The sequence below is a fragment of the Rhizophagus irregularis genome, chromosome 1 (assembly GCF_026210795.1).
Source record: "Rhizophagus irregularis chromosome 1, complete sequence".
NCBI lineage: Eukaryota > Fungi > Glomeromycota > Glomeromycetes > Glomerales > Glomeraceae > Rhizophagus > Rhizophagus irregularis.
Genome location: NC_089429.1, coordinates 751,792 through 803,037, shown reverse-complemented (window position 1 = coordinate 803,037; position 51,246 = coordinate 751,792). Strand labels below are relative to the sequence as shown.

The 51,246-nt window shown below is 25.6% G+C and overlaps 13 protein-coding genes across 13 annotated transcripts; 4 read left to right on the top strand and 9 right to left on the bottom strand.

Moving 5' to 3' along the window:
* Positions 1–5,524: 5,524 nt before the first annotated feature.
* On the bottom strand, positions 5,525–7,058 carry OCT59_000138 (uncharacterized protein; the record flags this gene model as incomplete). Its single annotated transcript, XM_025317236.2, has 2 exons — positions 5,525–6,490; positions 6,570–7,058. The coding sequence occupies 2 exons, from the start codon at positions 7,056–7,058 to the stop codon at positions 5,525–5,527; spliced, it is 1,455 nt and encodes a 484-aa protein (XP_025178694.1).
* A 1,035-nt stretch (positions 7,059–8,093) lies between these two features.
* On the bottom strand, positions 8,094–9,740 carry OCT59_000137 (uncharacterized protein; the record flags this gene model as incomplete). Its single annotated transcript, XM_025325949.1, has 1 exon — positions 8,094–9,740. One exon carries the CDS (start codon positions 9,738–9,740, stop codon positions 8,094–8,096), a length of 1,647 nt encoding a protein of 548 aa, XP_025178695.1.
* Positions 9,741–11,369: 1,629 nt separating this feature from the next.
* On the bottom strand, positions 11,370–11,974 carry OCT59_000136 (uncharacterized protein; the record flags this gene model as incomplete). The annotated part of the gene is made up of 2 exons (XM_066138618.1): positions 11,370–11,841; positions 11,901–11,974. The coding sequence occupies 2 exons, from the start codon at positions 11,972–11,974 to the stop codon at positions 11,370–11,372; spliced, it is 546 nt and encodes a 181-aa protein (XP_065988097.1).
* Positions 11,975–14,791: 2,817 nt separating this feature from the next.
* OCT59_000135 (uncharacterized protein) lies at positions 14,792–16,477 on the bottom strand (the record flags this gene model as incomplete). Its single annotated transcript, XM_025325951.1, has 1 exon — positions 14,792–16,477. One exon carries the CDS (start codon positions 16,475–16,477, stop codon positions 14,792–14,794), a length of 1,686 nt encoding a protein of 561 aa, XP_025178697.1.
* A 3,901-nt stretch (positions 16,478–20,378) lies between these two features.
* Positions 20,379–22,931, bottom strand: OCT59_000134 (uncharacterized protein; the record flags this gene model as incomplete). The annotated part of the gene is made up of 1 exon (XM_066138617.1): positions 20,379–22,931. The coding sequence occupies one exon, from the start codon at positions 22,929–22,931 to the stop codon at positions 20,379–20,381; it is 2,553 nt and encodes an 850-aa protein (XP_065988096.1).
* A 1,758-nt stretch (positions 22,932–24,689) lies between these two features.
* On the top strand, positions 24,690–25,823 carry OCT59_000133 (uncharacterized protein; the record flags this gene model as incomplete). The annotated part of the gene is made up of 1 exon (XM_025329127.2): positions 24,690–25,823. One exon carries the CDS (start codon positions 24,690–24,692, stop codon positions 25,821–25,823), a length of 1,134 nt encoding a protein of 377 aa, XP_025178699.1.
* A 5,024-nt stretch (positions 25,824–30,847) lies between these two features.
* Positions 30,848–31,684, bottom strand: OCT59_000132 (uncharacterized protein; the record flags this gene model as incomplete). Its single annotated transcript, XM_066138616.1, has 4 exons — positions 30,848–31,011; positions 31,192–31,311; positions 31,371–31,470; positions 31,670–31,684. 4 exons carry the CDS (start codon positions 31,682–31,684, stop codon positions 30,848–30,850), a joined length of 399 nt encoding a protein of 132 aa, XP_065988095.1.
* A 3,412-nt stretch (positions 31,685–35,096) lies between these two features.
* Positions 35,097–36,725, top strand: OCT59_000131 (uncharacterized protein; the record flags this gene model as incomplete). Its single annotated transcript, XM_025332017.2, has 1 exon — positions 35,097–36,725. One exon carries the CDS (start codon positions 35,097–35,099, stop codon positions 36,723–36,725), a length of 1,629 nt encoding a protein of 542 aa, XP_025178701.1.
* Positions 36,726–39,219: 2,494 nt separating this feature from the next.
* On the top strand, positions 39,220–40,827 carry OCT59_000130 (uncharacterized protein; the record flags this gene model as incomplete). Its single annotated transcript, XM_025332018.2, has 1 exon — positions 39,220–40,827. The coding sequence occupies one exon, from the start codon at positions 39,220–39,222 to the stop codon at positions 40,825–40,827; it is 1,608 nt and encodes a 535-aa protein (XP_025178702.1).
* Positions 40,828–43,721: 2,894 nt separating this feature from the next.
* OCT59_000129 (uncharacterized protein) lies at positions 43,722–44,147 on the bottom strand (the record flags this gene model as incomplete). Its single annotated transcript, XM_066138615.1, has 1 exon — positions 43,722–44,147. One exon carries the CDS (start codon positions 44,145–44,147, stop codon positions 43,722–43,724), a length of 426 nt encoding a protein of 141 aa, XP_065988094.1.
* Positions 44,148–44,446: 299 nt separating this feature from the next.
* OCT59_000128 (uncharacterized protein) lies at positions 44,447–45,757 on the bottom strand (the record flags this gene model as incomplete). Its single annotated transcript, XM_066138614.1, has 3 exons — positions 45,664–45,757; positions 45,358–45,559; positions 44,447–45,231 (listed from the first exon to the last, which is right to left on the bottom strand). The coding sequence occupies exon 3, from the start codon at positions 45,218–45,220 to the stop codon at positions 44,447–44,449; it is 774 nt and encodes a 257-aa protein (XP_065988093.1). The 5' UTR covers positions 45,221–45,231; positions 45,358–45,559; positions 45,664–45,757.
* Positions 45,758–46,680: 923 nt separating this feature from the next.
* On the top strand, positions 46,681–48,299 carry OCT59_000127 (uncharacterized protein; the record flags this gene model as incomplete). Its single annotated transcript, XM_025332019.2, has 1 exon — positions 46,681–48,299. Exon 1 carries the CDS (start codon positions 46,731–46,733, stop codon positions 48,297–48,299), a length of 1,569 nt encoding a protein of 522 aa, XP_025178707.1. The 5' UTR covers positions 46,681–46,730.
* Positions 48,300–48,998: 699 nt separating this feature from the next.
* Positions 48,999–50,977, bottom strand: OCT59_000126 (uncharacterized protein; the record flags this gene model as incomplete). The annotated part of the gene is made up of 1 exon (XM_066138613.1): positions 48,999–50,977. Exon 1 carries the CDS (start codon positions 50,667–50,669, stop codon positions 48,999–49,001), a length of 1,671 nt encoding a protein of 556 aa, XP_065988092.1. The 5' UTR covers positions 50,670–50,977.
* Positions 50,978–51,246: the final 269 nt, after the last annotated feature.

The following is a 51,246-nucleotide window of genomic DNA, read 5'->3' as shown; positions in this document are numbered from 1 at the left end:
TCTGATAGTAAATTTATATATAACAAATCAGTTGCTACATCAAGTTCAATAATCAAGTGTTTATGAATATTACAAAACTGAAAATTTCAGGAAAAAGTTAATTTCTTCTGATTTTCAAATTTTTAGCCATAAATGTCCAGCGGCTGTCTGCTACAAAAATTTAGCGGTTATTTGCTGCAAATTTAGCAGGTATCCACCGTGAAAACAGCAGATATCTACCATGAAAGTCTGCTGAATGGCTTGCCATAGAAATTACTCCCCATCCACGCCGATCAACAGAGAATATCAAGTCTATTGGTTGCATTGGGATCTTTTGTCGATCAGGTATGTCACATTAGGTCTGTTAAATCTTGTGTTACGAAAAAGAAATTATAGAAATAGAAAATAGAAAAAAAATTTTTTGTTTAATAGGAACCTCAAATTTGTAAAAAAAAAATTATAAGCTTTAAAATCATACTTTAAAGCGTAAAAATATGCGTTTAAACAAAATTATAAAAATCAACGTGTGATGATCAGGTGGATGAAATTAACAGAATTATTTAAAAAAGGAATGATTTAAGTTATTTTGACTTGTGGATCATAATGACTACGTAACTGTCGTAACTTATTAATATTGACGCAATATTAATTTTTGGTTCTCTTGTTGTCTTTTTATGGAAACACTAAATAAATTGTACAATATATTAATTATTTTGAAACGAAAGCAACCTCCCTTCCCTTTTCTTTGAATAACATGGCATGCTCAAAAATATTTTCAGGAGATTTACCAGAATTAACAAATGAAATTATACAGTATTTTAGAAAAGATTTTTCAACATTGTATTCATGCATTTTAATTAATAGATTATGGTGTCGTTTAGCCATTCCATTATTATGGGAAGATCCGTTTCCAAAAAAGTATCTATTTTCAAAGATACATCCCACAAATTACCACTTTATTGAAATTTACTTAAGTAAATTAAATGAAGATATCAAAACAAAATTATATGAATATGGAGTTAATAATAATTTAATAATTTCAAATACATTATTATTCAATTATCCTAGTTTTATTAAATACTTGAATATAGATAAAATTTTAAATTCTGTTCAAACGTGGGTTTATACCGTAGTGGGTAAAAATCAAGAACTAGTAAACTTAATTTATGGGTCATTACTTGAAATGTTTATTGAAAATGAAGGAAATTTACATTCTTTTGAAGTTATACTGCCTATATGTTATGATGTTAATTATTTTAATAAGAGTATAGACTTGATTTTACAAAATCCAAACCTTACACATAATATTAGAAATTTAACATTCCGTATTTATAATTATAATAATCAAAATATTATTAAATTATTGAAATTTTTATATTCTAATTGCAACTCAATCTCATCAATGGCTTTAGATTTTCCTAATTATGGTGATGATTATTCATTAATAAGTGAAAAATGTCTAACACAAATATATATTTCACAAAATAATCTTAAAAAAATTTCATTTGGATCTTTTGTTAATTTATATAATCCATTTTTAACATTAAAAAATTCTAATTGTTCAAATACTTTAAATACAATTATATTTTATTTCATTGATTTTAAAAATATAATTAGTATTTTACAAGAAGTTTTTGATCAATTGAATGTTTTAGAATCTATTCATATTCTTTATTGTAATTCTTTAAATTCTGATTTTGTTCAACAAATTATTAAGGTTAATAACCCTTTTAAATTAAGATCTTTGTTTATTAATAAGATATTACATTTTGAATCATTACAATTGCTATTACAGAAATTTAGTGATTGCCTAGAAAATTTTGGATTTGCATCTATGATGTTTAATGAATATAATGAACCAAAACGACAATTATTTGAATTTATTACAAAATATTGTAAAAATATTAGATATTTTGAATCGGGAATACCTGATGATAATATTATTTATTTATTCATTGAAAATAATCAAAATAATATTAATTATCTTACTATTGAAGCAAATACTTATAATACTGATTATGAGGAATTAAGTTCAATTGTATTACAGAATTTAGGACAGGTTCTTCCTTCTAAATTAGAATATTTATGTTTATCCCTTTCATTTACCATAAGCGATCTGGAAATATTTTTAAAAAATTCACAAAATACTTTTATTAAGAAATTATTAATTAGTGATATTGTGGGTCGTTTAGGTAAGAAAATTTTATTTTGTATAAAGAAATATATTATAAAGAGGGAAAGGGTTAAATATTTGGCTATTACTAATAATAATAATATAGATAATGAATTTTTATTTACTTTAAGAAACGAAGTAAATGAATTTAAATTACATAATATTATAGTTAAAGAATTCCATGACTTACATTCTAGTCCATATATTTTTATAGATAATTATTTTTAATATGAATAAATAAAGATCTGTAAAATTTAAAAGATTGAAGTTGTATTTTAATTTTTTAATGTACTGTAAAATATGGAAAACCTCTAGAGTATCGATCAATGCTAAAGATTGTGGATTATATGCAATTGATTCTCATAATCTGAGATTTGGATATCTAATAATTTTTTTTGTATTATAAAAATTTATACATCATAAATGATTATAAAATAGACGCAAAAGCATCATATCAATAAAATATAAAGGAAAAACGAAAAAAAATATACAAATTTGAATATATACTATAAAACTTAAACTAATTTTGAGACTGTTTTATATCGCATAGCATTGTATCCCATCAACATACTTACTCATTATCACTACCATCTCTTGCACCTTGTATTTGCACAATCCTTTCTTGTTACCATTTAAAATATCTGTATTTTCTAATTCATTAATCTTATCTTTACCTGTTTATACTACTTGTTTGCTATTAATCTCGTTAATTCTATCACTAAATTTTCATTCAATTATAAAATTTTTAACTACATCATTATCCGGACCCATCAGACCCGCTAGACTATCCATTGCTTCATAATATTGTTCATCCTCCGTAGGATTATTCGCAATGATATTATTCTTTTACTTTGTCTTGAGAATCCTCCTGGTCCTAAACTTGCCGTCATTCATGATAAGCTCATCTTGACTTTTTATTTGAAATCCTGCTCCTAATTTGTCTTCCATTGCTGACTTATAAATTGTATTCATCATTTCATTCTCGTTATTGAAGTAAATAAGGATGTATTTAATTTTGTTTATCCTAATTACTTTTCCAAAATGACCACCGTATTTCTCAATATGTTCTACAATAATTTCTCCATCATTTACTCTCGTATCTTAGTTATCTTGGATATGTCTTCATAATGTTTGGTAAAGCAAAGTTTATGCCTTGATCATTTTGTATTTGTAACTGCGTTTGATTGTTAGCTAATAAATTGGCATATGTAATAAAGAAAATTATATATTAGTGTGATATGTTGAAATTACGACAACAAATTTAACCTAATTATTGTACTCATAATCACCTTACTCATATTTACTCATGAAAAATCCATCAAACATGTAAGTATTCTCAAGTAATGTTACTTGAAATCTCCGTAATTTGAGTGTAATAGGATAGATCCCCCTTGAGTATTGGGCCTACTTGATCGTATAGCCCAATCTCCTATTCTCAATATCCTATTTCCTTGCATGATAATCCTATCAATTTTATTGCTATTATTTTGGATTAATTTCTTCCCATGCACTGTCTCCATCATCCTCATGATTGTCACTACCACCACCGTCTTCATCATCATCAGCACCAGAACTGTGAACCGTTCTTTCAAATGGCTGAAACCAATCGACGTTAATCATACTATAAGTCTTCCCTAGTTATACTATGGCATTTATATCTCATCGTTATCATTGATACTACCATTCTCATTATCGTCAACATCACTTCTACTGTCCTCACTATCAGTAGTATAAAAATAAAATCATCATTCCCACTTACGGCTTGCTGTTTTGATTATTGACGGATAGATATAATATGTTCATTATCACGGTATATTACGTAACTTGAAACCCATGTGATTAAATAAAACCACCTGCCATGTCTTGAAGGTCTTATAATTGTGTTGTTTGTTACATTTCTTACAGTAATTCCCAGAGAAATACGTATTCTATCACCTTGATCATTTACGAAATATATATCGCAACATCATCATTCACCCTTTCAACTCTTATATTGATGTTGTCTTCAATTTGGATAACAATAATGTGATCGTTGCTATAAAAAAATGAACCATGGAAGTGATGGGACGACAATTTTGTACAATAATAGACAACAACTAAAAAAAGAATATGTTTACGCGAGTCATCAAAACTCGGTGTCGAGTTGCATGATATTTTATATGAACTGAGTAATGTATAAGAAGATAAAGAAGTAAAGAGAATATGAAAATTTTTTCTTTAATTGTAAAACGTGTTTGGTGATTATTAGATTACACGTATCGGTTTTATAAAAAAAAAAAAATTTAAAAAGTATTTGAATATTAAAGGAAAAAAAATTTCAAAAACTAAAAATCCTAATGAGAAAGAAAGCGATTTTATAGATAATTTCTCTCATGGGAAAATCATTAAAATCATATACTTGTGATTAGATCAGTAGAAATCCTTAATCTATATTTAAGCAGATTGGCTATTCTAAGAATAAATTTTCACTGAAATTTTTTCCTATTTTGGTCAAGCAGCTCCAACCAAAAAAGCAAGTGTTTTATTTGAATTTTCATGGTAAAAATAAATTTTATCATCCTATATTTATATACATTACGTTTTAAATGAATGAACATTTTAATAACTGCGGTCTAAGGAGGTCAATAAGCCTCAATATTTCCTAAGACGGTAATGATCAATTATATTGCGGCTGTAGGATTGTTTAAAATTGGTCACTGGGAGCTCATCGATTACCTTTTCGAATTAAATTAAATTAATTTTAATTAAAAAAGAAATTGTTTTTCATATTCCATTACAAATTACATAATAAAAATATAAATATAAAAATATATATAAATTTATATATAATAAATAAATAAATTATTATAATATAAATAAGAATAAGTTCGCAAGGTGGGACGCTACTCTGCTCAATAATGATTAATGATTAATTATTATGGATTAGGATTATTTAAAATTTCACTCAAAGTATTTCTTTAAACGTATGAGTAGATCGTGATCAAAAAAAGAATATTTGTTTTGAAGATCTTTTGATGGGAACTTCGCGGAATACATATATTACTAAGGTACAAATAAGATAAAATAGGGAAAATGCAGGACCTGTTTTTTATCCTACGATAAATATTTTTTTTTTATTTGAAACACGAAAGATTGGTAACTATTTAAATATAAGAATTGTAAATTAAACGTTTTAAAATATTATGTGTGACGAACCTTTTTACAAAGAGGAGAATTTAGCGAAATACCATCAATTTGTTACGCTATGTCAGCTTCATTTTTCTCCGATTCAGATTTTTCTTGTTTATCCGAATATTGGTAAATTAGAATTACATGAAATTCCATCAATTTGTTGTATTATGCTATTCCCATTTCAACCCGTTCTGATTTTTCTTATATTGAGTATAATCTTCTTTTTGATAAATGAGAACCATCAATCTGTTGCGTTATGTCAATTTCATTTGATTCTGGTTCGACATTTGGGTATAATCTTTTTTTTGAAGAATTTAATGAATTATCAAATGGTTTTCTTTCGAGCTCATCATTCCAACCAATTTGATTAGATTGTATAAGACTAATATAATAAGACATGGATCTACTTTTATAAATTGCTTGTGGATGCGTCGAATAATGTTCTTCAATCTTCTCTCTTTCCATGCTATAAAATTTATATCGTTCTTCATCACAAATAAAAAATTGTTTAATATTTTCTGTTAATATATTATTATCATAACTCTGATACCATAATTCAAGTTTTTCTAATACTTGTAACACGGTTGGACGTTTTGTTGGATCGGGTTCCCAACATTGTTGCATAAGATCAATCCAGCACCTGGGTGTTGCATTTGTAATGGTAGGTCGCAAGTGGTTTCTACAAATATCAATTAACAAATAGTGATCATGTGCAAATTTACCAAAGGGTGGTTGTAGTGATGAGAATTCCCACATAATCATGGCAAAACTGTATATATCCGCCGCTTGAGTATATGGTTTAAGGTCAAAGATTTCTGGAGCAATATATGGCATGACGCCGATTACTTCGTCTGATTCGATAAAAGAAGTGAACCCTAAACCGGAAATTAATGGTCTTTTTGTATGATCGATCAGTATGTTGCCAGTATGAAAGTTTTTATGTATAAAACCACGATCATGAATTTTATACAGTGATTCCATGATACATCGAGATAAATAAATTGCATGTTTCCAGCTAATGAACGTCTCTGGAGCTTGTAAATATCGACGTAAATCCCCATAAGCTACATATTGCATCACAATCATGTATTGACCATTATCTGGATTTTGTGTTATCCCATAATATCTTGGAACGAAATCTTCATTAATCTTAGAATTAACCTCAAGCTAGATTTTTATAAAAATGTGTTAAATCTTTGTTTAGAATAAAATTCATAATATTTGTTCGCAACATGAACTAAAATACCTCTTTGGCCAAATTTGTGATAATATTCGAGTTTGATTTCAAAATAGATTTGAGAACTACATGATTATACTGGTATTGTCTCCAATATCGAGATTCTGGGATTATTCCTAAGTAAACGGTTGAAAATCCACCACTTCCAATCACCTCCAATTGCCCAAAATTAAAAGGGAAAACTTCAAGAAACATATAATTTGATTTCCTGGAATTTAATTGTGATTGTCTAATAACCATATCAATTTCTTGGTAACCACTTGTCCAATTTTTAAAATCTTCTTCAATAATTGCCTGATAGCATTTTTCACAATCATATGCTGTTGGGATGGTTACAGAATGCTCAGGGTATTTATTACTACATATGAAGCATTTATCGCGAGGTCGCTCTTTACTTAAAAAGTCATTTGGATTTTGCTTATATATATCTGTCCAGAGCCAGAATCCAGATTTTACTGGTGGCATTGATTGAGACAGTTTACCAATATCTCGTGACATTACAAATTATTATTTGATGTTTAAAATAATTAAAAGTTAATTTTATTTCGTTTGAGTGAATTTATTTGCTTCAAAGAATTTTGCTTTTCCTCTAAATAATTTACATAAATCGCTAATGAATTTCAAAGAAAAGATTAATGATGATATAATTGTTAATGAGGAGGTAAGAAAGAAAGTTATTGGAAAAATAATATTTATTAATTTTGACGTATTTAAATTTTAGAAAGAAATGTAAAAAAAAAAAAATAAATAAATGTAGAGCGTACACTATATATGTATTTTTGTGAAACAAATTAAGTTAATCGAAATTATGAAATTATGTCAGAATTATGTCGATGATTATGATGATCGATTTTATATTGGTCTCCGCAGTATTCCTATAACGCTATGACGCTATGACCGAACGATAATTATCAATCGGAGTATTCATTTATAGTTTTATATAATAATGAAATTATAGGAATTACAAAAAAATTAAATTACAAAATGTATAATAGACAGCTTAATACTAATAAAGAAAAATAAATAAAAAAAATAAAACAATTTATTTATTGATCAGAAATAATAATCTCTTCAGAATTAATGTTGAAGTAAAAAATTTTTTCTAAGGAAACATGTTGTGCATTGCCGCGTAAATTTCCGAATTCATGCTGAATAATTCACAAGTGCGCGCTCGAACAAGATTGTACTATATAAAAATATTGAAAAAAACTGTCGCACACAGAATAACGTCTCGCATGCCGTTATTAGACTGTCATTAAATTAATGGAAACAAATGTTATATTTGTATAACAATATACTAATTAATTAAATAAAATTTCTCAAGTTTTGGCATTGAGCATCAAATTACAATAAAAGAATGATAAGTAATATTGTCAAGTTCAAAAAATTTAATATTAAAATTGTACTTCTTTTAACGAAAGATTTCCGGAAGAAAAGCGTACCGAAATTATAAAATAACATTTTACTAATGTGCATTTGGAATTTGGATAGTATAACATATTTTTTCCCTCATATTATAATTTTATTTATAATTTAATAGGTTTCTTCTATATATTTATACAAATAAATATTTAAATCATCATATTTTTGAACTTTAATATCATATAATTCGAATTTCTTCACTTGATCTTTCAATAAAAATAAATCTCTTAATCCCATATAATCTTCTTTAAAAGCTAAATATTTAACTCTTTTCTTTTTAATAATATATTCTTCTATATAAGGTAAAATATCTTGATTTGTATTTTTGATAACAAATTTCTTAATTTTTTCAAATAAATTACTTTGTAATATTATATTTTTAATAACTAATTTTTTAATAAAAATATTTTGAGAATTATCTAAAAAAGTTTTAAAATCAGTTGTATAAATTACTAATGATAATTTCAAATATTCTAATTTTAAAGGAAGAATTTGTCCTAATTTTTTTAATATAATTGAACTTAATTTAATAGTATTAGTATGAGTAAAATCAAATTCAATTGAAAGATAATTAAGATTTTGTCCAACATTTTTAATTAAATCAAAAGTTTGATAAATATGATCTGATGTATGAATATAAGAGAAATCAAAAAAATTGATTTTTCTACAATTTGATAAAATTTTCTCAACCAATTGTCTATTATTTTGATCATTTATAATAAAAGTTCTAAAACCAATATTTTCTAAATAATTATTAGATTTTTGTATTAATAATTGTAAAGATTCAATTGGTTCATTTAAAAATAAAGATCTTAATTTAAAAGGTTTAGTAATATTAACAATTTGTTGAATAAAATGAGAATTTAAAGAACGACAATAAAGAATATGAATAGATTCTAAACAATTTAATTGTTCAAATACTTCTTTTAATATATTTATATCTTTAAAATCAGTTTCATGAAATATAATAGTTTTTAAAGTATTTGAACAATTAGAATCTTTTAATGATAATAATGAATAATTTGAAGGAAAATCATTATATTTATATAATATTTTTTTAAGATTTTTTTGTGAATTAATTATACTAGAAGAAATTAATAAATCATCATTAAATTGAAAATGTAAAGTTGAAATTAAATTACAATTTGAATTTAATAATGAAAGTAATGAATTAAATTTTGGTAAATTTGTAATTCCTTGAAGTTTTAAATTTTTAATATTACGAATAAAATTTGGATTTTTTAAAATTAATTCAAAAGTTTCATTTAAATATTCATGATGTACATATGAAATTACATCAAAAGTATGTAAAGTTGCTCCATTTTCAATAAATATTTTAAATAATGATTTATAAATTAATATTGTAGAATTTGAAGGAAATGTATATTTTATGGAATAATTATTATTAAAATTTTTAACCCATAATTCAATATAATAATTGATTTGAATATTTAAAGATTTAATATAATTAGGATAATTAAATAAAGTATTTGAAGGAATTAAATTTTTATCAATTCCATATTCATTTAATTTTGTTTTATCATCATCATTTAAATTACTTAAGTAAATATTAATAAAATTATAATTTTCAGTAGTAATTGAAAATGGATCCTCCCATAATGACGGAATCGCTACACGACAAAATAATCTATTAACCAAAATACATGAATATAGTGTTGAAAAATCGTATCGAAAATATTCGATAATTTCACTCGTTAATTCAGGTAAATCTCCTGAAAATATTTTTGAGCATGCCATTTCTATTATAAAAAGAAGTCAAAGGAAAAAAAGGATTTCAGGAAAAAAGAAAAGCGTCAGGCATCGGCATCGGGTAACATTTCAATATTTATCCGTCTGTTTGTCGATCATTTAATCATTTGACACTGAGGAGTATGGATTGTAACACATGTGTCGTAATGATTATAAATGATTCTAAACTACAAAAGTAAAGTGGATAAATGGATAATGAATAAATGAATAAACATTTAAATAAATAAATAAATAAAACTCCTTAAACGTACATATACAGCTTTCTATATAGATATATTGATCATCCCGTTCGGTATATATTTTTTTATTTGAAAGTTAGTAATTTAGAAAAGTTTTGTGATCGAAACAGAAGTTAAATAAAACTTTTACAATATATGTAAATTTAGAATATTCCTGGAAATTTTATTCGGCTTGCGTAGATTTACCGATCGTGCCGAGCTTTTTTGTAATATTTTATATTTTATGAGAATTGTTTATAGGGTTCTTTATTTATTTACTTATTTAAAATTTGTGAATTATATTATATATATGAGAAATAACATATATTCAAAATTATATTCATCAGACTTTCATTGATCGTTATTTTCTTATTCAACTGATCGATATTATTATTGTAAAATAAAATAATATATTTGGACTGTAATTATAGTTTCACCACATGGCATTTATTAGAGAAGTAAATAAATTTATTTTTTTTATTTTTTTTTGTTAGTAACGCGCATTCTTTTATTTATTTTATTGCATTATACAATCTATAAATTAATATGAATACTTAGTATATAATACTAGTATCTACTAACTCCATATTATTTATGAAAGTATTAATACAAAATTAATACTTAAACTATAGGACCCAGAAATATATATACAGGGGTAGGGTACACAGATGCGTCGCCATCATAGTGGAATTAGACGGAGTAAAGTTTTGATTTGCGTACAATTTTAGAATTTTTCATCTATAGTTAGGTCATCAAGATTGCGTATTTTTTATCAAATTTTTTATATGTAAAAAATTAGTTTGCGTATTTTTGACCTAAATTTGGCTAATCTTATATATATAATATATTTACTGTACGTACTTATTTAATTAACCGAATTGTAAGAAATTTCTAAGGGTTAAAAAGTGAAATTTTAGAAAAATATTATTAAAAAAATGGTAAATTCTATTTTTTCACATTAGTATTTATAATATAGAAGCCATGATAAAATAATTAATAACTTAATGTCTGAAATTTTATTTGCGTATTTTTGCAGGATTTTCAATATCAGGTGTCAATTATGCGTACTACTCATATAAAAAGTCTCTGCGTACAGCTCATAGTAAAAAAATTTTTCGCCACCTGACCCCTATATATATATTTCTGGGTCCTTAAACTATACTAAAACTAGACTATTAATACTATATACTATATACTAAAAACGATTTAATTACTATAAATTATACAAATCCGGTCTATGCACATAACCCCACGTTTCTTGAAAAGGCCTATTAATAAGTAAGCTATTACCAACTAAGTTTTCTATTATAATTTCTTTTTTTAATTTTTTTTATTTATCATTTTCATATTTTTTTGTTTATTTTCATTTCATTATTTGCTGTACTTTCCTCGTCTTCATTTATCGGCAAAATTGAACGTTGCGTTTTTTATCCAACTTGGTTATACTTTTACTTTTTTCTATTTCATTAATTTTATTGCATCTATCTAACCAAATTTCTTGTCTCACTTTTAAATAGAACTTTCCCCAAACTTCCTCTATTATCCGTCGCTCGCTTTTATCATTACATATTTTGTAAAGCCCATCATTAAATAGTTCCCTAGTCACTTCACGACTTCTCTTTTGATTACCTAGTATTAGTATTGTTGATGGTGCCATCATAAATGTAACTATCTCTTTTGCCAATGTTCTTATAATTTTGTAATTAACCTCTTCTTCCGGTGTATTATATTTATTTTCTATTTCAATCAACGTGTCAATTAGAACATCATATTCTGATTTACTATTTTCACTACAACTCCATATGTGTTCCCAACTCTCCACTTCTTTTTCGCATCTTGCACAAATATCAGTTATCACATGATTACATTGTCTATCATACAAAATTTCATAGGTCGGCAATATTTTTAAAAATCCTTAATTTTGTACGACCTTAACGCGTTGTCGTCGACGTCAGTAAATCTTTTATTATTTCCAGTTCCCCTTTGAAGAAAGTCAAAAGCCATTTTCCAATTAATCTCTTGGTGCTCATTTCTATAGAAAATGTCTTCTAAATAATGACACGTCAGAATACTTGATTTATACTTGATTTGATTGAATTTTTTGAGATAATTTCTATAATCTCCATATATGATGTTTTTATTCCATCTTAACGTATATATGTTAAAATCTAATTGCATCAATTCAAGTTTAATTCCTACTTCCTTATTGCTAAATGCACTTAGGTTGTTTCCTTCATCGTTTTCTTTCTTTAACTCTTCCCATTCTATCAAACAACTTTTTTCTCGTATTAGATAGCCTAAAAATTCAAGCTCTCGATGATTTGATTTTTCCTACTGCTATCTTCGTTAATAAAATCAGTTATTAAATCTATTAACAATTTTCCCGTTTTTATCTTAACACAAGCTAATGTTTTAACTATTATTATCATTAATAATATCCCATGTAAGTTGGCCTTCGTGTTATCTATTTCTCTAATACACATTTCCACACTAAACAACTCATTGTTCTTTTCCCCTTCTAAGCTATTAGGTTTAATTATGTCATATTTAAGCTGATATCTTTCTTTTTATTATTCCAATGGCACGTGTCTTTCTTTATTTTTGTTCTAATTTCAAACGTTAAGAATTCATCTTCTGCAATAAAGAAAGAAGTAAATAAATTTACCATTGTACGGTGTTATATTTATATTGGTTAACGTTGCTTCGTGACGTTAACCAGTATTTGTGACGTTAACCAATATAAATAAATACAACACCGTCTATATTATTTTACAGCTAATGAATAAACTATCGATATTCGCAAATAATATTAATATTGTATGCAAGTAAACTATTAATATCTATATTGAAAATATGAAAATATCGGTCAAATAAAATCTGTATGATCCTATAAGGCCGTGCGATAATAAATAGTTATTGGATGGGGGAATAGAGATGTCGTCATATCGGTCGAAGACCGATATTCGTCGGTCATTAGGAATACTGCGGTGACCAATAGAAACTAATACTACTAATACTGGATCATAAAAAAAAATAACTCTATGTAAAGATCATCCAATTTTAAATTTAATGAATGATTTATAAGATATTGGAGTTATAAAACATTATAAATTCTACACATAAAAAAAACTCTTAATTATATTTATTCGTCATATTACATAATATTAACATTTAATATTATTACTATGATCGATTAGCATGTGTTTAAATTGGTTTAATAACGTCACTTCGTGACGTTAGCCAATACCGTACAAGATGCTCAACAGTCGACGACCATCCAAAAAATGGTAGCCGGATTATTTTGCCGGTTCTTTAGTGTTAGGGTTAGGATTAGGGTTGGGATTAGGGTACCCTAACGTTTCTTTAATTTTATAATTATTCTGAGTACTTGGAAAATTTTTTATACGTAAAGTACTAAATGTCACGTATTATTTATCACCTCTCGATAATATATGTAACCCGGCAAATTAGAACCGGCTACCATTTTTTGGAGGCGACGCTAGGGTGGTTCTCAACAGTCCTACAAGTCCGTCTCGGTCTTAGACCGGACCGTGGTATTTTTTTTTTTTAGGACCGGTCCTAGCTCCTAGGACAGATCCTTATAATTAAATTTTTATATTTACTAAATAAATTGTATAACTATTGATCAACACTTGCAAAAAAATATAAAGACCGACTGGTTTTAGTACCAAAACCTGTCGTTTTTATTAAAAAACTTTTTTTCATCTAGTTTTGGAGATATTAAAGTAAACCTTGACGCTCCGAACCTAAAAATATAAATATTTTTATGGGTAGAAAAAAAAGACCGATCGGTCCTTAAAAAGACCGCGATCCCGCCGTTTTGCTTCACGTGGTGCGAAACCGAAAGACTTATGCTAAGACGGACCGGTCCGTCTTTTTGGGTGTAGGACCGTGGTCTTTTAGGACCGTTAAGCATCTTTAGATGGTACCCAAGAAAATAAACGCAAACGATGGGAAAGTTCCAAGCCGTTATATGTAATCTGATGTAATCTGCCCAAACATATACAAGGGCAACGGTTATGGTACATTTTAGCCAATTTTATGTCAGAAGTTCCAAAATTATTCGCACGTACAGCCAAGGAAGAGCGGAAGTTGATCACATATTTCGAAACTTATAGTATAAGACGCTGAAATAACTTATTAAAATACAGTCAACTCTGGATATAACGAACCCTCTGTTCCAGGAGGTTTGGTTCGGTATAAAGTGAATTCGTTATATAATATACCGAACTAGTTTTCTTTATAGGTAATTTGGGCCAAATTTATAATGCTGGCCAGAATTATAATTTCGTTTAACATAAATTTTCGAAAAAGTTACTAGTAATTCTGGCCAGCACTATAAATTTAGCCCGGACTAATGTAGGAGGTTATTCAGTACTAGTACGAATTTGAAAATCAGTACAGTACGGTTCAGTACCGTACTGGCTTTATAATAATTATAGATCATAGTATACTTATAATCATTAAAATGGGTTTGATGCTACCGCAGATACGTCCAGTGAACTCCAGTCTAGTTAGGCTTCTTTAAATTATGTCTCATAAAAACATGTTTGTTTTTAAGCGATCTCTAAAAATTAACATAATATTAAAATATAAAAAATAATACTCTGGTAGTACTATTCGTATTATCACCGTAATCATTGTAAATTAAATCCGACGGCGGATATTGCGTAAAAGTATCGTAATTGATAGTGCATAAAAATTTCAATTTTTATTTATAATTAATATCATATTTTATTTATTTATAAATTAAAACAAAAAGGAAGAAAAATAAAAAATCTCTAATTTACAATTTATAAATTAATATGTTTCTTCTATATATTTATACCAATTAATATTTAAATCATCATATTTTTGAACTTTAATATTATAAGATTCAAATTTTTTCACTTGATCTTTCAATAAATATAATTCTAAACCAATAAGATCATCTCTAAAAGCCAAATATTTAACCTTTCTCTTTTTCATAATAAATTTTTCTATATAATATAAAATATCTTGATCAACTACTTTAGTTTTATTTCTAATAACTAATTTCTTAATTTTTTCAACAAAATTATTTTGTGAATTATTTAAAAATATTTTGTTTCTAATAACTAATTTTTTAATAAAAGTATTTTGAAAATTATCTAAAAAAATTTTAAAATCATTTGTATTTATAGATAAAGATAATTTTAAATATTCTAATTTTGAAGGTAATATTTGACCTAATTCTTTTAATACAATTGAACTTAATCTTATATCAACATTAGGAATGAAATGAAATTCTATAGAAAGATAATTAAGATTTTGACCAGAATTTTTAATTAAATCAAAAGAAGGAAAAATATATTCTGGTGTATAAAAATATGAAAAATCAAAAAAATTGATTTTTTTACAATATGATAAAATTTTTTCAACCAATTGTTTACTAGTATTAGGTTGATTATCTATAATAAAAGTTCTAAAACCTATATTTTCTAAATAATTTTTTGATTTTTGTAATAATAATTGTAATAATTTAATATCTATACTTTTAATTAAATATAAAGATCTTAATTTAAATGGTTTACTAGTAATATTAATAATTTGTTGAATAAAATTATAATTTAAAGAATGACAATAAAGTATATGAATAGATTCTAAACAATTTAATTGTTCAAAAACTTCTTTTAATATATTTATATCTTTAAAATCTGTTCCATAAAATATGATTTTTTTTAAAGTATTTGAACAATTAAAATTTTTTAATGATAATAATGAATGATATAAAGGAAAACTATTATATTTAAATAATATTGTTTTAAGACTTTGTTGAGAATTAATTATACATGATGAAAAATTTTCATTTAATCTATGATCACTAAATTGAAAATGTAAAGTTGAAATTGATTTACAATTTAAACTAAATAATGAAATTATTGAATCAATTTTTGGTAAATCTGAAATTCCTTCAAGTTTTAAATTTTTAATATTATAAATGAAATTTGGATTTTTTAAAATTAATTCAGATGCATCATTTAAATAATCATGATGAACATAGGCAATTACAAAAGTATGTAAATCTGCTCCATTTTCAATAAATATTTTAAATAATGATTTATAAATTAATCTTGTTGAATCTGAAGGACATGTATATTTTATAGAACAATTATTAAGAGCTGCAACCCATGATTCAATAGAATAATCTATTTGAATATTTAAACTTTTAATGTAACTAGGATAATTAAATAAAGTATTTGAAGAAAATAATTTTTTATCAATTCCGTAATTATTTAATTTTATTTTATCATCATCATTTAAATTATATAAATAAATTTTAATAAAATCATAATTTTCAGTAGGAATTGAAAATGGATCCTCCCATAATATTGGAATCGCTATACGACAAAATAATCTATTAACTAAAATGCATGAATATAAGGTTGAAAAATCATTTCGAAAATATTCGATAATTTCATTTGTTAATTCAGGTATATCCCCAGAAAATATTTTTGAACATGCCATATTTAAAAGGAAAGTAAAAAGAAAAAAAGTAAAAGAAAGGGAAATAGGAAAAAAAGAAGAATGGCGTTCTATAATTGACTATATACGGATGTGTCGATCATTGGTCATATGGGAACACAAAATTGTGTTCGTATATGCATTATTATTATAATAATGAATACAATGAAAAATGATGATTTATTTATATGACGTGAAACTTGTACTTTTATATATAGATCCAAAGAAATACCAATATTAGTAAGATTCGGAGTTAGTGCCGGTCATTGTTATAAAATTCAGGCTGGTACTATGCAAAAAGAGAAGATCTACCAATTTTGATTAGTAAAGTTTTTTATATTATATTTATGCGTTTACAAATATAGTCCGGGCAATTACCAAATTGGAAAGTTTCTAAACTTTCAATTGGTGAAAACTTTCGTTTATTAATTATCTATTTAACAAAAAGCCTTTTTCATAAACATAAGAAAAATAAACATTACATATTTATTAAATAATTTAAAATTTATTTCAAACTTGGTAATTGCCTAGACTTAAACATTTGAAGTACAAATACGCATATATACGTAATTTTTTTTGAAAAAATTTTCGTTTAATTTTTTATGCATTTTTTTTTTCTAATTAATTTTGGGATAAAAATGCACAGTATGTTCTAAAAAAAATCAAGTGAAACGTTAATTGTCACTTACGTACAGTAAATGAATGGATAAAGAATCATTATCTTCTTTGCCACCCCTTTCTTTATACATGGAGAACGTTTATGTTAGAGATAGGTTTATTTTAATTCTTAAAATGAAAACGTGCATATTTTATATTTTTCGCAATCATATGTCACTACCTTTAGCAGCAAGATTAACACGGTTTGACATAAACCACAATGTTGTAAGAAAGGCTAATTTTGTGTTGTGAAACATTGTAAACATTAAACAGGAATTACATTTGTAAATTTGTGAACGAAAGTTCTCAAGAATTTCAAGGATTAGTAGCATCAGCCTGAGCCCTGAGGAGATGTTTAACATTTCTTAATGTAATAATAACCAATCAGAAATCTCCTTTTAAATATGGAGGTTACATTGAAATTTGGTTTTGAATTAACGTCCCCGTCAAAGAGATTAATGTAGCACAGCATCTTCGAGTTGATCATCCTTAAATTCGTCTCAATATTTTTATAGATACTTTTAAAGTATAATAGATCTATATCCAAGAAAGTTTTATGACTTCTCATACTGAATGAGCAATAAACTTTTCCTTTACGTCGTTTGATTTTCAACTGTTTGTAAACATAAACAAACAAATTGGAAATCTCGGGTTTATTTAATAATATTTTCGACTTAGCCCTGTGTGACCTAGGAGTCGTACAAAATGTCGACAGCAGTCACAAGTATGAGATCAACCTTCATCGGGTACTCAATGGTATCTGGACTTTTCGGCAAAGTCCATTTCACCGAAACCCATTTCGCCGAAGGGATATTTCATCGAAGGGATATTCGCCAAAAGGACGTCTCTCCGATCACCCGCAGTGTTCGGCAAATGACTTGAAATGAGTCATTTGTCATTTGTCATTATTTGTCATTTGAAATTAAATGACCAGTCATTTAAGTCATTTGAATATTTTGAAAGTTTTTATTGATAATCTTATTTAACATAAAGTAAAGAAACAAAGTATAAAAAAAAAATCTTGTATTATCTATGTAACAAAAAATTTTTTCATAGGTGGCAAAATATTTTCATATCACGTGATTTATAATTTATATTTAACGAAAAATTTTAACCATTTTTCGTTCGCTTTTCCAAATAATTTACTAATTTGGCAATTTCTTGCCCTAACAATCAACTCGAATTTACTGACCAGCCAAATGGGTCATACTGAGGCTTCTTCTAAGTTCTAACATTTCTGTATAATTAGCAGTCTTGTATCCATATAAATTTTATTTAACATTTTAAATCCCATTAATTTTCACATTTACTTGATTTATTTTAGCATTATAATTTTAAAGTAAATAAATTATGCAATCGTTTATATAATGAAAACTAGTATAATTATAAACTAAAATTAAAAAATTATGCTATATAGAAAAAAATGTAAAATACAGGTCAAAAAATTCGGACTATTTGCTTTTTAAAATTTGATGCCATAAATACATTTTAATGTAATTTTTTATTGGTTTGCTTCTAAATTTGTATGGAGTGGCGAAGAATAATACCGTAACAACAAATTTAAGTCAATCTAATGATATTATATATAATAGTTATGCAAAAATGATTTATGAAAAAAAAAAATTTAAAGAATTGTTCGCTTAGTATTTTTCACAAATCACGTGATTACGCAAATTTCGCAAATGACCAAATGACAAATGCCAAATGATTTATGATTATGAAAAGGATTAGGCAAATCCTTTGAATCATTTCCGAACACTGTTTCACCGAAACTCCCATTTCGCCGTGCCGAAGCCATTTTATCGAATAAACATTTCACCAAATGGACATTTCGTCGAATGGACATTTGTCGAAAAATTGTTTATTTCATTTGGTTATTTTATTAGTTGTTTTTATACTAAATACATAAAAGAAATGTTTTCTAGAAAAATTTTTGAATTAGCTGATTTTTACTAAATTTATCTCGTTGTTATAATATATTAATAGTCTTTTTCTTTACTTACTTTTTCGTGAATGTTTTCAGGAAAATAAAGTTATTTATTTATTTCTTAATAATTAATATCAGTTATTTGAATGTTAAAGTGATAATATCCTGGAAAAAAAAATTCTCTAAAAATAATTTAATTTTTATTTTCATTGCGCGATGAAAATTTTTTATTAAAATTAAAATGTTAATCGCTACCATTTTCGGCGAAATGGAATGGACGATTCGATAAAATGCACTTTCGGTGAAACGTACTTTCGGTGAAACGTACTTTCGGCGAAACGTCCTTTCGGCGAAACGTCTTCGGTGAAACGTCTTCGGTGAAATATCACTTCGGTGAAATGACATCGGAGAAATGAGTTTCGGTGAGGTGGATTTCGGCGAAATGTACGTAACCTTCTTCAATAGAATCCTTACACATATATATATGTATCGAATTAGATTTACCATTCAAAAAGATTTAAGTTACAGGAAAATTATACATTTTTTAATAATTTTAATTTACTTTTCTTATTAGTTTTAAATTTTGTTAATTTTACAATTAATTGGCCTCTTCGTCACAGTATTAAAAATACAATGTTTACAATAATGTCGTAAACTTAAAGTGAAAGATCGTCAGTATTAGAAATACTGTACAATGAGTTGAATGGGTTCTGGTTCTGTTTCATCGACAAATAATTTTACCGTCAATCATTTTCACTGACAATTATCACTCGTCGACAGACGTTTCACCGACAATCATTTCATTTAAATGACAGGATTCATTTACTGACTGTCACTCTTAATCCAACTTATCCTAACCTTACTCTAACCCTAATTCTAACCCTAATATATCCCTAATTTCCTTACCTCTACGATGAGATGATTGTCGGCAAACATTTGTCTGTGAAATGACCCTGTCAGTTGGTGATTGTTGGTGAAACGAATGCGACTCGTTTAATGAATTTAACGAACGTGCATATTTGGCGTCATATTTTAGTGGAACAATATTTAGCTATTGTGAAAATATTTAAATCGTATAATAGGGACGTAATTACGTATTATATATATTATATACCAAGTGCTAGTTTCAACGTAAATATGGTGTTCTTTCAATTACGATAAACCAAATTCAAGGTCGCACAAAAAAAAGAAAGTCGATAGAAGTTTTTTAAAATCTTTTATTTATTTATTAAAACATGACTTTTTCTACATAACATTTTACTACTAAAACATGAAAAAAATCTACTAATAACATAACATTATACTATGAAAAAAAATCCACTAATATGTCTCTTTTACATGTTTATAACTATTATAAGTATCTAAATCATCATAACTTTGAATTTTAATATTATATAATTCAAATTTTTTAACATAATCTTTTAATAAAAATAAATCTCTCCCTTCAATAAAATCTTCTTTAAAAGCTAAATATTTAACCTTTTTAAATTTAATAATATAATCATCTATTAAAGATAAAAAATCATCAAAATTTCCTAATAATTTAATTTTATTTCTAATAAGAAATTTTTTAATAAAAGTATTTTGAGAATTTAATAAAAAAATTTTAAAATCATTTATATTAATAATTAAAGATAATTTTAAATATTCTAATTTAATAGGTAATAATTGACCTAATTCTTTTAATAAAATTGAACTAATTTTATTTGAATTTAAATTTAAATCAAAAAATTCTATAAAAAGATAATTAAGATTTTGATCAAGAATTTTAATTAAATTTAAAGCGGAATAAATATTATCTTGATTATCAAATTCTGGTAAATCAAAAAATTTGATATTTTTACAATATTTTATAATTAATTCAAGTAAATGTTTTTTTGATTCATCTTTTGATATAGTACCAAGACCAAAATTTTCTAAATAATTACCAGATTTTTGTAATAAAGAATTAAAAGAATTTAATTTAATAATTTTATCTAAAAATAATGATCTTAATTTAAAAGGTCCAATCATTTTAATAATTTGTTTAATAAAAGAATTTATAAATTGACAATAAAGTATATGAATTGATTCTAAAACTTTTAATTGTTCAAATACTTCTTTTATAATTATAATATTTTTAAAATTAACATTAAAAAATGTTATAGTTTTTAAATTATTTGAATAATAAAAATTTTTTAATGATAATAAAGAAGTATTTAAAGAAAAAGTATTATGAACGAAAAATATTCTTTTAATATTTTTTTGTGAATTAATTATACGGGAAGAAAATTTTTCAATTAAAATATTATTATTACGAAATTGAAATTGAAGGTAAAGTGATGAAATTGAATCACAATTTGATGATAAAAATGTTATAAAAGAATCAATTTTTGATAAATTTGATGTACCTTTATTATAAAAGGCAAGTTTTAAATTTTTAATAGAACGAATAAATTTTGGATTTTCTAATATTAAATCATAAATGTTATTAAAATATTTATATTCTTTAATTCTCATTAAGAATACTTCAAAAGTATGTAATTTCGCTTCGTGTTTAATAAATAATTTAAATAATAATTTATAAATTAATCCTTTTTTTCCATTTTTAAAAAGTGAAGTAATATTTTGAGGTAATGGTTGAGTTGGTGAAAATGATTGAAGTGATTGAAGTGAATGAGTTGATTGAGTTAGATGAGTAGAATGAGTTGATTGAGTCGGTTGAATAGATTGAGTTTGTTGAGTAAATTGAGTTGATTGAGTTGGTTGAATAGATTGAGTTGATTGAGTTGGTTGAATAGATTGAGTTGATTGAGTTGGTTGAGTAGATTGAGATGATTGAGTTGATTGGGCGGTCTGAAATGACCGCAATGATTGGGTCGATTGGACAGTCTGAAATGACCGCAACGATTGAGTCGATCGAACGTCCTGAAATGATCGTAATGATTGAGCTGATTGGACGTCCTGAAATGACCGCAATGATTGGGCTGATTGAGACCTTAACGATTGAGTCGATTGGACGTCCTGCAACGATTGAGTTGATTGGACATCCTGAAATGACCGCAACGATTGGTCCTGCAACGATCGAGTTGATTTGATGTCCTGAAATGATCGCAACGATTGGTCCTGCAACGATCGAGTTGATTTGATGTCCTGAAATGACCGCAACGATTGGTCCTGCAACGATCGAGTTGATTGAACGTCGTCCTGAAATGATCTCAACGATGAAGTTGATTGAACATCGTCCTTAAATAATCGTAAAGATTGAACGTCATCATGAAATGATTGTAATGATCGCTGAATGGCTTGATCTGATTGATCTGATTGATTTGATTGATTTGATTGAAATGATTGCGTTGATCCAGTAGAATTTATTAAATTTGTGATAGGAGGTAAATTAAAATCAGATCTACGAATAAAATTTAAATTAACATCAAATTCAGGTATAGTATAATCTATATCATTAAGAAAAGGTTTATAATATAAAGTTGTAGTAAATATAGGAGGTAATAAATTTTTATTTTGATTACGTTTAAAAGCTAAAATCCATTTTTCAATAGAATAAACAATTTTACAAGTATTTAAATTTTTTATAAAATTAGGATAATTAAATAATAAAGTATTTAAATTAAATGAATTATTAATTTTAATACCATAATCTTTTAATTTTTCTTTATCTTTATCATCTAAATATTGTAAATAAATTTCAATAAAATTACAATTTTTGGTAAAAGTAGAAAATGGATCTTCCCATAATAAAGGTATTGCTAAACGACACCATAATCTATTAACCAAAATACATGAACTTAAAGTTTTATAATCATTATGAAGATATTGTATAATTTCATATACTAATTCTGGTAAATCACTAAAAACTGATTTTGAACATGCCATAATTTAAAAGTAAAAAAAAGGGGGGGAGGGGAAGGAGGGGAAATAAAAGAGAAGGGAATAGAGAAGGAAAAAAAAAATCCGGGGGATGATCATCTCATTTTTAAAAGCCCGTTCGTCATGTAGATCATTATTTGATCATGTGGATATGCATCTAATGATAAATTCTTGAAACTAAGAATAATTAAGGTAATTTATAACCACATTCATCGGTAACACATTGTGTGTACGATTAGAATCGTTTTGCTTTGTTTGCTTTGTTTGCTTTGTAACCTTAATTTTTTTGCATCGAAGAATCAAAAATGGATATATCTATTAGAATATAGTAATTGACTAATTTGTATGATTAATTTAAAACAATTATTTATTTATTTCTTTGTCTCTTTGTCTACATAATATTAATGTATCTGGTATAAAGAAAAAAAAATTGTCAATTGATAACAAATTAAGCCAAAAAGATCGTAATTGGTGAATGCCCTTTGTACGACTTTTGAAAAAAAAACAAAAAAACAATCATACGAGCATACGAGCTTGTAACCATTTTTGGAATTCCGAACATACAAAAAAAAAAAATTATGGCTTTGAAAAGTTATTTCGGACCTTATCCGATATATTTTGAAAAAAGTTTTTCTATTATTCGTTTATTATTTAATGGTAATACAAATAATTATTCGATGTAACAGTTTTTTAAATGAAAAAAAAAAAATAAAAAAATAAGGGAAATTTTTAATTATTTTTTTGCCACATTTTTTTTTATTTTTCACGTGCAGTTTCAATGATCATATGATCATATAGTTAATGATAGTCATGAAATAAGTCCTATTGGAGTTTTAACCATGTATGTAAACGGGCGTACAACAAGTACAGTATGTATCTACAGTGATTCAAGAATTTTGGCTGATCAATTAGAAATTTTTAAAATGAACTTTTCTTACTTTTCTTTCACTAATTGGATGCTCGTGAAATTATATATCTAAAACAAGTATACTGAAAATGTGATAACTTTTTCAATAATTTTATTTTTTATTTTTAATTTTTAGAATGAGAATATAAGAAATTAGAACGTTTTAAATACTTTTGATTTTCGTGTAACAAATTTTTATGTAACTAATAATGTGATGCATGGAAGAAGAAGAAGAAAAAACAAAAACAAAAACAATAATAATAATAATAACGAAAAAAAAAGTTAAAATTTTTGTCAGAATAATATTTATATTATAAAAAAAAAAGAATTTATTTGCGATACTTGGAATTTTAATTATGTATATTTCACATTCCTTAACATATGATTATCATGTCATTTTTTTAAAATTATTTCATGTAACTTGATGATCACATCGATCTGTTAATCTTCAATGAAAAGAATTGATGTAATTTATGTAAATCAAGAAAATCTTATAAGCTTGTTTATCAAATTTTATATTAATGAAATAAAAATAAGGAGAATGAAATTAATTTTTCTTATTCTATAAAAGAATTATAAAAGAAAAAAAAATCACTCATACGTATATATAGATTCCCACTTTTCTTCCTTTAATGAAATATAAAAGTTTGTTATGAATTATAATCGTTATATTACATTCATTTTATTCTTTAACGTACATTATTATCATTTTTGATTCTTAAAAAACTTTTCTTTCTCTCCTCTTTTCCGTGAAGATGGTATTTACTCTTTGAAAGGGTAATTGATAATAGTAATAGTAGTATTAGTATTACGATTTACGAGGTGCATTTACAAATAATAATAATAATAATAATATAATGAATTTATTACGAAGAGACTATGGTGATGTCAACCAACAATATACTACTAATTTACCCTCCGAAAGTACCGAATATATGAAAATACACTTCTCAATAATTATTTCAGTATTTGTTTTTATAACTATAATAGGAGCAATATTATACATGTATCGTAGAAAATTAAAAAAAATAAAATCACTTACAAAAAATCTTAATCACTCTACAAGCATCTCTCACCCAACAAATACTGATGAAGGAATATTTTCATTAGATTATTATACAAATAATTATGCTAGTAGTTATAGTGATAATAAGTCCTCTATTTATCCTTCGGATGCTAGTAGTTATGATGATAATAAGTCTTCCGTTTATCCTTCGGATAAAATAATAATTTCTCAACTTGATCCTGTACATGAAAATGAAAAAGAAAATGAAAATGAAAATGAACCTGAACTTAAATCTTCCGAATCTCCTGTTTCAACTATATCAAAGGGAAATAGAAATTATTTTGTATATGCTAAAAGTGGTAAAGTTAAAAACGATATTAACTCTTTGATTCTATCTGAAAAAAATAATAAAAAATCAAATAATTTTAGTAGTAGTATTAGACGAAGTAAAAAAAAATCTAAAGTTAACTTTAGTCAAATATTATCATCAATAATTTCCCCTTCCGATACTATTTATGACGATGAAAAAGCTGATATTTTGGCTAATACCACTACAAGTCCTGTTTCCTCTCTTCCATCAAATAAATGTATACAACCAAAGGAAATTCTACATGGTTCTCAAATGACGGAAATTCATTTAATTCGTCAATATTCTGATGCCTCCGATGCTACTATTACTACTGTTACTTCCGACGCTACCGACTTTTCCGATGCTACTATTACTATTGATGATAATCCTATATTAGAAATGATCAAAGAAGGTGACTTGGAAATGACTAAAGAAGGTTATTTGGAGATGACTAAAGAGGGTGATTTGGAAATGATCAAAGGGGTTGATCTTAATAATAAGATAATAATTACTGAAACGAAAGAAGTGGTTCTTGATATGTTACCAGTTAACGAAAATGATAATGATTCAAATCTCAAATATTCTCATTCGAGAGAGTCTGATATTGTTAACAAATATTTTTATATGGCTTCATAAAATTATAATTTAATTTTAATTTAATTTAAATTTATTATTCATTAATTTATTCATAATATTTATTATTCTTGATATAATTAGTACTATAATATTATGTATATTAAGTATTTAGAACTTCTAATATTGGACTTATTCTTGTGGTAAGTAGAATAAAATCTTCACCTTTTTTATTTTTTGCTTCGACATTTTTAATAAGTAAACTTTCATAAATTTAAATGATCGTAAGTATTTCGATACATTTCGATCTAAATACTTAATAAAGTCACGTGATCATAAAGAAGGCAAGGCGGATTTAAATATTAAATATGATCCACAATTTTATTCTATACGATTGATTTTTACTATAATATCTTATCTCACTTTCTTTTCATTACAGTATTATATATTTTCATTTCGTGCTAAATATGCCACACTTCTCACGTGACCTACGTGGCTCATTAAAAAAAATCACATATCCACCCACATATCCCGAAACTTTTAAATACCATAACAACTTAAACTCAAAGTATCATATTTTTTAACGAACAAACCAATTTCTTGCATATTTATGAAAATTAACATTATAACAAATTTTTCAATATACAGTACATATCGCTTCTCTTAGAATAAATCCTCGCGAATATTATCATTATGAAAATTGAGTCAAGGTGACCGTATGATATCACAATATCCATGTTTATTGTAATTACCGAGAAGCTGATCATAACACACATATAACATTACAGATGAGTTAACGGCATTTATAAGATACAATATTTTGATATACCCTATAAAAAATTTTATCCGTGATTTCTGTAAAAACTCCGTAAAAATGAGCCTTTCATGGATCCATTCACGGAAAATAATTCGATAAATTCCGCGATATAAGGTTATTCATTCCGGAAATATGAGCCTTTTACGGAAAAAAGATGGAATATAAAAAACGGATTGACTTTTTTTACGGAGGATGCAAGAACATGCAAGAATATACTCTTTTATCGAATAATGATTTTCGAATAATATATAATAAAAAAGAAATATTATTCTTAATGCAAGTATCTTCTAAGTAAGAAATTAACCAAAAAAGACGATGAAATCCCGAAAAAAAATAATTTGTGAGGCCAACTTCATATTACGATGAATAATATAATTGACGCAACATCATTTGTCGACTGTGTCGACTTTGAAAAGTTAAGTAAGCTTTTTTATTTTATTTATCTATTAATTAAAAATTCTATTTTATTGGATAAATAATGAATTATTGTACGTATCATATCCTGAAAATTTCAAATAAATATAATTAATGTTGAGTTATAAATTATAATATTGTTATTTCGAATTTTTCGAATTTTCAAGTAGTAATTATTAATGTATCTTGTTGGCCAGATAAATTTATTCGTCACATTTATAAAATATAAATATCGTCACCCGAAAACTGAAGAGCAACAAATGAATCTTTCGCCTTTTTGGCATCATGAAATAAAGGATATTTCCAGGATAATAATCGAACGCTTATCAAGTAACGAACATCAAAGGCGTGAAATTTAGCGATTGTCAACCTGTTATAATATAGAGTCTTCGGACATTAATCATCGATAGAAACAATACAACTGAGAAAACACATATAAACGTTGATACCAGAAAATGAATATCATTGTGACTGCTGTTTTACAGATAAGTCGATGAATAAATGCATTTAGATATACGTAAGTATTAGAACACGGAATTAGTTGGTAAAAGCAACGATCAACTCACGAAAGTACGACCAAGGTACTCTTATTTTTCTTGGACGATGATAACCATGATAAATAACTTTGGCAACAAATACTCGATTACACAATAGATTAATTTTTATTTTTCTATAAGATAATGACGATATAAGATAATGACGACAATTAAAAAATTTTTTTCTATCCTAACACCCAATTATCCTAATTAGAAGATAATACATTTCTTTTACAAAATTAATAAATTGAATAGATGAATTAATAAAACCTAAGACCTGAATAAGTCTTCATTTATCCAATTGCTTGTCCAAGTTGCATCCCTAGAAATAAAAACAAGAAATGAAACGTAAAAAACATTTTTTAATCAATTAAAAAAAAAAAAATACCAAATACACCTTCCCTTTCTAATTATCTTTAAAGTCTAACTTGCACAAAAATCTGGCATTCCTAGAAAGAACAAGAAATGAAACGTTAGAAATGGTCCTATAAATTCAAATAAATAAAATAAATAAATAAACACACGCCTCTCCTTCATAATTTACCTTTAAAAGTACGGTTTGTACAAGAAACTTTGCGTCCCTAGAATAAAAAAGAAACGAAACGTTAAAACGTTTTTTTAAAGTCAAATAAATAAAAAAAAAAATTGACATGTTTCCTAATCTTAGTTATATAAATAATATGGAGTCCCTTGAAAAAAAAACAAGCAATAAAACGTTATAAATGTTTCTTTAAAGTCAATTAATAAAAACACCTTTCTTGCTTTCCAATCCGTTCTAAGCCCAAGTTGAAAAGATATTACTGCGGTAAGTTATCCAATTGGTTTAATTCATTTAATTCTGTACTTGATATATCGATTACCCCTTTCATTTTTTTATTTTGTTTATGGAAATAAAATTTTAAACACCTAACTGTTATTACAGTTCGTAATAAAAAAATTTTCTTACTAATTTATTGTTTTCTCCTTATTTCATGCTACACACGATAACTTTAAATTGTATTCATATGATAGTGCTGAGCAATAATTGCTTTCTATAATACCTAATGCACAGTCGCCTTTTTAAAACATATAGAAATTGGATTCTGAAAATAGAATTTGATTTATCTGCCTGTTGTACCTATCGTGGGAATATTCATATTAGCAATGTTATTGTAAGACTCATCGAGTTGTCGATTATTCAGATGCGCTGATTATTCACATGATTATGATAACCCTAATAAAAATTAAATCTTGATCTTAATAAAATCTTATCTGCAAAAGGCGAACTATCGTAATAAACATACTCCTTAGTGATTCTTTCCATAAATGTATTTATTTTAAACGAAAATTAATGGATTTATTGGAATTGGAGTGTTTAAATGGTGCTATGTTTCCATATTAAATGTTATTTTCTTTTTTTTTTTAAAAAAAAAAAGCTCGATAAGATTAGGACAATCCCATCAGGAAATTTTTTTCACCTAGTATCCACATGGAAATCCACATCGGAAATATGTGGAAATCTGAATAGTTCTAATATTTTCCAAATACCCCTGTGACAAAAAAGTGAAACGCGTGGTATTTTCGGCGTAGATCCACAAATTCCACAAAATTCAATGTAGGATATATGAAATTCCACATGTTCCCGATACAAACCTATGTGGAATTATGTGAACCGACATTTCCTGATGTAATACTCAAAAAATCAGAATATCGAAATTTTTCAATTTTTAGTCAACAATCACGTGTAAATGAAAAATTTTCATTTTCACAAGTATAAATCATTAAATAATTTCAATTGTCACTATAAATAATAATAATGATAATAATTAAATTTTAATAAATTCAAAACCTTAATATAAGTACTTATGAGAGCACAAAAAAATATAATAATAATTAAGGTATTAAAATTAACCACCAATCCTTTTTCTTAGTGACCAGTAATATTAACTTGAAAAGGTTTTATACCACGAATTGCAAATGTCAACGTATATTATAATTCCTAGAATTTAATTACATCATTTATTTTCGAAAACTTACGGTATTCGTATTTTTTGTATATAATTAAAATTTGCGGATACTTTCTACGGATCCAACCTCTATGTTAAAGTGATAATATCCTGAAAAAAAAGATCAAAATAATTTTTATTGCGCGATGAATATTTTTTTAAAAATGTTAATCGCTACCATTTTTGGCAAAATATTCATTCGAATTCAGCGAAATGGACGATTCGCCGAAATGGATTCGATAAAATACACTTTCAGTGAAACGTCCTTTCAGCGAAACATTTCTTCTGTGAAACATCTCTTCAGTGAAATGGTTTCAGCGAAATGGGTTTCGGTACAATCAATTTCGGCGAAATGTACCGTAACCTATAATATTCATTTGAATATCATTGTTATTTTCTTTGAGTCAATTAAAATGTACAGTATCATTAAATATTTTATTAAATTAGTAGAAAATAATCATGTATTTGGAAAATTTTTTTCTAGCGAATACTTAATAAATTAAGCTATGGCTGTGTTATTGAACGATCACACTGTACTACAAGAAGAATTTTTCGTTGAAAAAAACAATAAAATATTCATTCACAAATTGCGCCAAAAAAAAATAAGAGACATTTGATCTTAAAGAATGAAAAAAAAAGTTAACGATGCATTATTTTAATAAAAGAAGTTTAGTGAACATCAGCACATACATGTACGCTTAGTATTGTATATTTATGTGGTCATAAGTATTCCAAAACATTATGCTCAAAATACTTTTCTAATCAAAAAGAGAAAAGTCAAAACGATAGTATAATGTTTCATTGAATGAATAAATACAGCCTTTCTCACAAAATCCACACGTCAAGTGATTCTGAAAAATTGCCTAAAAAGAATAAAAATTCATTAGTTACTGTTTTGCTAAAATAAATAAAGTGATTAAAAAATACACCCCGTATAAGGACACTGAATAAACCACCTAAAAAAGAGAACTGAAAAAATGAAACTTTAGTAAATATTTTGTCAAAGAATAATTAAAAAAAATAACCCCACCCCTCCTATCAAATTCCTACGCGTTGTCACCCCGCTGCTGCCATGTATGTATTTTTGTTAAATTCGTATGCGGTCTTGAGGTTTTGAGTTTTAAATTGTCTAAATAATAAATTACTGACTGTACGAAAGGATAATCTTTCAAACGTTTTTAATCCACGATCAAAAGTTCAAGAGTTCAAGGTAAAACCTGAATTTCATTGAGAGAAAACTGTTGCGTAAAAGTTGCTTTGCGGTTGAAGTCCATTATGATATCCGAAATTATGAAATACCGCTCATCTTCTTTTCGCGAGTACTTAATACCGGGATCAATATTTATCACCACCGCTAACACTTTCATTTTTCCTCTCACCTTCCACATCACCTTGTCGCCTTGGAGGATATCGTAGCGATGTTATCTTTTCATTATTACCACTACTCAAGTTTGAACTTACGCCATTATTCTTGTTACTGATACCTCCGTTACCGTGATCTGAACCATAAGATCTTCGGTTTTGATGATTCATGATCGTATTTAATTAAAGTAATTAGCATATTAATACTTAAAATTAATATATTTTGTAGTATATAATATATATAATAAATTTGTAAATATTTTTATTTAATAAATGAATAAGTTCTAATATATATGTTGTATATGGTTTCTGAATACCGGCGGAAATCGGATCTTGGCCAGCATTACGAAATCCTAGTCCGGTACTATGCTTTAATTCTGACCAAAATCCCGTATCCACATATGTGGATTCGGAATCCACATAGATTCCGTTTCCACCTACAACATATATATATATATATGAAAAGAATTATTTAAATTACAAATTAAGAAACTACCCAATACTCTAATAATCTTAGTGTTTAAATAATTCCAAATAAAATAATAATTGATCGATATTCCTATCAATAAAATTTGTAAAAATAGTTTAAAATCCGTCTAAAAAAAAATAAATAAATTAATAAATAAAAAAATTTTATTATTTTATTATATTATTAATAATATTAAAGAATAGACGAACCATCAGGAATTTCAAATTCATCTTGTTCCTTTGAATGAAGCTTTGGATTATTATATACTTCATCTTCATCTATTAATTTATTATCTAAAAAAGGTGCCCAAAAAATGTTTTGCTTACCTTCATTATTGACATTTTGTGTTAGCACTGTTTTTTTATTATAATCATTTTGATTATCTGTGATTATTAAAATTATTAAAACAAATCAAATTTAATAAAATGTTATTTTATTATTAAATTAAATTAGAATTAATTTATTAAATTTTTACTTTGAACTTATCCGCAATTTTTTAAATACTTTGGATAATTTTTCGCTAATATCTAAAATTTAAAATATCAATTAGTAAATTTTTATATAATATTCATTTTATTCTTTTTTAAAATTAATAATAAATTACCTTTGATAATACTACTTATTTTTGATGTATTCCAATTACTTGATTTGCCAAAATCATCAACTAAAAATAAAAACATTTATTAGTAAGCGATGTAAATATTTAATTTAACTTTAATAAAAAAAATCATATTTATTAATAGCATATCATAGTAAACCATATGATTTTAGTATTCCTTATAATAGTAAGTAATTATTAAAGATTTTATAAATAAAGCAAAAAAAAATCAATTTTATATTACCTTCTTGTTCTTTTGTTATTTCACAAATTAGAAAAGATGATATTATTAAAAATAGAAACGAAAATATTAAATGGCAAATAATTATTAAAATAATTACCTTCAGTAGGTCATGAGACTAAAATGACTCATATGTAACGTTTCGTTACATAGTTCAATTTTTAATTTTATTTTTATATAATTTTGGGAAATAATTAATTTTATTGGTTTAATTTTGAGTGATATGAAAAACACATTTATGGAATAATTACTTAGAATTACGTTGGCAGAAGTTAAAGATTTTTACAAAAAGGAATATATAACAAAGTGAAGTTTGACCACTTTGACATAATCTTCAACCTTAAAATTTTAGATTTCAAATAACTTTCTTAGTAGTTTAGGGTGAACCGCTTGAACCTTTATAGGTTCTGTTAGTCGGAAGGTACCAAGTTTATTTGGATTTTTGGGAAATAATTAATGAAATAATTTTGAAAATGGGTTTTGGTGAATTTTTATGGGAAATAATTTTATTTTATAAAAACGGAAGGAGAAATTATCGTATTTTATTTTTAATATTATTTTTAGTTGATTTCATGAAAATCATTTATTTAATTGAATTTCATGGAAAATATTCATTTATTAGATGAATTCTATTTTTATTTTATTACTTTTATTCATTTTTATTATGAATATTAATTATTTCATTTAATAAAAGGATATTCACGTAAGGTTATTGGACCCCAGCCTTACATTGTTCATTTTTTTTAAAACGTATTCGGATAATCTTTTTTCCTTTAGGTTCTTTCACTCCTTTGCACGGCTTTTTTTTCATTTTTGCTTCTTGCATTTTGTTTCCTACTAACTTTATTTCGTTTTTTAGGTCCTTTGGTTCTTTCGATTTTGCAATTAAGATATGACCAGCACTATATGGCCGTTTCTTCTTATCAGTTATTTTTTATTCCATTCTTAAGATTTCGTTTCTTACATTTTGTATTTCATTCTTTTTAGGTCTTTCGGTTCTTCTTTGTAACTACTAAGGTATGTTTTTTATTTTCTTGTTTTTGTTTATTTATTACATGTAATTTCCGTTCCCTACTAACTTCATTTTCGTCACTTCTCCATTTTTTTGTCTCTTCATTTCTTTTGCTCATTTTATTCTTCCCTTCCTTCATTTTTTCCGTTGTTTTTTATTTCCTCTTCGTTCCTTTCGTCTTTTTCATGCCTTTACACTACCCTTCGTTCCTTTCAATTTTTTTATTCCCCTTTGCTCCATTTCGTTCTTCCATCACTCCCCCTTCGTTTCTTTTATTCCCTTTTACTCTCCCTATTTTTCCATTCACCCTCATTTTTTTGTTTAATTTTTTAGAAGTACTTTCGAAAAAACTTTAATATTATGAAAATACTATTAATTAATTATAAATTTTATTTCTTATTTTATATTACGTCAATCTTAAACTTATAACCAACTTAGGAAAAATATTTGAATAATTAAATGTATTAGAATCAATTCATTTCATTTATTATTATTCTTTTGATGCTCATTTTTGCTCGATAAATTATTAATTTTACTAAACCATTTGAATTAAAATCTTTATTCAAAAATTTGGCGGTTATTTAGAGGTCAAAAAAAAAAAACTAGATTATTAATTTTTTCAAATTTTCCAACCAATTAAATGAAAAGTAATTCCTCAAATATTGATAATAAAACGGAAACAAATTTCGGATATGGATTTGGTTATAATAATCTATTATTAAATCAACAATTTCTTCAAAAAAAATTGATATTTTTACATATTTTATAATTGATTAATTGATTTTTATGAATTTGAAAATCAAACTATTTATCCAGCGTTCAATTTAATTGAAAAAATCTTACTCATCTTTCTATCAACGTCTGTTAATTTTCCTATATCTGATATGTTATATTGATTTTTTTAAAAAAAATAATAATTTGTAAATATATTTAATATAATATTTTATTTTTTATTTAATAATAAAAAAATTTGAAAGAAAAAGAAAAAAAAATTAAAAAAAAAATTTGGGGAAAAGAAAAAGGATAAAGAAATAAGTTTGAAAAAAAGGGAAATTTCCGAAAAAAAATCCCGAAAAAAAAAGGACAATAATCCGATCCAAAAAGAGTAAAAAAAAAATTTTTTTTTAAAAAAAATAACAATATGGTCTAAAAAAAAATAATATAAAAAAAATTGGTCTTAAAAGACCAAAACAATGGGGATCTTTATCACATTTTTTGCAATATTTATTTTCAGAAACTATAATATAATCTTCTGTAATAGGATCTTGAGATATTCCGTAGATGGATGGGGAACTTTATTTAATAAAAAAAAATTTTTTCAGTTTGGGAAAAAAAATTAAACCTAAACGGGAAAAAAATGAGTAAAAACAAATTTTTCGGTTTTGGTTTGAAAAAAAATTAAACTGAAAGAAAAGTTACAAATATTTGAAAAAAAAAATCGGACAAAAAAAATTAATCAAAAAAAAAAATTCCGATTAAGGTAAAATTTTATTAACTGAAATTGGATTGGTTGATTGGAATGCACATGGATCGAATAGTTTTTGACTATAAATAGATCAGGCGGAGGCATATCACGGGTTTTAATTATATGGCACGGGATTTCAAGTTACACAATTCAAATTTATACGGAGACTAATCCAAACGGTTATTAGACAAAGGTTTTTTTTGAACGGTTTCCAGGAATAGCCATATACGATTTTTTACTACTTAATAACAAAAAGCCTACGGTAGTGTTAGGGTTTTACTAAATTTACCGTACAGTAGTACCCTGGAATGTCAATCATCTGGACCCTGCTTATAAACATGTGCTACAGTATTACAAAGTAATGTACAGCCATATAACCTAAAATTGGGCTTACTCCGATACTCCGTGAAAACTTTTTTTCCATTCTAATTCCTAAGATGACTTTACCTTATTTAACGGATGATTGTATTTATTACATTTTACAATACCTTCAAAATGATCATTCAACTTTATTTAAATGTTTATTAGTCAATCGATTTTGGTGTAAATCAACTATTCCTTTACTTTATGCAAATCCTTTTGCAAATACAACCGAAAAAAATTATTTAATAACCTCGACCTTAATTTTATGCTTTAATAAAGCAGAAATTATACAATTGAAGAATCAACTAGGACTAAGCCAGATTAATAATATTAATTTTGACAATTTTGATAAAGAACACAAACCTTTATTTGAATATCCAAAATATTTAAAATATTTGAAAAATTGTAATAATTTTATAATAAATTTTGTTATTTCTAAATGGTTTGCTAAATATATTCCAAATTTACCAATTTTCTGTGTTGATAATATTTTTCCAATATTTCTTCAATCAATTTTACGTCAAAGTAGAAACATTGAACAATTAGATATTTCGTTAAATTTATTTTATGAAGAAAGTTTTAAAAATTTTAATTTTCAAAATTTCACTTCAAATTTAACAAAATTAAATTCATTATCATTAAATTTTCATTCAAGTGGTACTGATAATACTGTTAATAAAGAAATTGAACAAGAATTTTTAAGAAACATAGCAAATTTCTGTACAAATGCTAGCAAATTAATAATTGAGCTTCCTGAAATTCGAAGACCACTATATCAACATGACACTTCCAATGACTTGATCATTACTACTACTACTTTAGAAAAGCTTTGTACAATTATTCAAGTGCAAAACAAACTTAAAATGTTTAAGATATGGGATTGTCATTTTTTATTAAATAACATTCTTTTGTCTTTAGAATTTCAAAAGCATTCTTTAGTTCATGTTGAATTTATAGCATGTGACTTTAGTAATGTTAGTTTAAAAAGATTTAATTATTTATATAATTTAGAATATTTAAAATTTATATCTTGTAAAGGTATATTATTAAATCAATGTGAGAGTTTAAATTTTTCTTCATTTAAGCTCAAGGAACTATCATTTAAACACAATTATTGGAATGTTGATGTCGCGTCTTTAATGATCAAATATCTAGGTGCATCATTACAAAGATTATTAGTTGAAACCCCATCAAGTTCTCTTATTAAGAATATATCAATATACTGTCCAAATCTTATTTTTTTAGAAATAATAATTGATTCGCATATAGATTTATCAGTGATACAACTTTTTAAAAATTTAAGAACGAGAATATTAAGTATTAGTACTCTTTGTGATGATACTGATAAATTTTTTATAAATTTAGCAAATAATATATCAATTAATATTGACAAAATTTTTATTAATAGTTATTCTCGTAATTCCAGTAGGCTTTTAAAATATAAAAAATATAAGGAATTTTTAGAAAATTGTCATAATAGGTTTGAAATGATTAATTTAAAATATATTATTGAATTAGAATTTTTTAAGATTGTTTTAAATTATATTGAAAGAAGTAACAATAGTTTAAAAGTTCTTGGTATGATGAAATGTAAAAAATTGAATGATGAGGAATTAAAATTATTGAATCTAATTAAGGCCAAAGGAGTTGAAATAGTTAATTATAGTACTATCTATCACGATCTATGTAAATTTGCATTTTAAGGCTCTTGAGATAGTATATTTTATTTATTTACAATTTTTATTTTATATTATTTACTCATTAAATAAAGTCAAATTTAATATCATTTATTTTAAACAAACGAATGTTAACAATAATTTATTGATTACAGTAATTTTTTTTATTTTAAGCAGATAAATTTAAATCATTATGATTTTTTTTTAAAAAAAAAATAGATATATTGTCTACCTTTTTTAAATGTTAAAATAACAAAATTTTTCATATATTGATTATTCTTAAAAGAAATTTTACATCAGGAAATTTTTAGGTAGATCGATCCACTAAAAACCACGTAGGTTAGTCTGAAAACACGTGGAATTCTACACATCGAATTGCGTGGACAAGTATCCGCACAAAACCACACATTTCATAGTAGAAATACCATCATAGAATTCTTTAGCAGGATATGTGGGATTCATCTGCAGATATTGCTGCGGAATTCCAAGAAATTGTTAATAGCACAGTATAACAGTGCTACTAGTTAAAACATACAGATATAAATTAAATAGAAAGAATATCATAGAACGAATATTTTATTATATAATAAATTTTTTTTCTTGCGGCTCAAGAATAAATATAAGATATAATCTAGGTAATTATTAAAAAAAATCAAATAGTATAGTGGTTAGATCATGAGGTACGACTTATTAATAGTATAAGTTGAGGTATTTGGTTCAGTTCCTAAGGTGAGTAAAAATAAATATAATTAGACATCAATCCACGTGTGAACTCTGTGAATCCCACTCCACATGTTTCGTCACAGGAAATATTGGTTCTACTTAGATTTCCATGATGGTTTCACGCTATGTAAAATTCTCTGCAGATTTTAATCAGAATTTCTTACCATAACTCTTCTCTTCTCAGGACATGCTTTATTTGGTTAAAGTGTTGAAAATTGAAATTATATTGTAAATAGGAAGAGTGATTAAATAATAATTTATCACATAAATACCATAGTAGTTAGTACTTTAAACTGATAATGCTCATATCACTTATCCAGTACATGTTACTTAATAATTCTATGACGTGAAGAATAACTCCAATTTGTCTCCCAAGAAAAGTTTTACTAGTCAAAGTATCAAAATTATGCTCTACATCTCCAGCTAAAATTACAAAATTTAATATCTAAGTTTTTCATACTACCAGTTGAAGAACTTTACTTATTTCTAAGATGCAGGAATGTAAAATTTACAAAATTAACGGGTAAACCAATAAGACCGACACGCCACTATCCCGATTCTTTCATTCTTACAAAAATATTTCACTAGCATAAATCTCATACTAGTTTGTATTCATTTAGCACGATTATTCATCTGAAAATATTTTTTTACACGTAATATTGTGAATGTGGGATTGTCTTTATTAATTTAAAAAGAGAAAGCAATATACACAGTATTATTTTTGGAAATTGGCGATTATGTATGCTATAAATTTTCTCTTTTCATAACTAGTAGAAGTTGGAACCTGTTAATGTTAATCAGATAATTAGTAATTACCGACTAAGGCTGGTAAAATTATTTGGACCATAATTCTGGTCAGAGATATATAATGCGGGCCAGAAGTATACACCTGCGGTCACGTGATCAAAATCGAACCAATTTTTTCATTTTTTGATTTTAAAACGAAATTATTGCCGTTTTCAGAAATGTTGACATTAGAATGTCGATCATTTCTATAAATCGAACACACCGAACACACACCGAACACAGCAATTAAAATTAAAAAAAAACAAATTTTCCTTTAAAAAAAGCAAAATTAAAACTTTAGTAATATATTTTTAGGTAGTGTGCATAAAAAAATGTATAAAAATTATATTATTTGCATATATGTATTCACTTGTATTTGCTTGTATTTGCCAATGTTCGGTGTGTTCGGTGTGTTCGTTTGTGTTCGGTGTGTGTTCGGTACAAATTTTCATATTTTCAATTTTATTCATATCTAAAAAGTGACAAAAATAGTTTTTATATAAAGTTATGCATGAATACTTCAAGTTTGCATAATTTTTTGTATGTGTTCACGGTGTGTTCGGTGTGTTCGGTATAAAATGGTCAAAATTTCAGATTGTCAACATTTCTGAAAACGGCAATAATGAAATAGGATCCCCTTGTAACTAAATATGTGAGTAGAATCAGATGGATATAATTTACAGCAAAAAAAAAAAAAAATTTAAGGTTTTTTTGAACGGTTCCAACCTTTATTTATAACAGATAATTTCAACATGTTAACCAAGAATAGCCCTATATGATTTTTATTATTATCGAACCACTTAATAACAAAAAGCCTACAGTAGTGTCACCTGTTAGGGTTTTACTAAACTTACCGTACAGTAGTTCCCTGGAATGTCAATCATCTGGACCCTGCTTATAAACATGTGCTACAGTATTACAAAAGTAATGTACAGCCATATGACCTAAAATAGTCCTAAAATTGGGCTTACTCCGATACTCCGTGAAAATTTTTTCTCCCTTCATTCCTAAGATGACTTTGCCTTATTTAACGGATGATTGTATTTATTACATTTTACAACACCTTCAAGATGACCGTTTAACTTTATTTAAATGTTTATTAGTTAATCGATTTTGGTGTAAATCAACTATTCCTTTGCTTTATGCAAATCCTTTTGCAAATATAACCGAAAAAAATTATTCAATAACCCTGACCTTAATTTTATGCTTTAATAAAGCAGAAATTTTACAATTGAAGAATCAACTAGGATCAAACCAGATTAATAATATTAATTTTGATAAAGAACACAAACCTTTATTTGAATATCCAAAATATTTAGAAAATTATAATAATAATACAATAAGTTCTGTTATTTACAAATGGTTTGTTAAATATGTTTCAGATTTATCAATTTTTAAAAAATTATATTATGAGATTATTCCAATATTTCTTCAATCAATTTTACGTCAAAGTAGAAACATTAAACAATTAGATATTTCGATAAATTTATTTTATAAAGAAAGTTTTAAAAATTTTAATTTTCAAAATTTCACTTCAAATTTAACAAAATTAAATTTATTATCATTAAATTTTCAAAATTTTCAACCAAGTGGTACTGATCATAGTACTGTTAATGAAGAAATTGAACAAGAATTTTTAAGGAATATAACAAATATCTGTACAAATGCTAGCAAATTACTAATTAAGCTCGCAAGACCATATCAACATGACACTTCCAATGACTTGATCATTACTACTACTACTTTAGAAAAGCTTTGTACAATTATTCAAGTGCAAAACAAACTTAAAATGTTTAAGATATGGGATTGTCATTCTTTATTAAATGACATTCTTTTGTCTTTAGAATTTCAAAAGCATTCTTTAGTTTATGTTGAATTTACAGCATGCGACTTTAGTAATGTTAGTTTAAAAAGATTTAATTATTTATATAATTTAGAATATTTAAAATTTGAATATTGTAAAGGTATATTATTAAATCAATGTGAGAGTTTAAATTTTTCTTCATTTAAGCTCAAGGAACTATCATTTAAACTCAATTATTGGAATGTTGATGTCACATCTTTAATGATCAAATATCTAGGTGCATCATTACAAAGATTATTAGTTGAAACCCCAACAAAATCTCTTATTGAAAATATATCAATGTATTGTCCAAATCTTATTTTTTTAAAAATAAGAATTTGTTTACGTGTTGATTTATCAGTGATACAACTTTTTAAAAATTTAAGAACGAGAATATTAAGTATTACTACTCTTTATGATACTGATAAATTTTTTATAAATTTAGCAAATAATATATCAATTAATATTGGCAAAATTTTTTTATTTAGTTATTCTCGTAATTCCAGTAAGTTTTTAAAATTTAAGGAATTTTTAGAAAATTGTCACAATAGGTTTGAAATGATTAGTTTAAATTATATTATTGAATTAGAATTTCTTAAGATTGTTTTAAATTATATTGAAAGAAGTAACAATAGTTTAAAAGTTCTTGGTATGATGAAATTGGGTAAAGAATTAAATGATGAGGAATTAAAATTATTGAATCTAATTAAAGCCAAAGGAGTTGAAATAGTTCATTATAATACTATCTATCACGATCTATGTAAATTTGCATTTTAAGGCTCTTGAGATAGTATATTTTATTTTATTTACAATTTTTATTTTATATTATTTTACTCATTAAATAAAGTCGAATTCATATCATTTATTTTAAACAAACAAACGTTAACAATAATTTATTGATTACAGTAATATTTTTTTTTTTAAGCAAATAAAATTAAATCATTATGATTCATTTTTTTAAAAAATAGATATATTGTCTACCTTTTTTAAATGTTAAAATAACAATATTTTCATATATTGATTATCCTTAAAGGAAATTTTACATCAGGAAATTTTTAGGTAGATCGATCCACCAAAAACCACGTAGGTTAGTTTGGAAATACGTGGAATCCTACATACTATCAAATTGCGTGGACAAGTATCCACACAAAACCACATATTTCGTAGTAGAAATACCACCATAGAATTCTTTAGCAGGATATGTGGGATTCATCCGCAGATATTGCTGCGGAGTTCAAGAAATTGTTAATAGCACAGTATAACAGTGCTAGTTAAAACATACAGATATAAATTAAATAGAAAGAATATAGAACGAATATTTTATTATATAATAAATTTTTTTTTTTTTTGCAGCTCAAGAATAAATATAAGATATAATCTACTAGGTACGTGAGATATGACTTATTAATAGTATAAGTCAAGGTATTTGGTTCGGTTCCTGAGGTGAGTAAAAATAAATTTTAATTAGATATCGTCACAGGATGACACGATATTCGGAAAATATTGGTTCTACTTAGATTTCCATGATGGTTCCACGCTACGTAGAATTCTCTGCAGATTTTAAATGGCAAAAACTTCCTGATATACAAGAATTTCTTACCATACCTCTTCTCTTCTCAGGACATGCTTTATTTGGTCGAAGTGTTGAAATTATATTGTAAAGAGGAAGAGAGTGATTAAATAATAATTTCATCACAAAAATACCGTAGTTAGTACTTTAAACATATCACCTATACAGTATATCATGTTACTTATAATAATTCTATGACGTGACGAATAACTTCAATTTTTCTCTCAAGAAAAGTCTTACTAATCAAAGTATCAAAATTACGCTCTACACCTCCAGCTAAAATTACACAATTTAATATCTAAGTTTTTTATACCAGTTTAAAGAACTTTACTTATTTCTAAGATGTAGGGATGTAAAAATTACAAAATTAACGGGTAAACTGATAAGACCGACGCGCCGCTATCCCGATTCTTTCATTCTTACAAAAATATTTCACTAGCATAAATCTCATACTAGTTGTATTCATTTAGTACGATTATTCATCTGAAAATATTTTTACACGTAATATTGAGAATGTGGGATTGTTTTTAATTTAAAGAAGAGATCCTGTAAAAAAGTCGATCCGTTCCGTTTTTTATATTCCATTTTTTTTCCGTAAAAGGCTCATATTTCCGGAATTAATAACCTTATATTACGGAATTTATCGATTGATTTACATTTTCCGTGAATGGATCCGTGAAAGATTCATTTTTACGGAGTTTTTACAGAAATAACGGATAAAATTTTTTATAGGGCTAGAAAGCAATTGATAAATACACAGTATTATTTTTGGAAATTGGCAAATAGATTATGTACGCTATGAATTTTCTCTTTTCATAACTAGAAGTTGGAACCAGTTAATATTAACCAGATAATTAATTTTAAGACGATTAACCGACTAAGGCCGGAAAATTATTTGGACCATAATTCTGGTCAGAGTTATATAATGCGGGCCAGAAGTATGCAACTGCGGTCACGTGTCCTAAGATCGAAGGTCTAATACCAAATTTTTTCTCTAGTATTGATTAATATAATTTACGGCCAAAAAAAAAATTAAGTATTTTTAAATCCATTCACTTACGTGACGATAAGCCAATAATTGGTCACTGGTCCAGATACTTATTCTCCCCTTCATGTTTCCATATTCCATTTTTATCTTTTATTTAAAAAAAATAATATTTTTGGTTATATCATAGTTGAATAATAATATTTCTAATATTGCTATTTTTTATCATAGAGCTATGGAATTTTCACGATTATACTAATTCTGCTGGACATAATTTTTACATTGGAACACTCTTGAAACTATTATGAGAGATAGAAATATTTTAATAATTAATTATTTATATTTATTTATGAAATTATGGACAAAATTTTATTTACAATCTATTCTAGCATATAATATTATAAAATTTTCTATTCAAACAAAAAATTGTTAATTGTTTCGCTCAAAAAATTATTTTGAGGAATTGAATTTTCCTCACTCCCTTTTTTTAATAACATCGCAAAATTTTTTCAAAGACAAATGTTACACAAAACAATCCCCATCAATCAAATTTGATGGTCCAGGATAAGCATCTGGATCATGGTCCAGTGGTCCACGCTCCATTCGCTCCAATAAATTACGAAATACAAATCACGTGACTACGCGATCCGAAGAAAAAATTTTTTTAAATTTACAACTCTTTCAACGATAGAAAATTTCACCCATAAAATAAAGCTATAACGTAAGCCATTCTTACAACATAAAAAGCAACTCAAATTAAATTATAAAATAAAAAATTTTTTTTTTTTTTTTTTTTTTATAAACGTATTTGATTCATTTTATTAGTAAATTATAACGCATTACATTAACTAGTAAATACAAAAAAATACATTGAAGCTAGTTATTTCTAACTACACCTCTCCATATAAAAACTTTAGAATTCTTTCTAAAGTGTAAACTAACGTAACCAGCGTGCTATTCACGAAATTCCAATATTGACTAAGTATTTACTAAAAAATTTGTTCTCTTTTTAATCTATTCTAAACTATACTAAATTATTTAATCTAAATACGTCTAACTATTATATGTTGTTTTTTCTAGTTTTACTATTTTATCTAATTCTAGTTACCTCCATTGTTATTGTCTTCTACTTGACGAAGCAAAATTTTCAGGTGTTCCTTTATATTGTTCTTGCTCCGTGCGTAGACCACGTGCTCTTGAGGTTGTTGTATTTCTCCATTTCAGTGTTTTATTGATCTCGTTTAGCTCACCTGTATCGTCTATAAAATCATTTTCTTTTTTGATTAATAATTCTAGCCCTACTTCATATGTTTGTAACGAGTCCGATACCGCTTTCATTAAAATATCCTCTGTACTAAAATATAAAATGATGTAACGTATACCGTTAACTCTAATAATTTTTCCAAATGTAGCCCTATAAGTTTTTGCAAAATATCTAATAATCGAACAATCATCCTCTTGATTATCGTCCTCTATTCGTTTACAAACTTGCCAACGAAATTTTTTCTTAATCTCAGCATACGACCATCTTGAGTCAAGCATTCTAACATAATGTGTACGGTTTTTCCTAGTTAAAATAACATTCACCCCGCCCTTTTTGTATATTTCTTCATATTTTTTGGTAAGGCGTAGTGTTGTTTTAACCGTCTTATATTTGTGACACCGTTTTGTTCTCATATATTCAATCTGTCCTACATTTGCGTCAAGTGAATTAAAAATCTCTTCATCACTCCAGTATGCTGGTATGTCGTAGAAAGTTAAATCACGTGATTGTTCGGCATAATATTTTTCCAGATCTCCTTTTCTGTTATCGTCGATCGGTCCCCTTTTGATTTCACCGATCATTCCATTTGGAGTATGTTGTGTTCGCGCCCTTTTTCTCTTTTTGTTGGGCGTTTTTTCTTTGTCTGTTTCTTATCTAAATCCATATCCGCATTATGACACGTTGTTTTTTCCATATTAGTATCCAATCCCCTTATCTTTTCCCAAAGCATATTAATTTGTTCGCTTTTTTCCAATATGATTTGTTCCTTTGCTGTAACATCGGCTTCCAAATTTCTAATTTTATTTTCTTTTATCATAACGTCATCTTCTGATTTTCTAATCCTTCCTTCTAAATCGTTGATCGCCAATCCATTTGTTAGACTACTATCTGCTGAATTTTTCTTGAGCTCGTCAAAAGCTGTTGAAAGTGCGTCGTATTCACATTTGAGTTCATCAAGTTCAGCCGCAGTCGTTTTTTTTTCATATTCCATTCGTTCAGTTTCCATTTCAGCTTTCACGTGACACTCTATAAATTCTTCTATTATTTTCATCGTAGCTAGTCCTGTCCATTTCATTAAGAAAACCGTTAGGAAATAAACTACCGTTGGCACTTGCGTATCCGGCTTGTTAAGGCGTACTGGTATTTTTCCTGGTTTTATTATGTTAGAAGGTCCTATTAGTTTGTCTTCTAACTCGACATATTCATCGTGTTTTTTGCACTTTATTACTTCTACTAAATAAGTGTCGTAAATATCCTCGAAGTTCTTGAAAAACTGGCCTAAACTATTCGTTTTCGATCGAGTAACCCACGTCGGGACCTCTTTGTCATTATTTTCAACTATTTTATCCATGTTGTATGTGTCTATAATATTCAAAAAAAATAAAATTATAATTTTTCTTTCGTAAAAAAATTGGTTAAGAGATCGACCGGAAAGAGTTCATAAAATAAAAAATTATAATTACTAATTAACAATTCAAAAATTAATACCTGTTTCCTGTGATTCAATTTGATATAAATTTTGATTTTTAAAATAGCAAACGAGACTCTAATAACTAAAATTATTATGATATAATTATATCAAAATAATTTTAAAGACACATGAGTGACATGACCTCATTATTATAAAATATATAGTTCAATTCATAAAATAAAATAAATAATATAAAATATACAGTTCAACTCATAAAACCTATAATAAAATAAATAAAAATTAATAATCAACAGTTTTTTAATTAAATAATGAAAACTTGTGCTTTTAGTGTTTACTTTTTAAATTTAAGACAGTAAACTTACTATAAACAATACTGTATGTCTATTATTTTACTAGTAAAATTCTTTCTCATCCATTTATTGTAGTCAACTGGACGAGGCACTTGAAATTGATGCACAAGAAGCTAAAGATTCAGAAAATATAGTTTTATTGCACGTTAATCATTCAGTGGCATTTATATGATGTAATAGATTTTAATAGTATACAGTATATATAGGGATTGGCTAAATCGAATTAATCGAAAATCCGATTAAACTCGATTATCGAATAAAAATCGAAACTATAGTGCCGGCCCGAATTACGAAATTAGAAATCACATGATATCGTATAAACAGTTTAGCCACCAGGTAAAAGGTAGTGTTACAATTCGCGGATAATTTCCATCCGTCAATCAGTATCCGCGGATGATCATACTATGTTTGATCCGGATATCCAACGGATGATCCGCAGAAATCCGATCCGCGGATTTCCGCGCTTAAGAACTGTCACACAAAATTTTGTTACGGATATTAGCGTTATCAGTTAAGCGAAATTTTGAATAGTGTTACGCAAAAATCTTAAATTCTGGCTGGATTTATATGTTAAATATGTGATCATTGAAAATTTTCCTGCAATTCTGCAATGATGCACTTCGAAAATCTAATTTTAGAAGAAACGATTAATCGATTAATAAAATCGCTTCTAATTATGGAAATTAATTATAATCCTTATATAGAATGATCGACTAATTTAATGGCTAAATCAATGTTGATCATCACGTGGAATTGAACCAATGAAGGATTTTATTCATGTTATTTCAACCTTCTATTCGATAACTCTAAATTGCTTTCTAATTATTCCTGAAACCAACAAGTAAACCAGGAATAATTGTAAATGAATTTTTATTATTATCGAACAAATTACAAAAATAATTTACTAATTCTAATTTTAAGTTTCATGGAAATACCTACAATGTGTTACGGTATTACAAAATAATGTACAACCATGTGACTTCTATAATTGGGATATAATAATTAATTTGTTCCGAATACTCCGATAATAACTTTATATTTTTTTTCCTTCCTAAATTTTTTTTTTAAAGATAAAAATTATGATTTATTTAACAGATGATAGTATTCATTCCATTTTACAATACCTTCAAGATGATCGTTCAACTTTATTTAAATGTTTATTAGTCAATCGATTTTGGTGTAAATCAACCATACCATTGCTTTACGCAAATCCTTTTGTAAAAGTAACGGAAAAAAGTTGTCTAATCACTTTAACATTAATTCTTTGCTTTAATAAAGCAGAAATTTTACAATTGAAGAAACAATTAGGATTAAAACAGATTAATTATATTAATTTTAATAAAGAATACAAACCATTATTCGAATATCCAAAATATTTAGAAAATTATAATAGTAATATAATAAATTCTATTATTTATAGATGGTTTGTTAAATATTGTTCAGATTTAACAATTTTTCAAAAAATATATGATGATATTATTCCAATATTTCTTCGATCAATTTTAAGACAAAGTAGAAACATTAAACAATTATATATTTCGTTCAATTTATTTTATAAAGAAAATTTTAAAAATTATAATTTTCAAAATTTCCCTTTAAATTTAACAAGATTAAATTCTTTATCATTAGAATTTCATTTAAAAGGAGAAATTGAACAAGAATTTTTAAGGAATATATCAAATAATTATTTAAATTCTAGTAAATTAACAATTAAATTACCTAAAATTCATAGATCATTATTTCAACATGATACTTTCGATGATTTGATCAATACTACTACTAATACTTTAGAAAAGCTTTGTACAATTATTCAAATGCATAACAAACTTAAAATATTTGAATTATGGAATTGTAATTTTTTATTAAATAATATTCTTTTATCTTTAGAATTTCAAAAGAATTCTTTAGTTCATATTGAATTTATAGACGCGGATTTTAGTAATATTGAATTAAAAAGTTTTAATAATTTATATAATTTAAAATATTTAAAATTTGAACAATGTAGAGGTATATTATTAAAACAATTGGAGGGTTTAGATTTAGCTTTATTTAATCTCAAGGAATTAATTTTTAAACAAAATAAATGGGATATTGAAGTTATAACTTTAATGATCAAATATTTTGGAGCATCATTACAAAGATTATTATTAGTAATTGAAACCCCAACAAGTTCACTTATTGAAAATATATCAATTTATTGTCCAAATCTTAATTTTTTAAAAATAACGATTTCTTTAAATATAGAATTATCAGTGATACAACTTTTTAAAAATTTAAGAACAAGAATGTTAAGTATTAGTATTTTTTATAATATTGATAAACTCTTTATAAATTTAGCAAATAATATACCTATTAATATTAGTGAAATTTCTATTTATGTTTATTCTCATAATTTTAATAATTTTTTAAAATTTAAGGAATTTTTAGAAAATTGTCATAATAATTTTGAAATACTTAATTTAAATCAAATTATTGAAATAGAATTTCTTAAAATTGTTTTAAATTATATTGAAAGAAGTAACAATAATTTAAAAGTTCTTGGTATGGTGAAATTGAATAAAGAATTGAATGATGAGGAATTAAAATTATTGAATAGGATTAAAGCTAAAGGAGTTGAAATAATAGAATTTAGTGAATCAGGTTGTTGAAATAATGGGTTCTAGTAGTAGTGGATTAGTATTAATATTTTAGTAAACTAAGGGTTTTTATAGCTTTTTATCTAGGGTTTATTTTGTATTTACTGTATTTTTTATTTACTTATAAATAAAGTCAATATTTAAAATAAATAATATTTTGATTAATTGTATTGAATATTTTTCGATAGTAATTAGTAAATAACCTTGCAATTTAATAAAATATCGTGATAGAAATATTTTATCAGAAATTATGGGTAAAAAAACGTGTTAGATACGAGGATGGTTCGGGGATAATGATTGACACGATTAAATATCAAAGGCGTGGAATTTAACAGTTGTTGATCTTGTTATAATATATACGAAAATTAATGGAACGAATACCGAAGTTTTGGTGCGCATTGTTACTCGTTAGAACACAGCGTTAGTGTCAGTCTTTAGCAACTGATCAAATGACGTCAGGTAACGTCGATCATTTTCACTTACGCCCCATTCGCCCCATTTATAAATGCATACTACTTGTTTTTGTAGTTCTGGACTCGGACAATAATAATAATAATCTTATTTTGATTGTGATATCGGATAATCCGATACACAGATTCCTTGATGGATGTGATGACGTCATATTTCCGTTAAAATTTACAAAAGTACGTCTCGCGTGATTAAAAGATAATTTTATTAAATAATGACGACATTTAAAATTAAAAAAAAAAACTAATACATTTCTTTTACAAAATCTACAAATTGTATAGATGAATCATTATAATTTAAAATCTGAATACCATAAGATCTAAATTCTTTTGCTTCATTCTTCATACAAGATAAATTTACACCATTTCCTTTAACGTAAGCTAAATAATTTAATCTCTTAATTTTCATATTATGTTCTTTTAAATAAATTAAAATCCTTTCATCATTTTCATCATTCGAATTATTATTAAGAATTAATAATTTTTCTATAAAAGTATTTTTAGAATTATTTAAAAATATTTTAAAATCATTAAGATTAATTATAATATTTAAATTTAAATATTTTAATTTTTTAGGAAGTATTTGTCCTAATTCTTGTAAAATAATTGAACAAAGATTAAAATTTTGAGGGAAATTAATATCAAGATAATTAAGATTATATCCAATATTCTTAATCAAATTAAATGTTGAATGAATATTTCGATCATCGACAGATTTATGTAATTCAAAATAACGTATTTTTGGACAATATTTTATCATTAAATTGATTAATTTTTCTTTTGATTCATTATCTGATAATTTTCCAAATTTAATATTTTCTAAATATTTACCATATACTTCTAATAATAATTGAAATTGTTCAATGTTAACAACAATCATATTTATAAATAAAGATCTTAATTTAAATGGTTTAGTAATATTAATTAATTGTTGAATATTATCAAAATTTAATTTACAATTAAGAATATGAAAAGATTCTAAACCATTTAATTTTTCTAATATTTCAATTATATTAATATTAATATTTGTAAAATTAATCTCATTAAATATAATTGTTTTTAATAAATTAGGATTATTTAAATTTTTTAATAAATATAATTTATCTAAAATATCAAATGAATCACCATTAAATAATATCTTTTTAATACCATTTTGTGATTTAATTATATCAGAAGTAAATTTTTTGAATATATTATTATCATTATTAATAATATTTTCATTATAATCAAGTCGAAGATCAAGTGATGTAATTAAATTACATTTAGAAGAAATTAATGATAAAAATTGTTCAATTCTTAAATATTCTATTGTTGTAACAGCATTTTTATATGATACATAGAGCGTTAAATTTTTAATATTACGTATGAAATTTGGATTACTTAATGAAGTATTAAATATATCTTCAAAAAAAAAAGATAAATCCCATCGATATCCCATTAAAACAATTTCAAAAGTATTTAAATTTGCATTATTTGTAAATATTTTAAATAAGAATTCATAAACTAATCTCGTACATTCCTTATATTTATAACCTGCACGATCTTTATTTGTTAAACTTCTAGCTTCTTTAATCCAAATTTCTATGATATAAATAATATGTTTTGTGTTTAACTTTTTAATGAAACTAGAATAATTAAATAATGTATTTAAAGGAATTATATCATTTTTCATTCTATAATTTATTAATTTTGTTTTATCATCATTATTTAATTCATGTAAATAAATTTCAATAAAATGGAAATTTCTAGTAGCAATTGAAAATGGGTCCTCCCATAATAATGGAATTGTTAAACGACACCAGAGTCTATTAACTAATATACATGAATGTAAAGTTGAAAAATCATTACGAAGATATCGTATGATTTCTTCCATAATTTCAGGAAAGACGCCAGAAAATATTTTCAAACATGCCATGTTGTAAAACGAAATTGACTTATGAAGAACAGTACACGAAGGTGATTTTACTCGATATTTAAACGATAACGTAAAAAAGGGTGGGAAATTTTTTTTTTAAAAAAAAAAATTACGCTTAAAATTAGGGGGTAAATTTATATCAATTTTTTTATTTTCAAGTTATTTGTCGGAATTCGGAAACAACCAAAACGTGTTATCTTTTAAATTTTTATTTTCATAATAATTGAAAGGAAAATTGAAAAAAAAATGAAAGACCTAAATTGCAATTTTTATAGTAATAAAAAGTGAAAAAAAATTTTCATTAAATTATTGTTCTTTCTCCGATTTCCTGATATAATATATCAGATAACGATAACGAATACGTTAAATGACAAAAGATCATATGATAGAGTAACAATTATTTTTCTGTAATACGTAACGTCGTAATTGTCATACCTATCGTGGGAAACACACTTGTAAAAAAATGGTAAGTTATTGAAGAAATAGCAATGTTCATTGAGATGCATGTCGATTTATTTAAATCCTATTATTCACATGATTTATAATCATAATAATAACGAAGTCTTTGTATTCAATG